Source organism: Dufourea novaeangliae, unplaced genomic scaffold (genome assembly GCF_001272555.1).
Source record: "Dufourea novaeangliae isolate 0120121106 unplaced genomic scaffold, ASM127255v1 scaffold77, whole genome shotgun sequence".
Classification (NCBI taxonomy): domain Eukaryota; kingdom Metazoa; phylum Arthropoda; class Insecta; order Hymenoptera; family Halictidae; genus Dufourea; species Dufourea novaeangliae.
The window spans coordinates 103,905-175,993 of NW_015373956.1; positions in this window are offsets into that span (position 1 = coordinate 103,905).

Sequence of the window (72,089 nt, forward strand, 5' to 3'; positions counted from 1 at the left end):
GCGATTCCGGCACGACTCTGCTTCGTCGATTTATACTACACCGGCACAGTATTAACGTGCAGAAATCTAATTCAGGGACAGTTTTATCTATTGACCAGAGAATATATGAATATTCGGCTATTTTAATGATACACAGCAATTTATACTAGGTACAATTAAAAATGTAGGTTACTCTGTCAGCGTAAAAATTTATACATATGTATATCAAAGTAAGGAAACAAGTGCATCTACAGTGACTGACAAAGTTTACGAAAGAATATTATTTCAAAAATAAGAGAAATTAGTCACAAAGGTATGATAAAAGTAAAGATCATCAGGATACATACGTAAACAGAAATTGCATAAAAAGTTTTACACTTAAAGTAGGTACACTTAATGTATGTATGAGTTTGTACATACAGTCTGGGACGAAAGTATTTGGACAAATCATACAAATACAAAAAAAATTCATTTTTAAAACAGACCGTATGTTATTAAACAAAAATTAATTAACTCTATCTTTAATTAAATTAGAGATAAACATAAAGTCACTAAAATTTGTTATCTATTAAGCTAAACTTTTCGGTACAAATATAATGACAAGTTTGCATAACTCAATAACAAGACTCTCATTTGATAAATGCAAGTTTCAATGTGCATTCTTCCTCTCATGGATTCTCTAATAACAGATGATTACACTTACATAGTCCTCGTTGCTAAGGGTTAAACATCATAAAGATACCGTAACGTGTCGTCCACATTGTCACCGCGATGTGGCTTCATCGTAACTCACCGAACAAAGTGTGACTGATGAACGGGCTTGGCGTAAAGACTTTCGCGGAAGTTTCACCGGGACAATAATTCGAGCCGTGTTCTACAGCCCTTCAAGTTCTTTGCCACGCGGTAACAACGCGGAACACTAGGAGAGGTTGGTATTATACACGCGGATGGTAATAGGTTCCATATCCACCAGCTACCAGCGCATTATGCTTTACATTTCCGGCGAAACACTGTTAATGGCACCGCCGCCACCACCACCATCGCACTCTAAATCCATCTCTCGTAATACACAGCCAAAACCCGCAGGAATTAACTGCTTGCTGGCGCTCCCGCACAAGCTGACTTTCCGCCACCATTCTATTTCGCTTACGTGCATTAATTAATAATTTCATCAAGGGAGAGTATAAACGCAGCATTTATCCGATTCGGTAGGAAAAATATCTTATCGAGCCTGAATCCCTGTTGTTCTTTTGCTTGAACTCTATAGGTTCGTGAAATGGTCTCTCGTTCTTCTTTTAGAATTCAAGACTATGCAGCTTGGAAGATATAGTTTGTAGGGTGAGTTTTTCATGCAAAATCGATACAAATTCGACATCAGACCTGTCAAGTCATTCCCTTCAAGTTGTTCGGATAGACATACCTATAAGGAGTTGCTTTTTTGCAATGGGTTATTTTATAAGCAAAACAGTTCCTACATATACATACATATATTACCTTTATCCCAATAGATTGAATGATTTGTACACTGCAAATTTTGGAAGTTAAGAGTTTAAGCGCCGTTTCAACTATGTAGTGTTCATCATGAGACATAGGTACTGTATAATATATTGCAAAATCCGTCAAATAGTATGTAAACAATGTTTTAATAATAATACTGACATTTACTTTTTATCATCATTCCATATTATTACGAAAAAATACACAGATGTCTGTGAAAACTTATGAATCAGCGGTGACTTACATTCGTAATGTTTTTGCATACCTTACAGATTGGGAAGTGTTTTACTACTCAATTTGAGTCTGCACATGTGCGTAACTCTTATACAATTCACGGGTGTTTAACGACGCATTAATAATACGAATAGTTAACTGGCTGTTAAACGATTATGGATCTTATGGAAGCCGCGTGAGCCATGTAAAACGGTTCACGCTAATGCAAGTCCCGCGTTCTTAGAGAAAAACCACTTCCGCCTTTGTTGTATAACCCTGAGTAAACATAAGTGCTAGTATTAAAATAAAATATTTCTCTTCTCCCCATTGTTAAAACTGGTAATTTTTCATTCTGAAACTTTTAAGTATTATAAATAGATTTTATGGATTTTATGGAACCCTCTAAGGTAAATTTATATATGATGATAAATTTTTATATGATGATGTTAGAAAAACTAACGATCCCACTCCTTGAAACATATTTGGTCTACCCAGGTATTAATATATTTAAAAAAAATGGTAAATTTAATCGTAAACGTTCTCGCCTACATGCAAGATAAAGTAGAAAAACAAAGTGTTTAATATTTATTGTTAAACAAACTGTTGTGATAACATTACCATGAAATCCTTGTCAATATCTTTATAAAGCTGCGTTTACACTATATAACAAAAGAGTGTTATGTAACAAAATGTTATACAACTTTGTTATATAACATGTTTTTACAACTTGTTACAAAATTATAACTTTTGAACAAGTCCATAACAAGTTTGTATAAAGGTGCGTAGTACGTATCCATTTGCTGCGTATTCTCGTATCGTATAATTCGTATCCCTGTTGCGTACATATTATCGTATCGTATCAACATACGATACGTTTTCATACACAACGATGGAACGCTTGCCCGCCCCGCCAACATTGATACACAACGGTGACATGATACGTGGATACGCACCTTAAAATTTCGCATCTCATTATTAATAATAGTGTCACGCTTAATGAATAACATGAAACCTGCTACATAGCACGAAAAATGTTATGTAACATCATGTTATATAACATTTTTCTTACTGTTTTTCGAACAAGTTTTATATCTTTGTTATATAACCTGTTATGCTACACAGTGTAGACGCAGCTTTACATCAACACCGCAGCCAGCAATATTATATACTATTTGTAATACAATCACGTATAACATCTAGTGATACCCTTAGGCAACACTATTTACTTCAATTATACTCATTTACTGTAGAATCTCTCAGTTACTTGCCGAAGAGTTTCACCTATTGTATTTATTCTACTAAGGGAGCACAGTTACATACGTATGTAGCAACGAGAACGAACAATATACAATTGCAAGAAAGATAAAGAGTATAAATTTTAGATTTCAGTTCCAATTTTCTACAACAATTGGAATTCCACTCTTGATTTCTCCAAAAGCTCTTTATGAGATTTCGGGGAAATTTTTCGTGTATTCCTATTCAATTAATACTAGAATTTCCATATTTTATTGAAATTGACAGACTGTTATGTACAATACAATACTGTTATATATGTACAACTTGCAACTCATTATAATTTTTTAGTTCTTAATAAATAATTTAACAACGAGAAATTAAGTAAGAAAACTATCTTACTTGAAAAAATTGAGTTTATGTCACAATGTATGTAATCCTCAAGAAAACTAAACACTCTGTACCGTATACCTATCGGTCTATCTTTTAAATAACCTAATGTAAGACTATCTAAGTAAGTATATCTACCCATATTGATACCAATAGACCTACTATAATAATATATAAAATAATTAATCCAACTCATCGTTCAGACACCAGCTATTACTATTGCAGCTATTTCCGACGCGAATGCCTCGCGATTAATTTCAAAGCGCTCGAAAATAAGTGATCCAGTGTCTGGACTAAGATTTTCCGTAGAAGCCTAGTCTAGACAATGCGTCTCGTTCGGCGTTCGTCGGTGGCCGACGAGCACAAAACAGTTTTTATGCAACGAAACCGAAAACTACTAGAAAACCCCGAACAACGAACCCTCGTCGAGGCGGAAAGGCACGTTCACAATGCGCACTTCGAATGTCACCGCGGGGTGTCCACACTTGTACGGCAGGGAAGCATTCATCGCGACGGTGGATACGGGGACTCATTCATTTCACAGATTTTACACGGCGAGTCATGTAGTCTATTGCCTAATTACACCATAATACTGTACACGGGAGCGGCGGAAGAGACTGGAGAGGGTGGCAGAAAGCGCGACGAGGGAGGCATCGCATCGTCGCTCGCGACCAAGAGAAACGGCGAAACAGAGACAGCGAAACTCAACGTACCGTTCAATCACATTCATCTCCGATACAGCGCGCCTATACAACCTCGCATTGTGCCTCCTAAGCTGTATTATGCGCCTACGTGTATGCAATCTGTATCCTCGCACACACTGTGCGCTCCGCGTACGCTGCTGATACCGACTATTAAGCGAGAAGACAGGCGGCTGGAGGGATTCCTTTCGGGACATGAGACCAGGGCCCGCGCTGGCTCGCGATGCGTATTTAACGTCCAGAGGTTAATTTCTGTGAAACCGATTACGCGACCCACCGAAAAGCGTCTCCTTCGCGAGAGTGCCAACGAGTCTGTTGCTACAATGTCGACGTATAGTTTGTCGCACCAGCGCCTTTAAACTTGTACATACGAGCAACATCGCGCGTCTGCTTTCAGGAATGATATACGTGTTCGTTCTTTTTTTTTTATTTCTAAAATGCCACGGTATACACATGTATATAATATATTTTGTACAAACTACAATTAAAGTGATATTTATTTCATCTATTACGGAACGCAGTAACCCTCGTGCACTCTTCAATACAACTATTGCATTACTATTGCTTGAATTAAAATCGATTTAAGGAAATATATTTGCCTATCGTTAAATTATATCTAAGCTATTGGTGTCAAATTAATTTAGAAATCTCTATAATAAAAAATATAATTACGAATCGAACATTGGCTTCGGGTCAAGTTGAGCCGAACAAGAGGATTAAGATAAAAGTAAAGTATGCACACTTCGTTTTCACTGTGTTTTACAGGTTTGCGTCCGCTAATACCACAGGCATATAACGCTCTAAACCCAGCTGCAGTGGCACTATGGAATTTTGTCTGGTGCGAACAAACATTTATGCTACGAGTCCACTTCAGAGTAGACTCTCCTATGAATCGTATTATCGATAGTAGCAGCGGTTAGTAATTATCTGTTAATAAGCTATCGAAGGAATGCCATCAGGATTGTGCCCCCCCCCCCCGCCCGCCCCAGGAAATCCGATTGACGAGGACGTAACATTAATTAATTCTGTTTTGAACGTTATGAACGTTAGGAACGTTATGAACGTTATATTGTTAATGATAATTAAGCTTGTTTAGAAACGATTTTGAACTTTTAATGGTTTACATAGTTGAAATAATACTGTTTGTTCTTCCGTGACTCAGGCCCTCACAGATGAAGACCGTAAAACAACACCGTTGGGTCTATATAACCGAAAATTACAACTTTGCAGGAGTGTCGTTAAGTAAAATAGACAAAAATATTTTGTTGTCTACTTCTAACATTTACATCTTTGATATATAATCCCCTTTCATATGCAGTAAATTACGGTAATTAGGAGAAAACAATAGACGAAAAATTTTATTCAATTTTAAGAAAAATAAAAATTTTTTAATAATACTGTTAAATAAAAAATATTGTCCAGGAAGAATTAGTTTATTAAAAAGTGAACATTAATATAATAACTAATTATGATAACGTTCCGTGTAATCATTATACATACAAGAGCTTAATTCTCTAAGTGATACAACATACGAAGTTATGAACATCACAATATCTTGAATATACATACTACATTTTACAATATAGGTATGTATATTATTCGTCTACTGCTTCGTGCGAAAAATGTAATCAAAGTGTAATGTTTAACGTAAAACGAATTCTACTAACATATCCCGAAACCTTTAGAACATTAATTACATATTAGCCGAATTTGAGCACCTGGCGTTACGCATATCGTATTACATTCTACTTATCCAGCTTGTACAATTTCAAGATACATTACAAATTCAACTTTATAAACGTTATTCCTATAAAATAAAAAATGAAAAAAAAAAAAAAAAAAAAGGTTAATGTCTTCTTGTAGCTAATACAAGTTTATCATAACTACAAACTAAAAGATGATGAAAGAACATAGAAACACTAATAAAGATACGTTTAGAAGCTGATTACTGCTATTCATTTTCGATACTTTTATGGCAATCACAGTGAGTCATACTATATATTATGTATAACAACTCCTAGTTGTATTGAAAAAGTAAACTAGAAAATATGTTAGGAAATCTCAGTAGGTACACGTGTATCAACATTTGTATCGACAACTATCTATTTCATAATTTCATTGGGAATGTTGGACTTATATCATACGAAATTGCATTAACTACGTTACGCAGACCACTGTGAAGAAGGTTTAATAAATTTTTTACTTTATTTTTAACTACGCAATATCCTTAGCAGAAAAAATAAATCTGTATATCACTCCCATATTAACCGTCAAAATTTCAAATGATCTAAATTTCTATAAAGATTCCCCGAGGATTAATAACGCTATCACCTCTTGTCTGTTGACCGCAATTAAAAAACACAAAACTAGATCATTCGAGCATCTAACTCTGTATTTCAATGTATGTGGTATAAATGGTTTAAATGGGAATCCAACTCTCGAAGCGTTCTCCGCGCGCGAAACAACGCATGGGACCGAACCACGCACGACGAACCAACGTTGAACCAATTATATTAATAGCATATTCGTGGTGATTCATTAACTTTACGTTCTCGGTGTATCGAAAATTGGTACCGCCAAGATAAAGAATCAGTGGAATTTCGCATATTCGTGGTGATTCATTAACTTTACGTTCTCGGTGTATCGAAAATTGGTACCGCCAAGATAGTTATAATAACCGGCATGACCACGTGACTACGTACCAAATGCTGCCGTCGGCCGACGCTGCTCCTGGGATCAGCTTCCGGAGCAACCAGCACGAGGAATCCGTGAACAACGTGGTATCGTCTCACACTGTGTTTTTATTCACAGTTTTCACGTATCGGCACGAGTACGAGTTACTCGGTCGTAGAACAGTCACTCGCGGTGTCTCCAGACACTAAACTGGGAAAACGAACACGAACGTGAATGTCATGAACCGGGAGGAGGATCGTGATCAATAGCCGAGCGATCATAAACGATCCTTGGTTTACAAGCGTTTTGTGGCAACACCTTAGCTTTTGTCAGCCAGAGTTACAAAGTCCCCGATACACTTTTCCTTGTACCGTTGATGGAACAGAACCGAGAACGTTACGGCAAACGAACAGTTATAACGAAATTATTAATCGCGGGTAAATTGCTCGCAAGAAATTTTACGCTGGCCGGGAATTTATTTCGAGCAAATATAAGCCGGGGGTGGCTTGTACGACCCGCACGAGCGCAACACACGTGCTGCTCTGCAGCGTGATTCTTCTGCTTTCTTTGCTCTGGAGGGTAAGCCGCAGGAGAAGAGAAAGAAAGAGAATGTGTGAGAACGAGAGTTGGAGAAGGAGAGATAAAGAGAGTAGAAAGAGGGTTGAAGCGGGAAGGAGAGGGCTAAAATCGACGAAGAGACGAGAGAAGCGGGCACTAGCGGGCACTCCTGGCCGTGGAAATATTATTAGGTAAAGCCACACGCACGGACTGGCACGCACCGACTTGCGGACTCTCGTTGGGTCGTGCTTGCGACCCCGCGATTCGTGTTGGTACCTAGGCCGACGTCGGACCAATGGGCGGAGGGCACCGTTACCACCACCACCCTTGCTCGCCGCGGACGGTGGGGATGCTGGCTCCGCTTCGTGACATCATCGATTCTGAATGGTGGAAATGCTCAACCGTGCGAAAGGCTCATCGGAGGGCGCGTGTTGCACTGTCGTCGCGCATGCGCCGGCACGACGCGCGCCCGACAGAAAAAAGGATACGTACGATAAGTTCGTGCCAGATGGAGACCGACTGTTTATGCGGTATGGTGTCCTTTATGAAATTATTTCGAGTCGGGTTCGTCTATGGTATAGTTTATTCTATTTTTTTTCACTTTCGATTGTTACCTTCTCTCGTATCGTACAGTTCTCTTTCTTCATGTTTGGATTTTACCTCTGTGTAGAATTCTATGTTTGTTGGCCTTTTGTACTCACGAACTGTTAAGAGAAATTTTTTTATAAATTTATTTATTTCATTCATTAATGCTTGAGTTAATTTATACATACTCTTTTTCTAACTGTTGATTGTGTTTTGTAATCAGTTCAAAAGACAGAGCAAGAACACAGGTCTAATAGATCCCTGCAATCAATTCTAAATGTCTGGTTTTATTATTGTTAGGTGGATTTCAATTCATTCTTTTCCCGTAAAAAATTGCTCGCTTTAAAAATATTGGGCTAGCATAATATACAGTATGTAAATAGTATACAAAAGATGAACTGGTAATATTCTGCAAGATAGTAACTGACACATGATTGTCGTTCGTATTTTCAATTTAGAACGAAAAGTCATTGCAAAATTTGCCAGATTTTTAAAAACTCGAAAATTATACGGTAATACGTGATTACTATCCTGTAACTGTCAGAATAACATCCATTGTATACGAGCTGAACCAATTTTGTTAAAACCAATTGCCGACGTAACTGGATCAATTTTTAGCTGTACCTAACTATTTATGTTAAAATTAGAGTATCTTTGAATTGCTTTACAATCGTTTACCATGTCTTTGTTGTATGTTTATTTTTTAGTACTTAAATTGTATCTATGTATTTTAAGTAAGAAATGTTATTTTCTGACATACGAATAAAATAAATATCTTCATAGTGCGAAACTAACATTGACCGCAATGTAAACCAATGTACATATGTCTAGAGTGAAATATTCCATGAAATAAATTTGAATGAGATCCATCTGGTTTGATAATTTTTAGAAAAATTCAAATTGATCAATTTTCATTGGGATAGTTCTCGTTCGTTTAAAGAGAACATTGTGTGACCTTACTTAGACCGAAGTGACAATAGAAAAGTTCAAAGATAGGTGTAGCCTTTTCCTTTTTCAAGTTTCTACGTTCTTAAAATTGTTATAAATGTTATGGAAATGTGTGAAAATATAATTTGCATCCGTCACTTTTGTACAAAACGGTATCGAGTCTCCCGTAGATCGGTTGTGGGTATTATGTACTCGAAAGTATAGAACGGGGGGTGAATCACCCTCTTTTCTCCTGTCACGGGCCCCTACAGCCTCCCCCGCGAGTCGCTTCGCGATGGGGGCATAGGAATAACTGCATCAACCCCTGTCACTAGCGTGAACGTTTAGGTCCTCTCACTCCCTCGCGAAGAAACAAGCTTGTTTCACACGAAATACCCCGGGACAAACCAAGAAGTAATTTTCCGTTCCTGAAAATTCACCTCGCTGGTCCCGGGGAGGGCGTGTTTTCGTCAGAGCACCACTTACGCCGGTACTTGGACCCGAAAGTATGCTATTACCTGTGAAAGCGTATCATGAAAACCGTGGACGCAATCGTTAACAAGGTAACAACCATTTCTTCACGGCTTATGTGTGAATTAGATCAAACAAGACCAAATGACCCATGAAGGTCAAATGTGCCGCCGCATTTTCGTACAATCGTCGAGAGTTTACTTAAAGTGTTTGCTATCGACTTTCTTTCACGAAAATACACTAATGGCAGAACGTGGGTAAGTGTCTAACCGAATGTTGTTAGGGTCGGTTTGTCTATAAATGCGGAGTATAATTGCGATGCATCAAATGGTCTACTTCGTTATGACACTTCTACTTTACTAGTCTTGGAAAACCATAATGTAACCGATATTTAACATATCACACCATGTACATCTGCTATTATAATTATTCTTATCATTCGCTCAACATGACAGCTACAGTAATGTTCACCTTGTAAAATTATACCCAAAGTTAAGACAAAATGGAATACCTTTTTACTCTATAACTGCATTGCGGTAGGTATGTAAAAGTTGTTGTATTCCACAACACGAGAAACTGCTATGACTTAAGTATCCGTTTCAGATTAAATCGACCCAAATGAACATGAAGGCGAAAACTTTTGCAATTAACAGAGTCTTTATGAAGCGCAAACGGTACAAAACTTCAGGAATACATAGAACGTAGAGCTGTGTATATGTATATAGTTATTTTAAAAAAGCGTTACTGCACAAAAATATTATAATTTGTTTCAGCTCTCAAAATATCTAACTATGTAGTCTATTTATTGTTCTTAAAAAAGTAAAATATTGAAATTAATTTGGCACGGGTGACTGAAATAAAAAAATTCCACTAATTTCAAACCTCGTTTCAATCGTGCTTGGGATTCATGAAGTTTGAGTCTGGAGAGAGTTTATAGTCCCCTTTAGGTAGCTTTTTGGCCAGTTTAGGACGTATTTGAGGATCCTGTAAGCTGCTAGTCACGATGTGAACCCTGCTTTAGGAGATCCACGCCGTGGAAGTAACGCGTTTCGATTTTGCGTTAGCTCAGCTACGCGTGAATCCAGCCAAGGTCAAGTCGTTCCCCGTTTCCGAGCATCCCTTCGACGCTGAGCTAAGATCGATTCTAACGAATTTCATATCTAGAGTGGATCTGCATGAACGTAGGATAATATTTCGGTAAGCCATGAGATTAGTAACATTTTACTCATTTTACTACACCGACTACTCGACCGTTTACTGTTCCATTTCATATTGCTGATACAACAAAAGAAGGCTACAAACAAAAACTACCGAATATGAAACAAATTTTTTATTTAATCTCTCAAACAATGAATTATCGAACAAAAGACGGAGGGTGATGTCTATTTAAAATATTATATTCCTATTCTTTGAAATTACTAAAAAGTTGTTAAATCATTTTTAACATCCATTGATTTGTTATTTTATTAACGTTACATTAACTGGCATACTATAAAGGCATACATAGAATAATTATAATAGCAGATGTACATGGTGTGATATGTTAAAGATCGGTTACATTACGGTTTTCCAAGACTAATAGTAGATGTATCACAACATGTGCATAAGCTTCAATTAAAATTATACTGTAAAAACTATTCGCCAAAGTTATTTGGCGGATAACCGACAGAAATGTATTTATTTAAGATAAAAATATAAAGGATTTTATTAATTTATATTTAAACGATTAATTTGATGAATTATAATTAAATTTTTTAAAAGCAAAGCTACCTAGAAATACTGAGTCATGTACTTGTATAAATTAATGGCATAACCGACCGATATTTACTCTACAAGCACAACTTAATATTTCCAACGCGATCCCATATATTACAATATTAAATTTAAATCAACATTTTTTTTTAATTTTTGTTACTTCCAGTATAAGAATGATCTATTTTACTTTGTGTAACAGGTGGAACTGTTGCACGGTATATAGGTATAGAAGGAACTTTGAAAATGCTACATCAAAATTTAACGTGATATTAATTTAACACGAAAGGATATGTTGCAAGAATATGATCGGATACTCAAATAGTACAGTTAAAAGCCAATATTACATTATAAAAGAGAAAATAAATAAGTTTTAAGGAAATTTTCAAGGAACATTTAGAATATTCCTTACAGTAAGTAGGTACTTTTCAAATCATCCATCTATGCGCTTATTGATCATTATATAAGATTCCTAAAGTTTGCTAAAGTGTTTATTGTATCATGCTTTATACATCTGCACATGTTATAATTATTTAAAATCCTCTGTCTACTACGTGTACATAATTAGTAAATAGAAACAGTATTGAATGTTTAACTTAATGAAGAACTTAACTAGAAGTAATCGATTCAAATTCGTCGTAGATGTTCCAGACGCAAGCTTCCGATGTAAAGATGCTGGTAACGTATTTACGGTCTAATCACGTTTAAGGTGGGGTTAAATAGGATAAGCTTTACTGAGGGGACTGTGCGGAGATCGCACATAAACCACCAATTGTATTAGAAATTATCCCAAAATAGAACTATTATAATTTTCCAATATTTTTCATATTTATATGTAACTTATTATTTCTTACACATATAATTTTCTAGAATTCTAATAGCTTTTGCACATTCTAAAACTAATTATTAATAACATTTGAACTAATAACACCTATTTGTTTCTTTTTTTACCTTTTTCTTCTGGTATAGTTATGAAAAAATGTACATTAATGAACACTTCCTGCAGCATGGTTTTTACATAGACGTATAATATCTAGACCGCACGTTCTGAATATGTATCTCGCATAGTCAAGCCGTGTCAAGCATTAGAAAGAGTTAACTGCCGTACAGTCACTAACCTGTTTTTTTCTAACGACGTGTGGTACGATCAAGAAGTTTTCGTTGCCCGTGAAACAGAGAAGTAGAGGGAATGAAAAGGAATGAATGTCAGACGAAGGCAGAATGGTGACCTAAAGCAGGCTATCTTTTTCTAATATTTGACGGCCTTTCAGCCGAATGCGCAGTTTAGTTATTATACATACATCTATGGGTTTTTTATTAGGGTTATTCATTAGTATTAAATGTAATAATTGCTTAAGAATAGAATTGTACATAGCTACATCGATACAACAGCAGTTGTTTCCGTACATAACAGCACGATGTAATAACGATGAAATTTAATATTTTGTGAGTTCACTGATTGATCAGTTCTTCCTTAATTCCATATTTTCCTCATCGATTTTTCATTTTCTATACTGTTGTGGCTCTTTATTTCATACGTCGTACTTTCCTATACAAGTATGCTTCATAACACAATAACACAATAAAATTTAAGATTTTATTTCATGTTTATAATTTAATAAAACGTTCACTTTTCTTTTATTTTATAGTAGTTTTATTTGTGATTAAAGTTATTCATAATTAATCATTTTGCCCATTTACGGTACTCTCGTAGTTATACAGGGTGGGGCAATGACTACTTGTCCACTTTGAATATTGCTGTTATTTGTAATAATATGAAAAAATGTTATATACAAAACTTACACGATATAGATGAGAGCATATTGCGACATAAACATTTTCTGCGTGGGCGAAGGCATAGAGGAGATTTCAAGGTGATCTCAATTTGTTTTAATGGAATGCTATGTTTTTTTTATCGCGACGTGATAGCCAGCGTTGAGACGACTTCAGCGAGCTATCATTGAAGGTCGTGCAAGGTCAAATGTGGTAGTAAAATAAACTTTCTTACATTACAGGAGATGCTCAAAGTGGTGACCGTTTGCGTTAATGCAAAGTTGCAATCTTCGTATCGCTGCATCACGTGCACGTCTTATCGTTTCTGAACTTATTCTAGCACATGCTGCAATTATCCGCTGTTTCATATTTTCTGGTGTAGTGGGTACTTCTTGATAAACAGCATTTTTCACTGATCCCCAGAGAAAAAAATCTAATGGGGTTAAATCTGGGAAACGAGGTGGCCAAGAAACTACATAATCCTCCGCGTCCTATCCATTTATTTGGGTAAAGTTCGTACGATCTCTTTGATGACGGTACTTGCGGTAAAGGTGCTTCTAACTTTGTACAATTATTGTCGTCATATTAATACAATTTATGTTACGTTTAATATTCCGCGTATGAAGAGAATCTCTTAAATTCGGTTATAAGAAAAAGAAGATAAAAATAAATATTATTAGAAGTACTTTTATCTGTCGCATAACGTCACTGCTTCATTATTTAGGCGATGTTGGTTCTTCTTAGTCGAACAGATCCTACCGTTGTACGGTTAAAAAAAAGTGTAATATGCCCGATAAACATTGTTATGGGTAAACAATGAATCTTTCCCAGTGTCACAGTCAATTCATATTAAACGATCCTCTCAATTATGTCCCAACTACATACTCCTCTCGATTATCGTCCGGAATTCGGGTCCGCGCCGGGACAATAATCTTATAGGGAGAAATGCTTCAGACCCTCGTAAATTCGTTTTTTGCCGAAATCCCAAGCCTCGGCAACGAAAGCGGAGGGGCACCAAAGTATGCGCTTGACAGGTTTGACGTTCCCCTCCCCCAGTGGTGGGGATAACACCTGGATAATAATCTTGTAGAAACAGCCAGACGATAATCGAGAGGAGTCGGTATTATAATAAATATATTCTACGTGAATACAGAAATACCATGTATGTTACTGGTATAGCTAAAACAATTAGGTAGGAATGGGACGATTCTAATGACTCTCCGCCCCCCGCACGAGTACTTCGGTACCCCCATGTGGCCTGGCCCTTAAAAAGTTGGATCGGTTGGAAAGTCGGGGGTAATATAACAAGTTCCCCGGGTAACCCTACATAGTCCCAATTGCGGGGCTTTGAGAAAGCTAGTGCGCATGAACCGAGCTGCGACCTCGGAGGGGGATACCGAAATCCCCCTCTCCCTGGAGAAACGATATAATCTAATTTTCCAATATTAATGTAATGTTACTATGTTGTACAACAGTTTTTCAATCAATTACAGTTATCTACCTCTCCGTAACGCTTTCCGGTTCTCCAACCAGATTGGCTGAATATTAAATTACACTTATGTAGGTAAGTGTACATTCTCATAATTTTTTTTGGAGATTAATACTTTACGATTGTTGCATAATTTTATTATGCATAGCGATGATTGGTGAAAAAATATAAATATGAGATATTTAAAGAAATATGTAATATATGATACATACATATAACATAAAATTGAAAAGATAGTTAAATTTAATCCAACAGCATATACATATAGGTAATATACTATATAACTACTACTACATATAATTAACTTATAAGAACAGAAATTGAATGAAATCTTAGTTATTTTATTAGGAATATCGTTATGATAAAAATAATATTAGTAATTTGAAACTTTGTTTAAAGTCGGTTTTCGTTATGTAATTTTACTGTAAAATTACAATGTAAATAACATATGTAAGTAAAATATGATATAATATTTCGGCGTTGATTACCTGTGTGGATGCGGTTTCATTCTCGGTTTAATAAAAACCCGAAAATAATTTGTACCGCAAAGGGATGACGTAGTAAGTATCACGTTGTTCCTTTTAACCATAACTATGTTCTAAAGCTTTACTTAATGTAGCGTAACTTGTAGCTCTTAATATCCTGTTTCTATAAATGTAGGGGTACTTGATAACATCAAACGAAGTACTGTACAGTTTTCAATTGTAGAATTTAGTTAAAAAGTTGAAGATTATACCGTGAAAGGTAATATTATGTAGCTTCGAAAATTAGTTCTTCCAAAGATATCAGTTATGTACTTACATAGATGTTCAACTTGGATAAACAGTGAAAATCATATGTTTATTATTTTTACCTACTCATAAATGTCGATCAATATTTTCCGTTATGTTATTTTGTTTCACGAGAATTTGTTAGCTTACTAACAATAAGAGGAAGATACAATAAATTCTATTTGGAGTAGTTTAACGGATCTATCGTTTCTTGCTAACAATTTTCTAATAATACAAATATGTAATTAAAACTGATTTACTTACATTCCTTAAAGTTAAAATTTTTCGTTTTATACAAGAATGGAATAAATTAGTTATTTGAACAAAATTTATTGGAAGGTGTGATTCGAGACGAGAGCTAATTTAACCGATTTAAATTGCAGTTGGTTGTATTAAGACATAACCAACTTTTTAAACGACAAAGTAATCATTCCAGCGATTAATTTTAGGTTTAAAATTACACTACACTATTGAGAAACAAATACTTTTACATTTCCTTCAAAACAAGTAATTTGCGCCATTTTAGCATAAAATATTTTTAGTTCAATTTTGGTACATAAAAGCAAGCGGCATAAATGCTTAAGTTTAGTACATATGTATAATAACTTGTATTTGCAAGAAAACATGAAAATAAAACAAAGACCTTTGAGACGTTCCGAGACTCTATTCAAACGTTTGAAAATTAAACAAAAAAATGTCGAGGTGATCGAAGTTAAAACGCGATCACCACCGCTAAACAGGATCTCATAATTAAACTTTTCTGCTTCAATCTCCTGTTCAACGCCTTCAACCCTCATAACGTATGTAGTTGCTTGAACCCTTCTGTAAAGAGAAACCGTTCGACTGGAATACTCCTAAAGTATGTATATGATCTTTCAAATTATCTAAAAATTAACATATCAGTCCTATATGTGTATTAAAATCTACATGTTTTACATATTATACATATACATATATTAAGTATTTTGATTATGGCAGAAATGAAGCTATAAAATAGTCGAAGCTATCAATAAGTTGTATTATACACTTCGTACTTTCATAAAGGAAGTCAGATTCCACGGGATACTATAAAACTTAGAAAATTTTGTTCTATCACAGACGAGATATAAGGATAGACCTAACATGCAATGTAATTTTCTGTCCCATGCTTCGGGGGCGTCAGAAGCCACCGTACCATTTCAGCAATTTTAGTATTCCATTCCGTGCTAGCGAAAGCGGGACAATAATGTATGTATGTATGTATGTATGTATGTATGTATGTATGTATGTATGTATCGCTATATGCAGTCACGGGTGTGTGTGCGCTGTGCGTTATCATGGTGTCGATCGTAGTTCCTGAAATCGAAAATTTTTATTTAGAGGTACGCTCGGACCAGCGTGATTTTCGAGGGAGACCACGTCCCATAAGATGTTAGGTCTATTCTTATATCTCGTCCGTGGTTCATCAATGGTACCATACAAAGATACTAGATACTTTGATAAAGACAAGAACATTGGTAATTTTGTAATAACAGGTATCTCGAATAGGGAGCACGGGATAAAGTTCAAAAAATAAGTTAATAGATTTTTATAAAGGAAATGTCGATAAATTAACCATGGAGATGGTGAAATCGAAAGAATGGTGACACACCTGTAAAAGATAACTAATTTTCGCATTAAACAAGTGTTCCTCAAATAAAATTTATCAGCAAATAAAAACGCAAAGATTTATAAAATTACTTAAACACTTCGTCTTGTTAAAATTTTAACCATGAACTTTCGCGCTTCGAACCGCATTCCGTCGTCTGCGCAGGTAACCATACGGGGAGGACAGGTGAAAACCAGTCTTCTGGAGAGGAAAAGGGAGAGTCCAAAGTTGTCGGAAGGAGCGAAAGAGGAACGTGGAAGGGTAAAACAAACAAATTAACGGAGTCGCTTGTTTATTGTTGGGTGGGGACACGGTAACCACGCCTTTGTCAAGCACGCCCTCCGAGCGTTATATTCCCCTTTTTGCCCCACTACTATCAACGCCCCTGACTCACTCTGCCTCGGCTCCCCACTCCGCCAGGAACGCTACTGGTGGTGGAAATGACGTCAGTCCGTGCCAAGATGCAACAGGCTGTTCTGTCGCTCGAAATTGTAGTGTGAGCGAACGCCATGAGTGAACACCGAGATACGGTTTATTCAATGAGTAATGTTGTTTCCGTACAATTCTTCATTCTTACATTCGTTCATAATTTTTGGAAAATTAATTTACTGTGAAACCAGTTTTTTGTTTTTCTTTGAAATATAAAATGTGTGCGTACATGAAACTTCCGCACAAAATTGTGAAGCAAGCATTATTCTTTAACTCAATATATGTTGTTTCTTTTCATTTGTTTGATTCAAAATATTAATCATTTAATTAAATGCTAGAATAAAGGTTACAACCATATCATAAACATTTTTTCGATTAGAAATACATATTTTAAGGTGAGCCCACCATGAGACACTATTAGCGTTCGAAATGTATCGAACTACACTGTTACGAGACCATATTATGTAGCACCTTTAGTAGCTACTTATAGTTTAGGTATACGGTCACCCACGAATTTGAACCTCCTTGTGACTCCCTACAGTCTATTTAGCTGTAGGTTCATCCACGCCATCTACTACTTTGCTGTGGCTACCAGTGATAATCGAGCACTGAGTTGACCGCCACTGTATAACAAATTCTAAACAAATTCCATTCCTCTTCTTCACAGCCCCTCAGGCCTGGCTCGTAAGAAAGTGGTGGTAGTGGTGGAATATTCCATTCCCATGCTGATTATTTAAGTTTCATTAATCAAGGCGCAGGTAGAAATTCTATTTACGCCTGACGATTTTGATAATGTTACTTTTTCTATTTCAACTTCAGTGGTTATACCGATTTGAGCAGTGTAATTGGATACAGTTTGCTACAGCCCCAATTCTTATTCTTGATGATGAACGTTCATGTTTATCGGTTTTCGCTCATTATCTTGAAAACGGGTTAGTACGTGTAATAATAGAAAAACACGGAAACGTAGTGGTCGGAGGGAGAAATACGGACGCAGGGCAATCTCGGACATAGTGATTTCCCCTTCTCCGTACAGTGTTTTCTCGATTGTTTTCACTATATTTAGTGCTGAGAAAGCAGTCACGACGGAAAGTAACGCATAGATAATGCGTGGAACGAGTGAATATGACTATGTCCAAGATTACCATACGTCCGTAGTTCTCCCGCAGTCCCCCTTAATATACATATAATCATCGTTTCTGTGATACTTACTGATGGGTCTCGTACAAGCGTGTTCAGTAGAAGAATTTCGCTAACGTGTCCAAGTTGCAAAAATATTTAAACAAAGGTTACACTTCACGACGGAATTTACCGTATTTTCAGGGAGAATTTTCTCGTTTTAGAATTTTAGATGATTAGTCCTTGAGAAGATAACATCGATCAAATTATCTATTTTTTTATTTAGGTGGGGGTAGTCCGTGGCGAATCGGATAATTTTCTGTTTGATAGTTAACAAATAATAGTCAAAGATTAGAAAGCTAATTACCTATTTATTACATATTCGTAATTAGTACACATTTAACTTGAACATTAATAATAAAAAATAAAATAAACTTAAAAATCTTTCTTTTGCAAACAAAAACGAAAATGTGAGAAATATCTGATTCGCCCTAAAAGTTGGGTCGAATCGGATAATCCAGAAATCTTTGAAAGAACTGAAATGTTTATAGAAAATCGTTAAGTTAATTTGAAAAAATATAATTTAATGATAATGAGGTCAATTGACTCTACTTGGCACATAGGTCGCAAGTATAGTGTCCTTTAACACCTCTATCAGCACAATTTTGTTCTCGTGATCCGATTAGCCCCATACATAAGGACATCAAATTGAATAGGATACATAGACGAATTATGATATAATAATCTAAAATATATGAAATACTAAATTTGTATACCATACAATCTAATTATAATAAACACATTTAAATTATCAAACTTACCTTTTTACTTTAAATACGAAATTGCAGATTACGTATCTTAGATTCGCACCATAATTATAACGTTCGTACGCGCTCGTCTCAATGGCAACATGTGCCAGTACTAAACAACCACGTAAAACAATTGATGGCTTATTGGATTGGGTGTGGGGGACAAGGATAACGCAATATGAGCACTCAAAATTCTCGTTTCTATTAGGATACAACAAATATGGATTGAATTCTTATTTTGATCCGATTCGCCCTGCGATCCGATTAGCCTCGGGCTACCCTACTGTACTCGCACAACGAATTGCGACTGATAAGGTGCCAACGAGAAAGAAATCCATGAAACGGAAAGTAATGTACCTATTAGAAAATCTTAACAAGGAATCATTGGGACGTGTTGTGTGGAGAACTGCGACCTTAGATGAAAAGATTAAGCCATTGATGGAAGCATTTGAAAGCAAATCATAAAATCATGACATTAAACAGCATAAAAGATCTCGCGAACGGAATTGTAGATCATCTGCACGTCAGGGTAAGTGTGGGTATTACTGCGGATGTCCCGATTACTGCGGATATTTATAAAACGAATAATATTCAATGTTAGAAAGTAAGCTTCTGAAGATTAATGATCAAATTATTTTAAACTTTATTACAAATAATTATTAATAAATATGTAAAGCAAAGTTGTTATTAATTCTTTTAGCATAGTTTGAAATTCGTCAAGACGAAGCTATGATCGATTTCCCAATATGACGGTTTTGTTATCAACAGTAATACCTACACGTAATGTAGCGTTATTACTCCATAAAGAGTTATTTTTTCACAAAAACGGCACATCATTCATTTACAGTTTATTTTTAATTTTTATGTTTTACCGCATTATTAGGTGCAGTACTTTACACCACGTGTGTTTATTACAGCGGACCAGTGACAGCGTAATCTAATCAATTTTCGACCGCATTTGCTCACATAAAAAATAAAGCTACAGAATTAATGTTATTGAAAAAAAAATCAGAATAAAAAAATTTTGAGTTCCCTTTCAAAAGCTTATTATTATTATTTCTTTTATTATTAATGTTCATATTGTAATAAAAAGTAATAATACTATAAATATGTAATAAATTAATACTTTCTGGCTTGTATATTATATCGCATCCTTCTTACAAGTAAAATTAAATAATTCTTCTATTTACAGGATATAGGCATTTATACTAATATTTTGCTTAACATAAGTCCACAGTAATATACGCGCAATAATAGGTATTTCGTTAGTAACTGGTACACAGTAATACTTGCATGTCAACAGTAATTCCTGCAATGAGATGTGGTTTTAATTTTTTTGATTTTTATTAGATCCGTCTATTAGGTACCCCGTTCTTATTTTTTTATGGAAATAATGTCATTCAACTTTCTTTAACAACAAGAAGCAGGGACTTGCATTCATTTGAACGTTTTATTCAGCACTCTTTAATTAACTTATCCCAAAGGTCCGCAGTACATAATATCCATACTTACCCTACCGATCACTTTTGTATAGTCGGAAATACCTACATACAGTAGGCGAAATTTCTATAAGAACACTGAAGATGTGCTAAGAAAAGTTAATTTATTCTATAAATTTTTTGTAGTTGTAAATCTGGAACCTTACAAACATTACAATGTCTTTATTATGGCACGTTTTGTGTAAATAAACTTCGAGTATTCTGTTCTTTCTAAAAAGATTCACTCGCTTGCCGAAGGCAGTGCGTAATTTCTATAAGAACAGTCACAATTATTTAATTCTGTCTCAACATTTGTACAAGGAACATTTGAGAGATTAAAAAAATTAGTAGATCCATTTCTTGTATTTATAATTAGTTAAAAACGCGTGAAATGTACGGTAAAAATCACTATACAATTGGCGATGCTAAATTAACAAAGCGTTCTCAAATATTTATAGAAATTAGGTAAGTACTACTGGAAATAAGACTGCCAGTGAAGTGACAAGAGTTTTGGATTTGCCGGTGACAACACGACGTTTCCAACTAATATTGCAGCAAGATGAAAGATTGAAATCAACGAAAGAATCATTGCAACCACACCTTTTACACAGGAGCATGAAAGAGCAAGATTGGAATTTCGCACGAAACCACATAACCTAGCGTGAATAGTCGAAGGATACAATATTTTCGGATGAGAAAAATTTTTATTTCGATGGTTTAGACAAATTTAAATATTACTGACACGATTTACGCACAGACAAACTCTGTTACCACGAATAGAAGTTTCGGCGGAAGATGTTCGATGGGTGGACTGCATTCAATTACTTCTAAAAGACACCAATTTATACAATTTCTACAAAAATGGATTCAGAAAAATACATAGACTTATTAGAAGATTATTCGATTGTATTTGTTGAAGACACTCACGAAGGAAATACTATTTTTCAACAAGATAACGCCGCAGTTCACACTTTTAAAAAGATACTCCAGTGGTTTCGGCAAAAGGATTTGCCACTTATGAAGTGGCTTTCTCGCTCTCTGGACTTGAATCCAATGGATAACTTATGAGGAATCCTATCTAGAGTCATATACAGAGCTTTCGCGATTATTGACTCATCGTTGATATGCGATGATTGTTCAGGTGTCATCACCATCACTGGTTGTGGCGGAGGCGGGGGGGGGGGCGTGGAACTCGGTAAGCGCATACTTTGTTGCCATGGCGTGCCGAGACGGCTTCCCGTTCATGAGCCGATGAGTGAACGTTGGGAGCCCACAAAAAGATTACATTCCCGGGAATTTTTATTTTTGGTTCTTTTTTAATGAAACTTTTATGAACATATTGGTGAGATTTTTCTGATTTAAATGATACCAAACACGACACAATTTGGGTCATATTTACTTATGATTTTTCAGAATCGATAATGAACTAAAATGAACTATTAACACTTTCTACATGAGTAAATATGATCCAAATTATGTCATATTTGGTGTCATTTTAATGAGAAAAATCTCACCAATATATTAGCAAAAGTTTCATTAACAACGAATCAAAAATAAAAAAGTTTTATCGTTCCATTAGCATTGTCTCGCGCGCCGGGCAACAATGTATGCGCTCGATAAACTCGACGGACGAAGCGGGGGAATGTACGACGATTAGTCGAAACGTTCAATCATCAGCGACTGCCTAGAGAGCTGTCGACGAATAAAATGTAGCTATGATCATCTAAGTCACACGTATTTTTATTATTGGCCGTAACGGTACACATACAATCGGACTGTGTAGTCGGCTATAATGTAATTGGTCGGCAAGAGCGTAAAAAAAGCGGGCCACGCAGCCGAGTCGAGTGGGAAAACAAATTTTCTTTGTTTCTTACTGGCTTGTCCTTTTCTACGTTCGCAATACTACAAAGGCGCGTGCCGAGGTTCGAGCTTCTGGCAAAAAATGTATTCACGAGGGTCAGAAGCGTTTAGGCGTTAGGGGTAGAAAGCTCTGTATGTAGAAAAAAAACTAGAATGAAGTAAAATCCATTCTAAAACAGTAAAAAAATTAATCAGTAGTACACCCGCGAGTAAATTCGGCTTCCGCTAGGGGAAAAAGTGACGTAGAAGAAGGGCCTTCTAGCACTTGATAAATTTATTTTAAGTACTGAAATAAATGTTAACGCGAACGTTAATGTGGTATACATTTCAGTAGCTCCCGAGATTAAGTGCTAGGAGGCCCTTCTCGTACGCGTCTTACGCCACTTTTTCCCCTAGTGGAAGCCGACTTTGCTCGTGGGTGTACATATAGAGAATCGAATATTCGAAATGATTAACCCTTTCGGTGCTACGAGCGTGTATTCACGTTCCATGAATTTACCGCTACAAGCGCTGTGGACGTGTTTACACATTTCATAAGTAGGTGTAGTGCATAAACAGTAGAATGTTCCGCGCATACGCGATCCATTCGTCAAAGGTATTACCGGACCGAAAGGCGTTCAACGTAATGGCAGAAGTACATGTTATTAATATTATAATTTTTATATTTCTCCTACTAATTTAATGCACTGTCCCTATACAAATTTTTCGTAATGTTCCTGTACGTTAAATTATTGTATGTAGTTTATAACAAAAATATAAACGTTTTTTTCAGCTCTTAGTATTTTTTTTTTATTTTCTATCCTTCTGTTATTATTACTAATCTATCCACTTAATTGCATTAACGAATTACTTAATATTCTTTATTAAAAACTGTAGTGTTCTTATAGAAATTTAGTCAACTGTAGATTATTCTTGGACAACGAGCGCAATGACTATATAGCACCCCGCCATCGAATAATGACCGATTGCATTTCCCGAGAATTTTTGAAATTTAATTAGCACCAAGCGACATCTTTGTCTTTCTTTGGAGGGGGGGGAGACCTAATTATGCATCTGTTGAGTATTACCTGCACTCCTAACTCATAAAGTGGTAAATCCCAATTTCCAGGTATTCATAAAAAGTAGCAATTATAAAAGGGTTTAAAAGATTATTACTTATCAGTTTAGTTTGATGCATGTTCGGGACAAATATCGAAAAAGTGTGGAAAAATGATGATGGACTGAAAGAAATGATTAAAAAATGTGTCCAAAGCATTCCTAATAAAATAGAAGCCATAATACGGGCAAAAGGAGGAAGCACTAAATACTGAAATTCAGTATTTTCTTTTGTAACGCGTTAGCAACAATGTACGAATAAATATGCTTATATTATAAAAATGTCCAAAAAATCAAATTAAATTTGTTTTATTTAGGGGAAAAACAATCTGTTATCTGTTAAAAGTAACAAATGATTTGCAATAATAAACAACTGGGAACGGCATAACCGCAAAAATCAGTATCTTTTTTTATTTATCGGCGTATATCTTGGAACTGAGCGGACATGGAGGAAAATATTTAATACAAAAGTTGTAGGCTTATTTTTGCGCGAATGTGCAAAAAGAAATTCTACCCTACGTTCATATAGAACCAAGATATGATTTTTTGTTTTTAAATATACAGGGTGGCCCACATAACTCTTAACAGCTCAATATCTCGAAAACTATGCCATCGAGTTTAAAGTTCTTGGTCTTAAATTGCATGAATCTGAAGGGCATTTCTAACTACATAAACGTGATGTGGCCCCCTTCCCCTTTAACGGGGGGCGGGGGTACCTTTATAATTTTAAATGGAACCCCCTATAAAACGTTACATATTTAGATTCTACAGGAAAAAACAAGTAAATTTTGTCTGAAACATTTTTTGTCAGATATTTCCACGATGAGATATAACAGTTTGAAGTTTCGACTTGTATAATAAGTACTTACTTGAAGCGCTCGGAAATTGCGTTATTGAATTATACGCGCTTGAGTCCTTTGCTTATTCGTGAAAAAATAAAATGTTCTTTAAATTAAATGTTCAAAATGTCCACCACGGACGTGTAAACATTTATTTACTCGAAACATCAAAGATGTTCTAAGATTTGTTAACATTTCGTGAGTCACTGAAACGCAAGCGTCACGTATTCTTTGTTTCATATTCTCTTTTGTCCCCCCCCCCCCCATTGGGAAGAGGGGGCCACTTCACGTTTATGTAGTTAGAAAGGCCCTTCAGATTCATGCAATTTAAGACCAAGAACTTTAAAATCGATAGCATAATTTTCGAGATATTGAGCTATTAAGAGTTATGTGGGCTACTCTGTATATCGCAGAGGCATCTCAATATTAATAGTTGGAATTTACAAGAATTACAGACAAAGGTTTAAAGTTTATGATACATTTGATTTTACATGAATTAATTTAATTGTCTCGTCGAAACAAAATCTCGATATATATTGGGTCATGTTCAACGTGCAATATGATGTACTTGACGTGAAATTCGGAAAATACAAACTACATACGAGCCATTAAAGTATACAATTTTTGTTCCTTTACGTAAAATTATTTTATTTGACTAAGACACGAAAATAATAAAAAAATTGTGTTTTATAAAACTTTTTTATTTTATAAATAACACTACTGAGACGGGTACAAGGCATGGTGATACTGTTCTTATGTAGACTTTATTAAAGTAGGTGGAAGTTCACCGTCTTTATTTGCTCACAACGGAGTTAGTTTTAATGGTCCCATTTTACAAGTCAGTTTATCTTCAGATAAAATTTCAAGGAATACAATCATGTTTTTTTGTTATTTTTTACCTTCAACCCTCTGGGTGAAATGTGCAAATGAAAAATTTATTTATAATTTTCCACGTTATCAAAATGATTTTACAGCTACAAGAATATTATTCCCATAAGGCGGTACCTTTTAGATTAAAATAATCTAAAAATGAAAAATAAACTTGATACGATAAATAATATCCAAGATAAAAATTTTTAAGTACTCGGCGACGCAAGAGTCTTCGATCGAATCCGTTTGTATTCCATTTCAACGTAAGACAGAAAGACAGGCCATATTTGTTGGGGGACTCTAGGAAATCACTCTACAGAGCTCTGTCGAGGCCCCGCCTACAGACCGCTGACCCGTGTCCGCCTACAATTGTCGTAGATGGGGACGTGTCTTCCAAGATGAGAACGCGAGAAATTGTCGGCGGCAGTCGAAATTCCGTCCGCAGGTCGTCCTCGGACATCGAAAGACTGCCCGCGGACCGTGTCCGCCGACAAAAGTTGTAAGTGTAGATGGCCCTTTATGAACGAAATAAAACAATCCTTAAATTGAAAGTACGCCTGTCAAGCGCAAACGTGTTTGACGAGAAAAATTTACAATATCAGTCACTTTTATAATACATTCGACGTGTAGACAACTATGTGGAGAATATACAAAAAAATCGGGATGAACTTGCGGACTATGTTTAGGAGGACATACTGAAAATATAGCTTCAAATTAAGTTCTTTATTTGTTTAAAAGCTATAAAAAAAATGCAACATGCATACAGAGTCCTCTCGATTACCGTCCCTAACTCAGGTCCGGGAGGGGACGATAATCGTGAACTACGCGAAACGCTTATGACCCCCAGGAATACGTTTTTTCTTCGAAGCTTGAGCCTCGGCAACTCGCCTTTGTAGGATTCCGAACGTAGAAAAGGACAAGCCAGTGAAAAACAGAGAGAAAGCTTCTTTTCCAACTCGACTCTGCTGCGTGGCCCTCTGCGACGCTCTCGCCGACCCATGATTACATTATAGCCGACCACACAGTCCGATTGTATGTGTACCGTTTCGGCCAATAATAAAAATACGTATGACTGAAGATGATCCCTCGCTCTGTCCGTCGAGTCTATCGAGCGCATACATTGTTGCCCGGCGCGCGAGAAAACGCTAATGCAACGATGAAACTTTTTTATTTTTGATTCGGTGTTAATGAAACTTTTATTAGTATATTGGTGAGATTTTTCTGATTAAAATGATACCAAATATGACATAATTTGGATCATATTTACTCATGTAGAAACTGTTAATAATTCATATTAGTTCATTATTGATTCCCGATAAATCGTAAGTAAATGTGATCCAAATTGTGTCGTGTTTCATATCATTGTAATCAGAAAAATCTCACCAAATGTGTTTATAAAAGTCTCATTAATAGAGAACCAAAAATAAAAAAGTTTGATCGTTGCATTACTATTGTCTCACCGCACCCGGGAATGTAACCTTTCAGTCGTCGGCTCGTGAACGGGAAGCCGTCTCGGCGCGCTGCGACAACAAAGTATACGGTTGCTGAGTTCCACGGCCTCCCCCCCCCCCCCCCCCCCCACCTGGACAATAATCGCATATCAACAAAGAGTCAATAATCGCGAGGACTCTGTATATGTAAAAATGTCAATTTTAAACGTTGTTTGCACTGACACTGTGAATAATAATAACACTACTGTAATTTGTCATATGTAAGCAATTTGAGCCGTATGATAGACAATACGTATTATTTATTTACTAAGTTAGTTACAGCAATCACCTCTATCATACACATATTGTCTATCATACGGCACAAATTGCTTACACACAACAAATTACAGTAGTGGTCCAACCTTAGGCGATGGTCCAAATTCGGCAACCTTCCCCTATACCTTGCCGGACCCTTTGTATACGATTTCATTTGAATAAGGGGGTCACAGTTATAGTTACGTCAACAAGTTTTAGTCGTTTTGGAATGTTTTATAAATTCATTATATTTTAGTGCATTTAAATAAATATAAATGTCATAATTACTTAATGAACGAACAAAGGTGGTAAATGAAAAACAGAAATAAAATAAGATTTAATTGAATGTATTTAGGAGCAAAAAGGATTCTAACTGTAGTCTTTGTATGTAGGTATTCATGATATGAAAATATATTTAGGAACCATATGACTATGCCTCTATCTACATGAAATAACATGGTCAACTCAAGAATCAAGTAATCAAATTTCACTTAATCCTGCACATTGGTATCCGAATAATTGGTGTGTTGAACACCATCGAATAAGTTCACACATTGCAATCTCATAGCACCGAACTTTCGAATCCACGGATAGGTACTGTGAGCAATTTGATAATTTGTCAATGAACATAATCCCGTCTCTTAAGTGGGGGTGCGAGAACGAAAAATTAAACGGCGCTGACACTAGACAGTGGTTGGGGGTAGCTCGAGGGATGCAGGAGAATGAGGAGCCGGACGTTCAGCATGGAAGCCGACATGGATTGTAAATTATACCGGGCAGATAGAGAGAAATTCATGCTCTGATGACGCAGCGTTAACCACTCTCCGGTCATGCGATGATCAAAGGTAACAGTAATGGCCCGTGAGAGGATATCCGCATGTATTTCGCCTAATATACTGCTGGCTAAATGCTGACGCCATTTCAAGAGCTGGGACAGAAGAGGTGGGAGAACGTGGAAAAAGGTAGAATAATGCTACGTGTCGACTTGAGAATGTTATAAAGAACGTGTAAATTCGCAAACGAAACTAAGTAAGTCCGTGATAGTGTTAGAATTTTTCTATTAAAACTTTGACTGCCACCACGTCACCAATATATGGATGACACGTACCTACATTGCAAAGAAGCTGGATTATTTAAATACCGTAACAAAATCATTGCGTAAATGTAATATTCCCGTATAATTTCAAACAAGAACAACACCCTCTATTAACTAAACGCGCATATTTTTACCAATTTATGATGTAATAAAAAGGAAATAAAGTGTATCTGGCTGCGGACGACCTTTTTCACTGTGGCAGTCAACATGTTAACTGGTTCTTCTTATAAGTTCTGAAAGTAAGTCAAGGACGTAATGCCAGGGTAGACATTTGGACAAACAAATAATATGTTAACAGAATATTACTAAGTATTGTATTAATTTAATTGATGAAATACATGTAAAGTTGAATATTTATGAAACACTGGTGACTCCATGAGAGTTCTGGTTACTCTTGTTAGGTCATGATATGTTCACCAGTCACTTATTTACTATTGTTTATGTTATTAATAAGTTATGATTTATATACTTTTTATACTATTGTTATTAAGTTACTATACATATATGTATTTTCGCATTGTCAAAATAAGAAGAGGATACCGTACGGGAACAGCCAAGAACAAGAAGTTTTAAGAAGAAAGGACGCAATGAGGAAATAGATTAAAAGTTGGATGTTACTGTACCTACGGAAAAATGATCGAGGACCAAAAATGAAACAGGTGATTGGAGAAGTTGTAGTAAGCAGAGAGAGGGTAGCGAGCGGTAGGTACATACGTTGCAGAAATCTACCCGAAGAGGAAGCGCGAAGGGTTTGCGAAACGTTGCTGACTTTTCGAGACGTCGAAAAAACAATATCTTTGGTCAGTGGGGACGATCACATGAGTGTTCGTCGCTGAATAGAAGACTTTTAAAATTAGGCGAGCATGTGTGGCTGGCTAGTCGTAGGGTCAGAAGATAATTTATGCGATGAGGTTGTTAAGAGGTTCTGCCAGAATGTTCGTCAATTATGAAAAGTGTGACAGATTTTGGAATATATCGAGGAGATCTTTAATTGACGAATTCTCGCAAGTGATTAGTAGTTGAACAATTCATCAGAGATTGACCCAAAGAAAGAAGGAGAACGAGACGTATCAAAACATACGCCTACATTACACTTGAAATTGCGAAACGTTGCCACTTAAATTATCCTTTACCGAGGTCCGAAAATGACTCCGAGCGATGATTTTTGCGGCAGCTTGTAACTTCGTAGGTACCCTGTTTTTTTTAACAATTGGCGGTTATTTCGGCAGTTATGTGTATACTTAACAGTAAACGCTTTCCCATCCGGGAGAAGTACTTTTTGCGGGTGACCACCTGTCGAAGCATTCGGTCCGCTTTTGTCAACTGTGCTGCTTTCATTGCGTTATTGAGGAAATGCCCACAACAGATTTTGTAACTCTGTATTTTCAAATTTTCAAATTCTCATCGATGACAACACGAACGTGCTTTTCATCGATACCGATTTATTTCGACATTTTTCGCATTGACCTCTCTAGATTGCGCTTGATTTGACACCGCACTTGCTCATGTTCTTCGGCATAATTGAGGTGGTCGGATGGCCACTTCGAGGATGGTCCAACCCCGTGCCGAATCTTTGAAAACGATTCACTGCTCTTTGCACCTTTATTTTTCTATAACCGTCGACCTTAAGAATGTCGGAATTCTTCATTTCGGTCTTGTATAGCTCAATTATCGTGACGCGCTCTTTCTCGACCTTCATTTCAAAATTACATAAAAGGAGACATAAATATGAATAAATTGTATTAACAAATCTAAAAAGACGCAACGAATTAAAAAAGCCAAGTATTCTAAGCGAACAATGTTTACAAAAGAAATATGTATAACACTTTCAGGGAATGTAACAGAACGTTCGCCGCACCCTATTTAATATACAGAGACCTCGCGATTATTGACTCTTTGTTGATATGCGATTATTGTCCAGGCGTCGTCTCCACCACTGGGGAGTGGACCTCGCGGACCCGAGTTAGGGACTATAATCGAGAGCACTCTGTATGTAGAAAAAAGCAATCGTCCACAATTCACACGAAAATGTACACAAATATGTAACGCTGTTCTCGGACAAAAACGTTCTCCCACTCCATCACACCAACCTCAATTGACCGATTCCTTTATCGTAACATAAACTAGAACATTAACACTGTTCGTGAGTTTTCTTTCGAATTAAATTGGATTTGGCAATTTCGTATTAAGAGGCGAATAAAGAAGTACTTATCACGGAGTAACCAGGATCATCGACTCAGTAAGCAGAGTATATCCCACTTGGTAACATATTCTATACATCGTATAACATTCTAAACATTCATTACTAGTTCTATAGTATCATATACAGTATTTGATGACTGACAACGCAGTTATGACGAACAGTGGCTATGATTCCATGACCGTTTCAATGAGTGATATCTATCTTCTACCTTGATTTCTTCCGCTTTCGTTAAAGAGTTCTTTATAAACTTTGTACAATATGTGATTAGCCGTAAAAATATTTAAATTCTTTTTTGTTCTTTAATTCTTCAATTTTTCTAACGTTCTCTGAATTTGATTTTACTCCTTGTCCTGAAATAATAATCCCGAGATACGTTAATACTGGTGTCAAGAATTTGCATTTGTCAGGTTAAAATCCAAGTCGGGCATGTCCTAATTTTTTGGTGACGCAATTAACATTTTCATTGTATTTTCTCAAGCATGGACTGTAGATAATAATATCGTCCATGCAAACGAAACAACAACCACTCATTAGACCCTTAAATCGTTTTTCATCACCTTCTGAAACGTCGGAGGAGACTTTTTCAAATCAAGAGGCACTTTTTTAAATTGCAAATATCTGTCGGGGGTTGAACGAATTCGCTTCTTATTATCTTTTTCTTTAACTTCAATCTGATGAAATGCGTATACCAAATCAAACGCGGAAAAGCGTCTAGCCTTCCATAAACCATCGAGGATCTCTTCTACATGTACATATATTAGGTAGTGGATAGGCGTCCAACGTAGTTTTCTCGTTTAATTTCCAGTAATCTATTACAATTCCGTATGTTCATGTTCTGGATGCATCTATCATCCAGGGTACAACACTTCACGAAGAATTGTAGGGTGAAGAGTTTTCTCTAGTATTCCTGTTTCTCAAATATCTGTTAATCTCCTCTTGGTGAGATTTTGGATATTTCTATTGTTTAGTATGAATGTACATATAGGGATTCTATCACCTAGCTAAAAAAACGATCATTCAGTAAAACCAAAATGTCGTAGTGTTGTCTGGTAATACCCCAAAGTTCTTCTTTTCCTCCTTTTAAATGTTGCAATCCAACATTTAGGGATAAAAGTTCTTTTTTTTTGTGCGGTTAATTTTTCCACGTGTGAAATTCGGAGAGCTTCTTTTGTTATTTTAAATGTACTTACGTAACTTACGTTATGTATTAATGACTATTGGAGGAGAAGGACATTGGACAATTCACGCCGGACAACATCGTCCGGCTGATGTTACAAAGTCCTGACGTCTGGGCGAAGGTCGCCGTCTTTGCCGAGACAGTTTTTCGCCAGAAGAAGAGAGACGAAGAGGCGCTAGCTTCGACGTAGTTATTTGACACCCTACCCTGATTGGGCATGGCCTATTCTGTGCTTACCTCCAGAAGACGGGGAAAGCTGCGGAACCGGGCCGTGCCGTCTGTTACAAACCCATACGACTACGCCCTTCACATTTTCCTTCATTGTGAAAGGTGGAGGGCAGATAGACGACTACTGGAGGAGGAGTTTCGACAAATTACGCCAGACAACATCGCCCGGCTAATGTTACAATGTCCTGACGTCTGAGCGAAGGTTGCCGTCTTTGCCGAGATGGCTCTTCGGCAGAAGAAGAATAATGAGGAGGCGCTGATCTTCAGCGTAGTTTTTTACGACACCCTAACGGTGAAACCAAACGGCCCCAGCCCGAAGCAATGCGAAAGAGGTGCCGGGCTGGGTTTGGGGGCTGACATGGAGGAGGGTTTTTAGCGTGTATACTGCTCAAGACTAGAAAGTCCCGCACACCGGAAGGCATGAGCCTTCTGGTGGTGCGGAATGCATTTTCCTCCTCTATAAGAAGACTTTATGTATTAATGATAAACGCTTTGAAATTAAAATTGTAGGAAGAACTGTTTTCTCACTCTTTACTTTTATTACACAATCGTATTTTCCTAGTGACATTTTAGCAAATCCGTTTTGCATTCTGGCTATAGGCATAAAGACATTCGTAGATGTATTTGATTACGACGCCATGTTTTTTTTTTTATCGTTTCAGTCGTTTTCATGATGCAATCGGCTTGTGCATTTCCCTTCACGATATACTACTATGTAGTATCCCTTGATGATTCAGAATTTGTCTGGATGTTTTCAAAAGTTAGAGTTTTGTCACCAATGCTATACATCACGTCGAATTGTTCTAGAATAGGTCAATGTCTAAAATTGCTGCATCTTTTAGATATTCTTACTACATACGTAAAAGGCAACAGGTTTTTCTTGAAAGTTAGATTCCCAGGAATCTATCATTGTAAATGATCTCTTTGCTTAGTGTCATAATCTTTTTTCTTTGTCTCATGTTTATTTGCAATGGATCTTAAATCACAGAATACTTAATTAGTGAAATTAAAGAACCTGTATCTACTAGGTATTTTCCGACACTAGCTTTTTCAAATTCTAAATAAAAGTGCAACTAATTTATGCTAATTTATGCTCTTCGTGTTTTATCGTATTTTTCTTTAATTGCTTATTGGGAAAAGAGTTCGGGTGGTCCGTTGTCTTCCTGACCGTCTCGTCGAAAATGTTTAATCTTAAAGCTCTGATTTTGAAAGCTATGTTTACCGTTATTATTCAAACATCAGCATTTCGATCTGTAATGTACTTTTGTGGCTAAAAGAGACGAGCGGATAGATTTACGACGACAGAAGACAGAAAACGGTAGTGAAAGGGGAGAAGAGAGAAATAAGGCCTGGTAGATCATAAATTGTTGGAGCAACGTGTGTACCTACCTAACGTGCACGCACGATCGAGCACGAGATCGCGCTTACCGTGGTTTTGACAAAAATTTCACACGTTACCGATTTTCCGACTCCGGGCGCTACTCTCCTGCTCGATCCACCATTTCGGTAGTTTACCCAGGACTCCGCGAAAATTTTCCGATAATGTGCTGTCCCGCCAGGCCGTCTGGTTTGTCTTTGGGAGCGTCTCCTCAATCCGATGATGGAGGTCGATTCAATCGACAAGGTGTACAGTTTATCGGGGAAAATGAAGAGCTTTGTCTGGTGTATAAATCACAACGACAATTTCTGCGGATGCGATAAATTTATGGCCACTAACGGACTTTACTAAGGAGGAGATGAAAAATGATCTGAAGATTAGTGGTAATCGGTTGAAACATCTCTGGGAATCGAACAAAAATATGATTGTTTTTGGTGAAATATAATTTAATATCCCATACGTATTAATTTTAACACAAATGTTTATTTCTTAATTAGTGTTTGTTGGATGTTTCTTTATTTGTTCTTACTATGTATAAATATGTATCAGTAAATAACTTCTTTTCGCAATTATATTTTATTTTAATATTCATTATTTCTATTCGTAAATTTGCTACTTTTATTCAAGGTACGATTTAGAAGACCGTTTGATTAAGCTTAAATCGTACCTTTTTCACTATGTCATAAAATGATTTATGACAAATTAATTTGTTCTTGACATATGGTTAAACATTTAACAGCGGGTTCGGTCTGTATCTTAAATATGAGGGTAGAATGTCCAATATTAAGTTGTATGTATAGAAATTATGTAGTGCCAAATAGGAAACATAACGTAAAGTATCTTGAGTGGTATTTACGATATGCGTATGTAGTCGACTCTTCCGTACGTAAGAGCATAAAATTTTGCAATCCTGTCATATACAAATTTCTTTCTTATGCATTCCGCCAGAACTCTGTATCTATTAATAAATTCGTTCTATCCAGAATACCATGACACGAAAGTTCTACGATAAAATATCGGACAGGCATCCAGCGTACGCATACAGATGCGAGTCATAGTGACCGAAGGACTTTAATAAAGCGTCAACAGACGATGGTACCTACATCGTGTACCCCAGGGTGTCGAACATAATGGGGTGTTCGTGTTCGGTATCGTTATAATGGTGTTTCTCTCTCCTTCATGACAATGGGTCGGCCAGGTCAAGTGTGCGTATACTAATCATGTTCCTGTTCGGGGCAGAGGTCCGAGAATATACCGAGGAAATGCGAACTATGCGCGACGCACAATGCCCCCCCCCCCGCCGCCCCTCACACTTTCGGCCAGATGCCACGGATACTCTGGCCGCTGGCCCTAGCTGGACGCTAAACACTATGTATGTAGTATACGTTACGCGACAGAGTAATGTTTTGCGTGTTGTCGAGAAAACTTGAAAGGAAAACGAGGAGAAACGGTAGAGAGTGTCGACACGCAGGCTATAGATATCCTGTATCCCTATGTGGGCTATCGCCCACTAAGGGAGTATCGCCATTTGGAGGGGTCAAAGGTTAATATTTCTTTTTATTAAATTTTCTTAGAATATAACATGTCGAAAATGTGTACCTAAAACACACCATTTAAATGCGATGAAATGACAAAGTTACAACGATTTTCAAAAAACGGTGCACGCTAAAATCGACTGCACATAAATATTCTGTAGAAGAAGAGAGTTCCATTTATTCAGCGGGAATAACAGATTAAACATAAGTACCAGAAATATTCTATTGTTATAAAGGTTGAAATTCCACGCCACACTTTTAACCAGTTTTTCTCGAAATCGTGTTTTCCAAACTGACCGCAATGATTTCTCAAGTATGATTGAACCAAGCTGCTTCAGTTTATGCATGCATATAAAATGCCCCACTAACCTCTAAACTAAGATTACATCAATATCTGCAATAGTTTTTTTCTTATCGCGTGAGGAAGTTGAAATCTTTATGATAAAATCGAAATTTCCTTTGTATATATGACTGCCCTTTCGTCTAGATACATTTTTTGCTTTGTTCTAAGTTTGGAACATAACCACACTTGTGTCGAGTAAGACTTTCTTTGACATTTCTGTTGTAAATTAATGCAATAACGTGAATCGTGGCAGCAATTTGGACCGATACGCTGCAAAAACATATAAAAACTTCATTAATATATAATTCTATAAAATAGATAATTGTATAGAAATTTTACTGCGCTTTCTTGAAATGTGAATAAATATGTACAAAACACTACAAGTTTTCTTGGTCCATTAATTTTTCATTCTAGATATCGCTTGAAAATGACCCCACCAAATGAAAATACCTCCTTAATGAGACCATAGGCAGTCGTTTTTCGTGAAAAAATGTCCTTCTTCAATTTATTTATAAAAACATGAAAGGGCAAATCCAGACGTATCCCTTTACCCAATGTTTATTACTATCATAAGAATCGAAGACAATTGATATGAAATATATATATGTGCTTTAAAAATGACAAGGCAGACTGGTAAACATTTTATCGTTTTTCTGTGGTGTTGCAGTAATATCGGTCTTAAAAAGTGGCGTAATCCAATTTCACAGGGTGCTTGTTGTTTGTTGTTAAATCCGCCACTCTCTCGCGGAACCTAACAAATGAAAATTAACAAAATTATTATATTGGTGATCGAAAGACGACGACATTTTTAGGAACAGTTCGTCTTTCTTTGCATGCTATGAAAAACCGAGAATTTTTAATTTTTTTTCTTTTTAAGTTCCGCGGTAAATGGCACATGTTTTACAGATTCTGTAATTTTTTCAAGTAGATTCAAAATTTCGTTCATTCGCAATCGTGTAAAAACGAAGAGAAAGAAAAGTTTCGAGAAAAACGCGTTTTGTAGTTTTTTTACGTTTCAAAGTACTTTTACTTATACATAGTACATCTCGTTTAATGAGCTCCAGCAGAATAGTGTGATGTTTCTAATGTTTCCTCGACATCAGTCTGTCGCTGTTGATTGATTCTTCTTTGGATCCGGCTTGTTGTGGACCTATGTAGAAGCATCTTGAAAAGTAGGTACTCAAGTAGGTACTGAAGGTTATACTCTAATCCTTACTGTTATCGATTCGTTATGTTCACATTACCGTACATTACTGTGTGCCCACCTCCGAACGAAGGATCCGCAGTACTTAAATAGTTTTTATGCGAAATAATTAATTTCCAAACGACGTCTAATCAGGAAACGAAGTATGACATTTAAAGTACAATAGGTCGTAAAGGAAGGTTATTTGAATAGAAAATATTTTTGTAGGCAAGAAGCCAAGCTGTCGTCTATCGACCTGCGTTGTAGAATCTGACACCTGGCGGAGGCTGAGAACTCGCATTATTCGAGCGAAATCCGAGCGACGTTGGCCAAGCGTTCTCACATAAACCAATGGAGATTCTACGAGAGGATGGATTCACCGTACCGACAAATTATACAATAAAGACTTTCGGCCACTGTTGTGGTGGGGTCAGCGTCGACAGCAAGAAGTGTTTGTCAATAGGAGAAACGAGGACAGAATGCCCCACGCACATGGATTCACGAGGAGCGAGAAAGACGGGAAATGTCGCGTGGGATTTCGTAGGATTAAAATCGAGTAGCCCGCTTTGTGTAAGGGGTATAAATCCGCTGCTTGCCTCGAACACACGTATGTCCGTTTCTTCTCGGCCACCGCTGTATACGATGAGACTTATGCCTATGAATAATGTAACAACGAATGCTCGTGTTCATTCACTTTATGTTCAGGTGGGATGTTAGGTGGATCTTCTTTCATAGACGTATTTTTATTTCTTTCGTAATGAGTTAGAATACGGATGTATTATATGTACGTCTACTAGGGTAGCCTTTGTTTATACACGACGAAAATTTTGTTTTCGTATTTCTTTGCTCTCAACCCCTAGAATGGTTCCATTTCAGAAGAAAATAATCCCTGAATATGATTCATTGCAATCCGAAAACAAGAAAAGGTGCCGACCAGGCATTAAAAATTATAAATTGTCCATGTTATTGGAGTTCTTTATGCCTACCTATAAATTTTGAAAAAATCGATTTTTCAACTAGAAATGTTGTGTGAAAGTTTGAAATTAATCCGACCCGTTTAAAGTATACCTTTTTTGGAACTTTCGGAGCAGATATGAAGTGGGTAGAATCCCCGTTTTAGGGGTGCGTGAGTCATGCATACTGTGCCCCAATGCAATTTATGGTTGTGTTAGTAAATACACAAAGCTATTTGAAGCCGTAATACTAAGAATAATTATATATGAAATATTTGCATTGATTCGGTTGTAAACCTGACTCGAAACTTTAAACGTGTTTTTCTCAAATCCACATTTTTAAAATCGGTGACCAAAATATCTCGAGAACCGCTGCACCGAACTGATTCAGCTTTGGTGGACTCATTCTATTCATACAAATCTAGTGCCCGATCGTGGCTTTTTTTTGTATTTCATTGCGTAGTTTTTATTTTATAGATCAAAAATGAACGATTTTTCGGCGAAAATCGATACTTCGACTTTGAACAGCCGCCATTTTGTCGTAAATTAATTTTTCAGGATAATGAACGATCGGGCACTAGAGAATTTAATATATTAACTAAATTTGCTCGGATTTTTTGTTTTAAATAAACGAACTCGAAGTCATAGTGGTCACCGCAAAACGCCTAAAATAACAACTCCGCTGGGTGATGGCTGATATTTCCCCTATTTATTCACATTTTGCATTGAAGAAATTGTTATAAGCACTTTAAAATGTACACTTTCGAATACAATGACGTATGTTTAAAAAAGTCTTCAAGTTTTTTAAAAATAAATTCCGAAATTACATGTCTTTTTGCGAGCTCGCAGGTAGGCATAACCCCTTAAAGAATTTCTTAAAAATGGTAAGTTCTATCGAAATTTTGCACAAACAATATTAACAGGGCATTCAATATTATACAATTTCTGTTTACATAATTTGTTGTGTATTACCAAGCATTTTTTAGGTAATAGCGTTTGAATATTGAGAGGTCCGCACTACGCGCGTACGTATAGGCAATACGCCACGCCGATAATTTATACGCAGATAAAAGTTCTCTTAGACCGGAGCTAACGCGGCAAAATTGATAGTTTTTACAAAATGCTTGATGTACCACAGGTATATTTCTGTCTGAAAATATACATCGATACTCTAAAGTGCGACGGATAAAGAACAGGCCATTGCGGTTTACGATGCGCTACTTGATTGGAGTCTGTCTGAAAATGTGAAAGCACTGTTGTGACAAATCATCGTCGAATTTAGGAAATATTAATGATGTTAGAGTTCTGTTGGAACAAATGTTAGAAAGAGGCATATTGTAATTACAATTTTGGTAACACATCTTTGCTATAATTCTGTCTAACTGTCTAGCGTCTTTGAAGTAAAAATGTCGTCATCGGGAAGTCTAGCATACCACTTTTTAAACGGTTTTAAGCAGCTTGGTCAAAACTTAATGTGAAAAATATTAAATCTGGTCTCATAAAGAAAGGCATTACAAGGTATTATTGATTGATGGTATAGATGAAATGACTTTGTTTGCAAGAAATAATTCAGAAAATCATTGACCATGCGATGACTACAAAGAGTTTCTAAAGTTAATAATTTTATTCTTTGGAGGTACTTTACCACACGGAGTATCTTGTCATAAACTAAGGACAATGCATAACGCAAAATGGATGGCAAAGACCATATAGTGTTTAAAAACATTTCTGTTTCGATCTGAATTTCAATTAACTGCAAAGGAGGTCAAATCGATTTCAGATATCTGTATATACATAAAGAAAGTTTACGCAAAAGCCTGGTTTAGAGCTCCTTTCACTGTTCAAGGGCCTAATTCAGATAAAAAAATTGTAAAGTATTTAGCTCATTCTAACGTTACTAATTTCCACGGTGGCAATTAATACATTTAAAAATCACTAGTATCACACTGTATTTAAGTCCAGAAGCTGTAGCACTTGGTTTTCTTCGATGAAAAAGTATCATATGATTCTAAAAGAAAGATGGTAGTTACCTTAAATACCGATGATAGTACAAATAATTATAATGAGAAGTGTGTTAAAAGATTTATATTAAGTAATCATTACGTGAAATAATTGAAAAAGAACTATAATATTTCATTTGTGCGTAAACTAAACTATTTTTAAAGAGATTTAACATAAATACGGAATTTTTAAATACTGACCCTGTAATGTGGTTGAAACAAAATGCCTAACAAACAGAGATTTGAAATATTGAACAAATTACGGGTGGTAAATGATGCAGCAGAGGGAGAGAGAGAGAGAGAGAGAGAGAGAGAGAGAGAGAGAGAGAGAGAGCAGTTAAGTTAATGATCGATTACAACGAATATTCAGGAAAGACCAGGAACAAAAACAGTTTGTCTTGCAAATGGAACACGATTATCCTCGCTGCTATTCAGATGCTAGAAAAGATACATTAATGCAACCATTTTCATGGTCATTATAATCCAAGTAGTGATTAAGGTTAATGTAAATACAACTGTGTAAAGTATTGTTTATTGTTCCTCTTGTATTCTTTCCTTTAACACAGACATTGTGTTAAATTAAAGGACACACTATTTTCACAAGAAAGTTCTTAGTCGTCATCGGCGGGGCATGAAAATCAGCGATGTATTATGTGTACGAGATGTGTGTCACACGAATTTTCTAGTATTCAAACACTATTATCTGAAAAATGGATGGCAGTACAAAAAAAGGTATATAGAGACAAATTATAGAAAATTTAATGATCTTTTAATATTATTTGAACAAAATTTCGATAAGACTTACCTTTTTTGAGAGATTCTTTATAAACCCCAAAAATATCGTTAAATTCAAAACTTTAAGGCTTGATCGGCATCCTTTTTTGTTGTCCGATTGTAATAAATTTTTTCAGGGATTATTTATTTATAAAATGGAACCATACTACGGAAGGGGGGGAGGGGTGAGCAAAAGAAATCGGGTGTTCAAGTGTAAGGGCCACCCTAATCCTTATCCTTATCCTTTCCTTATATGTATATACAGGGTGTTCCAAAATAACTTCGACTCCCAAAAATGAGGGGTTCCTGGGATGAGTTGAAACAACTTTTTCCTTAGCAAAAATGTTAACCGAAGTTTCGTTAATGAGATATTAACGAAAAACCCCGACCAATTAGAGCGTGAGTCTGCCGGTCGAGCTTCCGCGGTAATTATAACTTTCGCACGCGTTCGTCTCGGTCTAACCTACATACACTATCATTTATAAGTATGTGAGATGACTGAATCTAATATCGCCTGGCACGTAATATCTCACGAGGAACGTACTAAAATCTCATGGTAATGAATTAACCTAGTGGCCAAGCATGTCTAGGAAAACAATATGGTTGTCTAGGAAGACATACCTAGCAAACTAATAATTTTTCGACTACGTTTCCCTAATACTTTTTTACATAGAATGACGAGGGTATTCGATGTATGTAAAAAAGGAAAGGTGTTCAGTTAAAAAAAAGTGCAAATGCAAAATGCATATGCATTATTGTACTTGCGAAAAAAATGTGATCGTAAATATGCAGCCTACTTTAAACCGCTCATTCTTTTACACTATCAGTTTTCTGAAACTCCAACCAAAAAAAAAGATATGACTTGTTACATTTGCGGAAATCATTCCGTATAATGTCTTAAACAAAAACCTGTTGATAATATTCTAACGAAACCGAACCGAATACATAGTTCATTTATTACAAATGTTTAAAGCAGACATGATGAATGAAAATAGTCGGTATGCTATGCTATGTGTATAAATTTAACAAACGACATAACACAATTGCGGCAGCAAAAAACGTATTCCGGGTGTATGGTATGATTATTATTATACATATAATACATTAGTGTTAGTGAATGTTCAAGAAATTTTAAGCAGGCGTTAAAGACGAACCTCGTGTCAAAAAGTAAGTAAACTAAACAAGATTCGTTGATAACTGTTTTAGAATTGGAACAGAAATTGAAAATGGACTGATCATTAATCTTGATATGAGCGTACCTTTTTTTTTTAAAGTATACTTGTTTCTTCATAACATTGTTATCTTTAATAACCTTTACAAATGTTTTATGAGGAAGCGTCTCAAATTTAGTGTACTATTCAGTAATTTCTATGTAATTTGTAGTAAGAAGCACCACCTGTGTATCATTTAGCTGTTCAATTTGACAAACATAAAGAATGGACATCTTGTTACGCGTCCTTATAGCAGGACGGTGGACATATTTGGTTTAATTATCCACAAGAAGTTGTTTATTCTTATAAAAAATCACGTGTCGACGCCGATGGTTGAATTTATCACACCACGGTGGAAGATGTCCCCCAATAGGCGCGGAGCCGCATAAAGTACAAAGAAACATCGAGGGGCGGGGGGGGGGGGGAATAGGCTGTTCAGCGTGCGAAGGGATTAAATGCCTACGTGAAGTTCTCTACCTATTTCCACGATATTCACCGCAGGGTGTTCTTGGGTAACCGCAGATGCGACGCTTCAAAGTGATGTCGCGACTCGGGGCTGTTACGCGTGTAAACACGACAAGGTGTACGGCGGTAAAGGATAAACAGAAGCAGTAGCGTGTACACGTCGCTATAAGTGGGCATGGAATGTAATTTGAAATAAAGGGCTTTGGATAAGACCACGTGTCCCTGGGCCCTTCCGAGAGATAAAATATTTTTTTCGGCGGTATTTCGTTTCAAACATTATAGCCGTGGCTAAAGGATACGTTTGAAAGGTTCTATGCAGTATGCAATGTCTGCATTGACGATATAATACCTTCGTTTTCAAAATTGCGATATTGTTTGGGAATAATTATAAATACACAAAGATAGTCACAAGATAAAAAGTTATATAATTATTAACGAAAATAAATAAATGGCGGGACCATGTACAATATTGTACATATGTACCATGTATTACGTTAAACTGCGAAGCTGATGACGCATCAAATGCCGTTTAAATATTTATCTGTGATGTTATGTGATTTTTTATGGATTAAACATACAGTACTGGTCAAAAGAAAGTTTGAAATTCATGATTTTTTTATGGGCGTGTTAATTATGTTTTGTTAACATCATTTTCGTACAACCAATCTTGCCGGAAAAATTTATTCATTATGGTAGGTATTTGTATATTGATAGAAAATCTGGCGAGAGAATAACTTGTTTGCAAGCTTTCTTTGTAATAATAACAACGGAGAATAATAAACGTATCGAAAAAGTTCTTAACACATTCGTAACTGGCAACGTAGTTCTATGTCATTTCAAAATCTGTAGAATTCATCACCTGTTTCTCTTTAGCAAGATGATCATTGTTGGAAATCCGGCAAGTCAATAATGCACCGATGACAATATAATAAATGTATTTCAGAAACTGCGAGGCATACAACAAACGACTTGCATTTAGACACGACTAACACCAAGTACACTATATGTACTATGGAATTGAGTTGTTACCGACGATGTTGCGAGTCTCGTGTCTGAATTAGATCTAACCTGTGCATCTTTCCGGGGAGCTTATATACAGTAGTATTAGCAGGGGGCGAATGACCTTAGGCCCTTAGCAACTAAATAGGAGAAAAACCGAACTTTGTACAAAACCAGACTTCGAAATGGAAAGCGAAGCGATGACGGATAACGTATTTGAGAAACGGCGGATGCATAGAAGTTATCAGGCTAGCGCTCTGTTGATTCAAGACTAACAAATGGGTAGTCATCCAACATCATTATGTTGATTTAAAATTTTTGTTAAGTTATGTATTCTCTTAAAATTTTTTTTGTGAATTTTAACCCCTTATACTTTTTAAATAACAGAACCCCGCGATATTCAGCTATAGACCTTTGAAAATTGTACGCGGACTGTTGATAAGGGTCACGCCTACAAACTGCCACGTCGGTTACGAATGTGTTAATAGATTTATGTTAATGGCATAAATAAGGCAGACTACATGCTTGACTAGCAAATACAATAAGTTGGAACAGCCAAGTATTAAACCTAGTCCGTTAAAATCATTTTTTATATTTATGTTTATTATTGTAAATGAAGTACATATATTTCGTTGTCTTTACATACACTGTTATTGTTGTCTAGAATTCATATAATCCATATCTGCGACAAATTGAATATCGTTGAAAAATCTTCAACTTAAATATTCTGCACGTACCTATGTATGTACTTGGTTTTGTTAGCGTACACTAAAAAATCTACTTTTTCTCCTTTAAATTATAGATACTTGGTTTTGTTAGCGTTTACTACTTTTGATCTTTCTTATGATCGCCACTGTACCTAAATCATTCAAAATTATTGTATTTCGAATTGCTTTATGAGATATATATGTATACCTATGAAACTGCGCTCCTTCAGGACCAATTATCCGACAAAAGCGCTTGTCAGAATAGGTTTGTCTCCCTACTATGTAGTTTGGATACTTAATCGACGTTTTACTGTAATTGGAATATATTTGCAACCTTGCAGATGTTTCTATAGGTTTACAATTTTAATGTTCCAAAACTGGTGTTAAACAGAGTAGATACTGGTACCGCACCCTCTATTTAGGGTTTTGTTACTTTCGAAACGAAACACCTATCTAAAGTACATTACAAGAGAACGCCAATTATTTGAAATACATAATACTGCACGGAAGATCGCATAATAACACAAATACATATTTGAACAGCATTTAAAGCATTTTCGGTATTTTCAACATCGAAGAAAATAATCGTTAGAAGAAAGTTTTCTGTTCAATTGTGTTTGCCCATTGCGAAGTTTGATGTTTCATTAACATATGTTTTTATGACATTGGTACAATGAAAGATATTAAAGTGGCCTGTTCGAAGTGGGCCACTCTGTATAAGTATTTGGTATGAAGTGCACGGTTTGTCGTAAGTCTCTGAACTTAAAAGAAACAATTTCCATTAAAAGGGCCGTCTACACCTACGACTTTTGTCGGCGGACATGGGTCAGCGGTCTGTAGGCGGGGCCTCTACAGAGCTCTGTAGAGTGATTGCGGAGAGTCCCCTGACAAATATGGCCTGTCTCTCTGTCTCCCGTTGAGATGGAATACAAACGGACTCACAAGGAGTGTATTTTAGGTGTCCGCCTCCGATTGCTTTGGTTTTCGGATTTGTTTAAGTTTACAAAAAAATTTGTTATAACTTTATTTTGCAACTTATTGAAATTTGCGTAATGACATAACATGACGAGCACTTAATTCCAAATCCATTGCTATATTTATTTTTGAAATTGCCTCCTTAGTCTCGCAGTCTTTTTTTATTTATATCCTGTGCGCACGCGCGCTCTATAAGCTTCCGATTGCCTCGGTTTTCGGAGAATATATTAATAAAAATTAAATAATGGTCAATTTATAAAAGTCAATTTCGATTTCTCAAAAAATTTAATATAATTTGTATGAATCTTTTTGTTTGCAAAAGCAACTTTTATTTGCAAACTTGATGTCTTGTGTCATTCATATTTGCTGTTTTTCAACGAACGTATGCAGCGGCACAAGAATAACTCTGGCGACGTTATTTTTCTGAAAAACATGTTTCGCAGACTTTCAAAAATAAATATACCAATGGAATTGGAATTAAGTGCTCGTCATTTTATGTCATTACGCAAATTTCAATAAGTTGTAAAATAAAGTTATAACAAATTTTTTTGTTATAAACAAATTGTATTTTTGACAATTTGTTAACACCAGTTTATTGTACATAAAAAAACCATGAAAACCACCAATTGAAAATTTTCATGTATCTCCTCTGGTTTTCGAGATATTACTTCCGGGTCGAAACTTTGAGGGGTGGTTTCACCCCCTAAATATGAAAACGGGCCGCTATAAAAAAATACGTATCTCTTATTTTTCGGTTCTCTAAAACATATCCGAAAACCAAAGCAATTGGAGGCGGACACCTCAAAAAACACTCCTTGTCAGTCGAGGACTCTTGCGTCGCAGAATACAAGCAATGATGTACTTAAAAATGTTTATTTTGGAAATTATTTATCGTATTGAGTCTATTTTTCATTCTTCGATTATTTTATTCTAGAAGGTATCGCCTATTGGAATAATATTTTTGTAGGTGTAAAATCATTTTGATAACGTAGAAAATTGTAAACAAATTATTCATTTGCAAATTTCGCCCGGAGGTGAAGGATCGTATTCCTTTTTACTTAAAGAGAAACTAACTTTTAAAATGGAACCATTAAAACTAACTCCGTTGTGAGCAAATAAAGACGGTGAACTTCCACGTACTTCAATGAAGCCTACATAAAAAAAAGTATCAACAGTTTCATTTATAAAATAAAAGAATTTTGTAAAAGACAATGTTTTTATCAATTTTACGTAAAGAGACAAAAATTATATACTTTAATGGCTAGTATGTATTTTGTATTTTCCGAATTTCATGTGAAGTACATCATATTTCATTTTGAACATGACTCAATATATATCGAGACTCTGTTTCTACGAGACGATTAAATTATTTCATGTAAAACCAAATGTATCATAAACTTCAAACCTTTATCTATAATGCTTGAACATGTTAACTATTAATATTGAGATGCCTCTGAGATATAAATTTAAAAACAAAAAATCGTATCTGGGTTCCATATGAACGTAGGGTAGAATTTCTTTTTTCATATTCCAAGATATACGTCGATAAGTAAAAAAAAATTGTTATTTATTGCAAATCATATGTTACTTTTAACAGATACCCATTCCTAATAATCATATAATTACGCTCGCATTAAACGATAAAACACCTAGTAAGTTTTTTTTCACGACTCATGTCTAATTCGGCTGAACTATGTTGTGAGCACGCCGGGGGGTGGGGGGGGGGGTAAAAATAATCCACTTGGTGTGGAATAACCCAGAATCAACTGCAGAAGAGAACGGTGAAACTGACAAAAATGCTTAATTGTCCAGCACATGGTTTTTACTTGCCCAAGGACTAGGATCGGGACGTCATCGATTGCTAAAGACGAATTTGGAACCAAAGGCCGCCAACAAAGTACAATCGGCACGCTACGCGGGTAAAATTTCCCTATCATAAAATTCGGACCCTTAAAGAAATCATGCCCTGTATCGGGTGGGCCAAACAAAGTGTTACAAACTGTATTTTCTAAAATCACTGCAGATATCGACTTGTTTTTCATTGAAATGGGACAAGGGATGTGATCATTTGATGTGTGATACATTTTTCTGGGGCAGCTGCTACAGAGATAAAGGCGCTCATTCATTTTTTTTAAATGGAATGGCGTTTTATATTCTTTTACATATTTTATTCTGCATGTGTAATTGAAGAGTTATGATGAATAATTAAATTAAATTCTAATTACCGTTTAAAATCATTCTCTTCTAGCTATTCTTTTGGTAATATATGTACTATCTTGTTGGACATGAGAAGGAAGATATGCTGTCAGCATGATAGTACCTTAGCAGACAAATGATCAGGCCTTGCCCCATTTGATTAAAAAAAAAGCGAAGGCTATGTCTAAAAAATACACTGGTCCTGATAATTATTATATGTATAGGAATGAAATGTCTTTGATACTCGTGAGTGTACATATATCCTTGAAAAGTTCGAGGTGACAATCGAATGTTTCAGTTTTCAGTTCTTTAAGCACATGGTATGCGCATCTTTTTGACCTATAAATTTTCAGACAGCTTGATGATGATTATTTTCTATACCTCACATTACAAATGAAAAATGAAAGAAATTATATCTCATATAATCTTTGACATTCAGTAAGCTCTGACGACTGCTAGTTGTACGAATTATCTGGTAGTAATGTTTCTAGAATTTATACAACTACCGTGAACATTATACTTCTGTGAAAAAGTCTATTTTACACAATCGATAGTAAAGAATATTAATATATTAAGAAACATTGTTGTTTTAGTTTGAATTTGGAAACTTTTGAGCGAAATCATGTAAAACCAGTCATCTACTTTCTTCTTCCCAAAATTAGGTGTTAGTGAATTTCATTTAATACAGACAAAGTTTCCTCACACAATTCTTAGTTTTGCATAAATAGAATGAACAACTATAGATTGTACGCTGAAAGCCTTGAAAGTAGACGTATAATAATAGTAACAAGACATATAACATGTAATAACAATAACGTATGAAGTGTGGAGGAACAATAACAATAGAGTTAAACAAATAAGAGATGGGGTAAAAAATGATCAAGAGTAAGTAGAAGAAAATAAGATACATACATATGTATACATATATTGGGTTGACCAAAAAGACGTTGCGGTTTTTGACGATAGTTGTCTTCAGGCAATCTGAAACGCAACTAACATTAGTTTAAATCTTGAAAGCACATAGTTATTTGACAGCTAACAATTAACCATACATTTTAATGTAAAAGTTTGAAGATTGGGTTTGTTTTGTAATTTTAGCATAATTTTAAAGATGGACATCCCAAAGAAGCATTACCCGAAGATTTTGTTTCATTATTTCAAAAAAGGAAAACACGCGGCACGAACCTGTGAAAAGTTATGCAAAGTGTATGGATAGAATAATATCAAAGAATGCGTGTGCCAGAAGTGGTTTGCATAATTCTGTTCTGAGGATTTTTCGCTCCAAGGTGCATGACGCTCTTGCTGGTCATAGTAGATTCACAACAATCAAGTGAAATATATTATCGACAATAATCCTCGTTATACGATGCGAAAAATTGCACAAATTCTCCACAAATCGAAATTAAATGTAGAAAACCGTTTGCATCAACTTGGTTATGTCAGCCGATTTAAAAACCGCACGAACATTTTAACCAACCTAATATAATCAAAAAAACTGCATATTATTAATCATTTTTAGAGACGAATAAACAAGTGATGCACGGTTTATGTAGAGTGCACCTATAAATTTAATTGCGTCAGTTCCAGGTAAACCTGTATATTGTATATGTCGGACACTGCATAATTCTGCTAATATGCATATTCAAGATTCCCACGGCGTTGCGTTGCCGTTGCGTATCGACGATCAACGCAATATGAGTATAGTTTTCATCCAGAACATCTTCGAGGTGGCCCATTTCCCATCGACAGTCATCTGCCACGTTCTTTGATGACATTGCCGCTGGTATAGAGTGTCTTTGCTTTTGCAGCAGGTGACCGGTCGCTGGGTCACTTTATACGTGTATCACGCATTTTTTCGTCCTACGTGTCTAGGATTTGCGTCGACCGGGATACTTTCCTGGCGTGCTCTGCCGTAAGGTGCTGGACGTTCTCCGTGTTCATGGAGTAACGTTACACTTCTGGGTGGTTCGTGGTGTCACCGGCAAACCTTTCCTTTTTCGAAACTGCAAGGATCTATTACGCGAACCAAGTCTTTTCTTCGAAGTTTCACAAAAAATCACGTATTTCTTAATTCACGTATTTAAGGTGATGAATGAACATATTATCTTTAATAGTATGAAGTATCTAGTTTTCATATTCACATTATACGGATGCTAAAACTTCTACGCTTCAGATCTTTATACATATAAAAACTGTGTACAACGAATGAATTCTGTGTTTTAAGTTAATACAGGTAACCCCCGTGTAACACAGCCTTCTCATACCACGGCTTCGTTGCAACACGTTTAGAGAATTTGACACAACCGATCGCATTATAACAAATAATTTATGTGGATTTAGGACCTCCATACCGAACAACAGGAGTAATAACATCAATGGAAAAAGAAGGGCTCCGTGGAACAGCGCGTAGAGTCTCGACTTTCGGCCCCGGGGGTCGTGGGTTTGTATCCCGCTTCAGCCCTCATTCATTCTTCCATTGCTCCTACATTTATGTATCATTCTGTTCTCTGATCATCTGTAGTCAGTTTAAAAAAAATCATTGAGATAATTAAACTTGTGTGTCATTGATTTGAAAATGGAAAACCAGAATGTGTGTATCCGTCACATAACGCTTACTATTACCTTTGAAAGAGTCTAGAAATGCAACTTATAGAACAAAAACAAAGATTTGTGCCGTATATGAAAAGAATGCTGTAGTGATTGTATATATCAAAAATGGTTTACAAAATTTAGAACAACCCAGATAGCACCGTACACCCAACGGACGTCCGTTTCACGTTCAGTTTACGTATATCCGAATGTCCTACGCCACATTTTGAACATCCCTAGGATATTCGTAAGACTTAAATTTCGCATGTTCCAGGATTGCTTGTTTCTTAAGTTTTATGAATGTCGTAGGATTTAAACTTCGGATGGTTTCGTTTACATAGTAACGAAATAGTAGTCATTCTTTAGAGAATCGATAGAGAAGTGTAACGACACTAGTTGTTTTGTGCGGATACCTCAGGAAATTTGAAAAAATATGTTTTCTAAAACTGTCTATACCCAACACATAATCAGTATTATGCTTTGAAAATAAAAATAAACACAATGTACACACAAATCATAATCCCCAGACATATATTTTCATTATACATAATTCCTTATAGGAAATTTAACCTTTTATTTATTAACAGGAACTAATTAAATCTAATTACTATTAAGTGCGGAAATTGCAGGAAAGTTAATCTCTTATTTATTAAAGACAAACCAACCTAACCTAACTTCTATCACCTTGCACATAATGAAATCTACATAACCACAATTTTAAACATTTGGGAAACATTTCTTATACGCCTTTTAAGACATTACCATAGCGTTTTTAAAAACTCTTTAACCGTTCCCAAAAAGTACAGAGAATGTTACTTTTACATATTCGGAACACCTTCTGAGAATGTTGACACAGGATGTCCTCAGGACGTTCCACTTTGTAAATATGACCATTCTAGGACATTTCTAGATCTTAACGAGGACGTAGGGTGACATCTGGACCATTTTGGGACATCCTCCGAATGTACCGAACGTCCGGAACGTACATTCTCCGGACGTACAATGACGTTTTTATGTTATTTGGGAGGAGGTTTCAATGTGGAAGATACGCCGTAATTGATGGACCTTCCACTGTTAAAAGTGAATCAAATTGTCGCATTAGTTGTAAGCAATCGATACAATACTACTAAAAAGAAAGCTGAGAAATTAAAAATATTAGTAGAGACATTATTTACTAATCGAAAACATAATTGTTTAATATTTAGACCTGCAATTATTTTTAAATTCGAATGTACTTTTACTTCAACACAATATATATATATATATATATATATATATATAAATCTTTAGTTTTTTCTTTATAATAATACGATAGTTTCTTTGCAAAGAGTGGGGTTTTATAGATAACTGTAACGTCGATTGGATGTCTGATGTGTCCCAGACAGGTATTTGTTAAGAGTTCAAGTAAAATTCTTCGTGCAGTCGTTCATGTCAATCGAATGGCAATTGTTCGAGGGTAGTTAAAAGTGTCGATCTATCTCCATCAGAAGTTTTCATGGAAATGACAGAATTGTGTCGGTGAAAAGGGTGTCGAAGCAAATAAGTGCAGTCGCGATACGACGCCTGTTTGGTCGCTAACAATAAGTGATTGATGATCGTGTTCCTGACTCAGCGACATTCGCGAAACTGTATACCACGGATATTTTTCCGCGTAAATATTCACGCGACAGACGCGGCATGGATATATCCAAATGTATCACGGCGGCTGCATATTACATACTCAATTTGTAGATTGTATTACCGAACATATGCGATCAGCAAGCTTGTTTGAACATTGTCGTTTCTCTTGCTACAACATTTTCACCTTGACAAATCAATGTTTTTCCTCAGTTCGACAAGAAAGTGAGTCTTGTTCTTTTGGCTTGTACTCGATACTATTTAATCATTTTACACTACAAGGTGTGATCAATGAAAGAATCAATTTGGTAACAGTGCACATTATCATAGTGAGTTTTCATTGTTTCGTAAATTAGACAACATTAATATTCCAATACAAGCCGGTAGTCGGTAGCATAACCATCGTCCAATCTATGACAACAAGGATTAATGGAAAATTTTGTAGACTATCCGTAGCATTGTGTAAAATGTTAAAATACTTCTTGATGTTAATTTGTTAAAAATTGTAGCAGCTAAATAATCAAGAACGTCTGAAAAGCCAGGGCGGAAGGCATAATACGTACAATGATCTCGGTAGACGACAGGAGTCGAGCGTGGCTAATAAGAAGCCACCCTGGTTCGTATAATAAATCTTTATCCAACAACATCACCGACCGACAAAAGGTTCCCGATGGGCGTGACCGGCCCTGATAGTCGTTCCGATCGTGAGAGATGGAGACGTCAACTTTTGTGGAATTCGTCGCGGACCGCTGCCGGTCCACGTCGGCCAAAAGTGGCGCAGGTCGGGGCATTTGATTCACGCACAAGCTGTTGAACACGCTTCAACGAGGTGATGCACACTTGTCAACGTAGATCTGCGGCTCGTGCTGCGCGACCATGGTAATAATTCCGCTCATTGTGTCCGATGCTGTCTATCCGACCCGAGACGAATCAGTGGCGCAGCTGAAAGCCCGTTTTCCATGAAAGTCGTGTGAATAGGTTAAGGAAATTTGAAAATTGTCGTGCTGTTATGACCGATGACTCTGTTGAAGGGAACTGAAAGATACACTCGCCGTTAACGTTATAAAATGGGTCACTGCGAGTCTTTTTTTCAAGAGACACTTATGACGGTTATCGCTTAGGCATTACACGCCAATTCTAACCCGCGTCCAATGAGTACTGATTTACATTTCAAACATCATAAACAATAACGGAATCTCTATAGACATGTACAGAACCTCGACAATACAATACATAGTATCATGTAACATCTTTTTTTATGTCCTTTTTCTTGAAGGTAGAAACACTTTACATAACCGGAATACGTACTTTCTTATAATCCATACAGGGTGTTTATCATAATTCCACAAAAAAATGTTATGAAGAAAACTTAATCAGTAACCACCCAGAAAATGAGCTGCAATATTAAATTACCACAAATTTTCTTAGAAAATCATTCATAAATGCAATAAGATACTTGATTAATATGTGAGTCAAACATGAACGTAATTTAGTGATATGTACTTGATATACTATGAATGTATACAGTAAACAGACTTGTCATAAATGCGACCTCTTGTTCATAGTATGCAATTATATGTTTATTCAATATAAGTATATTTTTATTCAACCTAATCAAGAATCTTATTCCTAACCTGCGGATTTTTATGCAAAATAACATGTTCTAAAGTAATTTATAAAGACAGGAGCAAATGTACAAATTTATTTTACATTTTAAGTATCTTATTGGGTTCAGACTAAAACAGAAAAATCCTTGGATCCGATGAAAGTTTTGTTTTTTATTGTATTTTACAGAGCCCTATGAGCTATAAATGCATAAAATCTGCAGTTTACTTACTATGTTTAAGAATGATTTTCTAAGCAAATTTTTCAAGAAAAACAATTTTATATGACGTCACTGAATTTGTCTCGATGCCACCTACAATATCAGATAGAAAAAATTACATGATGTCATTTAAAAATGTTACCTCGATATTTTATCGAAGAAAAACCTTTTTATCAATTTTTAATATTACAATCCGTTGCTTATTGATCACTGACTAATTTTCGTTCATAAAACTTTTTGGTCAGACTATCGTTTGTGTCCGAAAAATTTTGGCGACGTTACGATGAGCACCCAAAATAGAATGTATCGTTTATTTTGCATACCTGAATATCTTTGTTACTTTTGCCAACACAAGAAATATGCCAGAAGAAAGTCGTCCGGTTCGAAATCATGAATTTTGTGATTCCTGATTTTTTTCGTGCAAACTGATTTTGTAATATTTTTTCTTACAGCAAGTGCAATTTACGAGTAATTTAAATTGGTCCAGTTAAGTGCATCACCCTACATGTATATGTATTTTATACTTCACACATAAAATAAAACGAAAACTAAACTGCGTCTTTGGTCCATATGATTGTATTCGTTAGAAAAAATAGAATTATACATTTCGATATTTCGCCCCACGTGCATGCGTCAACTACAGTTTTGAATGAACAGCGACACACCATACGCACAGACACTCAGGACAAGGTCCTCGCGACTAATGACTCTTTGTTGATATGCGATGATTGTCCAGGTGTCATCACCATTACTTGGGTGGGGAGGTCGTGGAACTCGGCAACGGTATACTTTGTTGCCGTAGCAAGCCGAAACTGCTTCCCGTTCACGAGCCGACGACTGAACGTTGGGAGCTCACAAAAAGGTTACACTCCCGGGTGTCGACGAGACCATACTAATGCAACGATAAAACTTTTTTATTTGTTGGTTCTCTATTAATGAAACATTTATGAACAGATTGGTGAGATTTTTCAGATTAAAATGATACCAAACACGACACAATTTCGGTCATATTTACTTATGATTCATCAGAATCGATAATGAACTATTAACTATTAACACTTTCTACATCAGTAAATATGATCCAAATTATGTCATATTTGGTACCATTTTAATCAGGAAAAACTCACCAATATACTAGTAAAAGTTTTATTAACAACGAATCAAAAATAAAAAAGTTTCATCGTTGCATTAGCGTTGTCTCTCGCGCGGGCCACTCTCTATTTTCACTGGCTTGTCCTTTTCTACGTTCGAAATACTACAAAGGCGAGTTTCCGAGGCTCGAGCTTCGAGCAAAAAACGTATTCACGGGGATCAGATGCGTTTCGCGTAATCCACGATTATCATCCCCTCGCGGACACGAGTTAGGGACGATAATCGAGAGGACTCTGTACCTACAACAGGACCGTTCCTGGCGGGAGTGCAGAACCCCAGGGGCGACCATAGACCGTTTATTTTTATATAGAAAATTTTTCGACTAAGAAGAATAATAGTCAAAACTTTTTTTGATGATTCTGTCATACTTATTGGATTGTAGGAAAGTCGAGCGGAAAAACGAAGATTTTTGTTAAAATATTTGTCTAAAGCAGAGTTGCCCCGTTTCTATCTTCTTGTTTATGCATGTATGTATTACCACATAGCATTCTTCAGACATACAGAGGATGTCTCAGCTAACTCGATTACTTCGAATAATGACTTAACGGTATGCTTTACGAATATTTTGAAATGTACAACTTAAATAGCATCAAGGGACACATCTTATAAGTACGTGCTTTTCTGTGGGTGGAGACATTTCAGAAGTTGTTATAAAATAATTTTTAACACGTACTTACTATCTGGAAGCTATATGTATGTAGGTACTCGAACTGATGCCCCTAAACTTGAATACAGCGATTTCAATACAGTGATTATTTTGTAAATATCTCGTTAACTATTAGGTTTAGGATGTATGAAGGTCAATACATTTTTGCTCAGTATTTGATACTTTATCGATGTATAGTTCAAAAAATAGGTTATTCCGTTAAAAAATATCAAGGTGACCTTGAAATCTCTGAAATGCCACCACCCACAGAAAAAGCATGTACCTTATAAGATGTGCCCCTTAATGTCAATTAAGTTCCATGCCTAAAAATTTTCATAAAGTGTACCGTTAAGTCATTATTCGAGGTGATCAAGTTAGCTGAGACACTCTGTACAGAATCACACTCACCCAGGAACACTCCGGGTTTGGCGGATGGTCACCGGTACACAGTGGGAAAATGTGCGATTCTAGCTAGACAAAAGTATTTTAGACTAATTTTATGGCTTTCTGTTACTTGGTAATTGCAATTTCAGTTTTAAAATATCAATTTTTTTATTATAAGAGGATTTGGGATGGAAATTATAAGATAAAAACCGGTTTTTTTTCTTAAATTTACATATTTATTATTCTTAAGAATCAAAGAGTCCACAAACCGAAACTGCAGATTCGCCTCGCGAAAACATACCGAAAATTCCTCTACGATTTTACAATTTGCAGCTTCGTTTTCTAGATATAAGCAATTGAAAATGGAAAATCGACTTTCGGAGCACTTATTTCGAACAGGTAGCAGGCGAATAAGTTCGCGTTTTTTAATTTTCTCACTTCCCTTTTGAAATACCTTTCTAAGACAACCAGGTTCTTTAGATGTTGACGGCTGCAGTTCAGTTTCCACTTATTTCTCACTATTTCTAATACTGAAATAATCCAATACGTGTCAAAACAGTTGGGCAATTTTCATCTCCTTGTTCGATTCTTACTGTCATACATCGAACAACTGTGTCCGCGAAACTGTGCACCTATCTGTAATTTCAAAATATTTCAGAGAGTTGCAGATTGTAGTAGTTAATATTACTGTGGCATTGCATCAAGTCAAAGTATAAGCTTAATTTACGTACGTCCTGATACAAAAAGGAGTGTTTGTAATTACATAGGGTTCATTCAATTTATATTCTGCTTGTTATTGTAATGCAAGATACGAAAGTACATATTAATTTAAAATCTACATACCTTGTAGTTTGTTATACACTTCACGAAAAATCACTTCATTCAATATCTTAGCCACAACGGTGTTTTGAATGTAACGTTCAATACGACACTGAGGTTTGCCGTTATGTTTTCTTCCGTATGTCAACTCAGAAAATTTTTCCAATATGATTGGGACTATGATACCTGAGGAAAATGACTTTGTCCATTTAGAATCGCACATTTTCCTATGTACTGTGTTGCGGTAGCTGTCGATTACACAGAAGCAGTATACACCTTTCATGTCGCGGGCGCGTCGTGTCGTGGCGACGTCTCGTCAGCAGACGTACGATATCTGCGAAAACTGTTGATTGTCGACACGGCAAAGCCACGTGCCGATTTTTGCACAACGGTCACCGCCGGCATGGCAAAACTACGTGCTGTTTCTTACAGAATTAAATTCGTGTAGGTACTAATGGTCGATATTTGTCAATTATAACATTATTGTTACAAATACTATACGGCCAATCAACTCTGATTTCAAACGCAGTACTATGTAACATATACATATTACACATTCTGAACAGTGAACAGGCATCTGATGATTTCTGTTCTTCATACATGACGTTTTACGTTAAATAAATACAGGGTGATTCTCCCGTTGTGCACACCACAGGCCTTACCGCTCTAAAGCAAACTAAATCTCTTTTGTGTAAAACAATAGAAAGTGAGCGTAAACGCGAGAAAGAATTTTCTTCTGGACTTATGCGTCTGCCACTAGAGAGAGAAAGCCTGGCCAAACACCAAATTCTAAAGTCACCAATTGTGAGTTATAGAGCCCATCAACATTTTCCTAAACTATCTAGCTACTAATTACCAATAGTTAAAGGAAGATAAGTTTATCACCACTTGTTATAGCTTCTTCCAAAATTGAAGGTTATCGGAGTGTTACTGCGTCAGTGCTAATGAAGTAGCTCATGCTCCTTGTGACTCTTAATGTATACGCAAAATAGTTGGAACAATCATAGCTTCAGTAATTATGTAGTGATAAATACAAACTTATAATGTATCTTGGTACAGATCTGACAAGGAAGGTTTCCCAACCTGCAGGTCCCGATTTTCATGAAACTGTGGGATTGTAGAGGGCATCGAGTTATGCGAGAAACAATTTTTTTGATTGGCCGAGTCTCGCGTTAAAGGGGTGAAATCACCTCTCAAATTTTGCCGAACTTTTCGTTCTCTCAGTATATCTTGTAAACCGTAAGAGATAAGAAGAACCTTTTAATGGGCGAGTGTCGTGGTTTTTTTTTAACAATAATATGGTGCTAACAAATTGTCAAAAACACAATTTGTTTATAACAAACAAATTCTGTATAACTTTATTTTACAACGTGTTCACATTTACATAATGACAAAAAGTGTATATATGTATGTATGAAATTGCCTTCTACAGTTTCGCAGATTTTTATTATGCAGTGTGTAACAAAAATGTTGGACGATCCGGAAATGGGAGACTCGTGAGGTGATTTGAAACAAGTTTTTCCTTAGCAAAAATGTTATCCGAGGCTTTGTTAATGAGATATTAACCAAAAACCCTGGCTACCAATCGCAGCGCGTAGCCAACGTTACCGCGGGAACTCGGCCGGCAGACTCACGCTCTGATTGGTCGGGATTTTTCGTTAATATCTCTTTAACAAAGCCTCGGATAATATTTTTCTTAAGGAAAAACTTGTTTTAAATAACCTCATGAGTCTCCCATTTCTGGGTCCTCCAACATTTGTGTTACACACTGTATATTTATGGTGTCATATGTAATGTTTGAAGTTTGAAGTCCTGTATATGTTCAAGGTATGAATTACTTTTTATATTTTATAAAATTATTAACATTTCTCATATTAATTTGTATATTTGTTGTATACTAATGAATTGTATTATGTGCACTTTGTTTCATTCATGACAATCGTGGACACGTGGTCCATGCTACACACGGTTCAACCCAAATGCCGTGAGATTCTCAGAGGAATAATCAGAGCAAAGAAGGAAGAAGCAGAATATCTGTAGTCATAAGTAGATCGCTCAGTTTATCCAAATTCACAATTTCACAAACTAATACTTAAAAATTAAAACGAAGTTGAATTTTGAATTCTGTACTATTGGCTTTACTATTAAACTATATTGAAACATTTATTTTATTATATTTTCCTAGTCACGAAGTGCTATGAATGTATAAACATCCGCAGTCTAGTCATAAGTTTGAAATCTAATATTCTTATTGATTTGAAATTATAAATGAACATGTAACTAAATTTTTTTCTTAATTTTGGTATTTCTTGTAATATTTAATGATTTCACACTTTTGACTCATAATGTATACAATATAAGTTTGTTTTATAAGAATTGTAAAAAATAAAAAATTGTAAGAATTGTAAAATTGTAAATGAAATTGAAATATAGTAGAAAAACAAATATATTAATAATAAAAGTATCGTAAAAGTTATTTATTCCCGTGAAAAAATCAATAATAACCAATTATATCACGAGTACTTAATTTTATTCTTAATTGCACTATAAAATCTACAATAAAATCTATTTTCTTATAGTAAGTATAACAAATGTTTATACTCTCCACAGCCGTCATAACAGTGCTATTGTGCTACCGCCTATAGTCGCTTGAGTTCCCGAATACAGTAATGTCCTGATAAGTGTGAATCGATTTGCTCACGATAAGTGTGAAGTCGTCATCCCCACCACTGGGAAAAGGGGCCGTGGAACCAGTCAAGTGTATAATTTTTTGTCCGGCGCGCCGCGACGGCTTCCCTTTCACAATCCGACGGCTGAACGAGGGGAACTAATGCAACGATGAAATTTTTTGTTTTTGGTTCTTTGTTAACGAAACTCTTACGAACACATTCGTGAGATTTTTCTGATTAAAATGATACCAAACACGATATAATTTGGATCATATTTACTTATGATTTTTTCACAAGCGCTAATGAATGAATATGAATTGTTAACACTTTCTACATGAGTAAGTATGATTCAAATTATGTCGTATCTGGTATCATTTTAATCAGAAGAATCTCACCAATATACTAGTAAAAGTTTCGTTAATAACGAATCAAAAATAAAAAAGTTTCATCGTTGCCTTAGCGTTGTTTCACCGATACCCGGGAATGTAATCTTTTCTTGATCTCCCCTCGTTCAGCCGACTCGTCGAAAAAAGTCTCTTTCTTCTCACCGACTGGCACGACGGACTCGACGGACAGAGCGGGAAAATGTACATGATATGTACGACGCTTCGTCGAGCGTTCAATCGTCAGCGACTGCCCAGAGAACTGCCGACGAATGAACTTAGCTGGATCATCTCCAGTCACACGTATTTTTATTATTGGCCGAAACGGTACATACACAATCGGACTGTGTGACGAAGAGAACGAACGAGACACATCGAGACCGAATAAGGTAACGCGAACCGCAGCGATTACAATCTAACCATTGGCCGGTGGGAGCGTCGCAGGCGGGCTCACGCAGTCGAATCGAGTGGAAAGAGTTGCTTTCTCTTTCTGTTTTTCACTCGCTTGTCCTTTTCTATGCCCGGGAACACTACAAAGGCAAGCTGCCGAGGCTCGAGCTTCGAGCAAAAAACAGATTGACGAGGTGCTGACAACTGTCCGTGCTCACCGTGAGTGTGACTCTGCGAAACCGAGGCATTCACACTTATCAGGACATTACTGTACAAGGACCTTGCGATTATCGACTGATTGTTGATCCACGATTATTGTGGGGGAAAGTACGACGATTAGTCAAAGCGTTCAATCGTCAGCGACTGCCCAGAGAGCTGCCGGCGAATTAAATGTAGCTGGATCACCTCCAGTCACACATATTTTTATTATTGGCCGAAACGGTACACACACACACACACACAATCGGACTATGTGGTCGGCTATAATGTAACCATTGGTCGGCAATGGCGTCGCTGGCGGGCCACGCAGTCGAGTCCAGTGGAAACAGAAGCTTTCTCTGTTTTTCAATCGCTTATCCTTTTCTATATTCGGAATACTACAAAATCGAGTTGCTCAGGCTCGAGCTTGGGAAGAAAAACGTATTCACGAGGGTCAGAAGCGTTTCGCGTACTCCACGATTATTATCCCGGCGCGGACCTGCTGGCTGAAACTACGCAAACCTTGTGCCGGTTTTGTCCTCCATTTGACATAGATCATATTGCAAGACTTTCTGCCAATTTGCTTTCCACACACTTGTAAATATTCTGTTGCACCAGTTTGTCAGTTTCTTGGGAGTAATCAGTCCGTTGTCTGTATTTGTTGTATGTACAACAAACATATGCCTATTATGTGCCTATATATATATTATATGCCTATTTATGGAAATCCAAAATTTTATAAAAAGTGTTGATAAGATTAATTTACATTTGTAACAAATTTTGAGTACGCAAGATCAGATGTTAGTTTGTGCTGGATTTATGGTTATTCATCTGCTTACTCAAAAGAAAAAGCATAAGCAACGTTGGTGGCAGAGAAATTTTTTTAAAAATCGCCAAAAATATAGGCAGATTTGAGGATGGAGGATTAAAGTCGCTTCAGAAACTTCTGTCGAATGTCAGCTAGTGAATTTTAAATGATATTGTCATTAGTAGTACCAGCAATACCAAAGCGGGGCACTAATTATTATAAATATGTCAACTACTCGAGTACATGAACGTCTGGCTATAACTATACGGTTTTTAGCTACAGGCGATTCATTTACTAGCCTAATGGATCTTTTAAAGTATCAAAGCAGAAATATCTCGAATAGTGTTTGACACGTGTTTAGCTATGAAATTCTTTATTCTTCATTAGAGGGTCATTCCACGCGAAGTCGGACATGTTTTGGAGTAACATTTAGGATTTTATTGAAACTTGGATGTGTTGTCGTCTTAAATGTTATATAAACGTATCTCGAAGGAGTTTTCAAGATTTCTTAAATCGTCGATTTTATAGCTGTTTGAAATATAGTGTCAACCTTTTTTCGGTAATTATTTAGAAGATGATCCTCAGGACCGATTTCAATGAGCTTGAAATATGTTGTCAAGGCCATCATTCTGAAGAATTCTTTCCTATACATATAATAAGCGGTGTCTTGTAGTTTCCGAGATATTCGTGAAAAACTACTCCTACTAATCCATTGAATATCGTTTATAAGTGCACGTTTATGGCAATGTGTGCGTTAGCATCTGGCGACCGTTTACCTCCTGTTTCTATAAATATAGCATAACAGCCGGCAAACAACGGATGAACTTAAAAATCTTACTTAACCGACTTCAGTGACTTTGAATACTGAAATCAGTGTAATGCTTTAAACAGTATATTTTTTTGTTCTTTAACTAGCTCTAATCTATTCAAATCAGTAGGTACAATACTTGTTAACTTCAGTTACTTTTCATAAGGGCATTTTGAAAAGAACGTGTGTTTTTAATTTAGCCGTTCTGTAAAACAATTGCAAAATAAATGGTTAAAAAATTGTTTTTTCAACCGAAACAATTTTTCATGTAAAATCATAACAAGACCATGTAAAATCAACAATTTAAAAAATTTTGAGAAATCCTTTGATGTACCTTTACAATATATAACTATATATGTATACTCTAAAAAGTATCAGACGAAAAGGAACGAAAGATTTGCGAGACTGTTACCTTTTTTATGTCCTGTGTCTCTACGTGAAAGTATACGTACTTTGGTACACATTCGAAGACGACTGAAACATCGTGACGCTTCTTGTTTCTGTAAATAATTTAGATATGCGATCGACAGATTGTTTAGACGGACACTGACGATTAGGACGTCCTGCGTACAGCCGCAGTGCAACCACAGAATTCCTCCCGGCTTCTCCGTGAAGTAACACTATTTCAATCTTCTCTTCTTGACTGCACGTGTCTGACATTAGTGTGGAAAATAAGGCAATGGCAGTAGCCTGACTAAAGATTATCGTCAAGTTTATGATTTTCACACGATGCTTTTAGAAGAAGAAAATGATCAACGGACGCGTATACACGTTAGAAGTAATCAACGCCAGAAGTTTTTCGAAGCGAAGTTGAAATACAAAAACGCTCCTTATCCGAAAATATTTTGAAGCTAATGGAAATCATATCGAACGTTTCTTGTACAATAAACATTTTGGACAGAAATGAAAAAATGTTCAATTTTCCAAAGTACACAAGAAATCTATTCTTTGTCAGCTACAACAATAATACGATAAGAAAAATATGCTATTAGCATTAAGAAACCATCGATGTATGAAAATTCAAAAGAAATGATCCTGTGGGAAAAAATCATGAATCACAGCATTCGTCTCCCTGATTTAAACAATTTTGTCCTCACAGATTTTTTTATCGGAAAAGTAGCCAAGATATTAAAATGTCCCAGATAAACGAAACACCCTATATATCTATACTAAACACTATAGTAGGTATAAGAAACAGGTATAAATGAAAAGTGGACGCCTTTCTGTGTTCTATAATGCTATGTGATGAAATTATCTGAAATTCAATTTGATTAAAAAATTTAGTTTCATAAAGTTTTATATTCTTATAAGGTAAAAAATATGGAATTTCATGGAAAAATGGTCATATTTTCTTTATTCTTGATTAGATTGGATTAACGTGGATATTTTTAGGTTTCGATTCTTGCGTAACATAAATAATAAATCGTTCCAACAGTAATTACTACGAAGATTTGTTACATCTAATGCTATAAAGAAAAACTTAACAATACAATATGAAAAGTCATTATACTTGGAAAATTTCACTCGATAATTTATAGAATAATTAAAAATTATTACATTGGACATTTAAAACCTTGTCACGTACGCAGACACTCTCGTGACTTCTTAACCCTATCGGGAGATGGAATGCATTCGGCTAGATTATGTAGTTACCCACGGGGTGTTATGGCGTGGCCAGATCTTCTTGGAAAACTGATTCCCTTAAAGAACAGATGTGTCCCTCAATAGTTTTAGACTCGAATTTCGGGGTATAAAAAGGGACGCGTACAGCTCATCCGCGGGTCATACTCACACCAGAAGTCTAGTTAGTGAGATCTAGTATTAAAGTCCCTTTCAAGCATTTTAAAAGAAATCTATACTCTCGACAACAGGCCCCCGCATTTCTCAGTGCTTAAAAACTGAGAATGCTGGAATTAGCTTCCGCGACTATCACTTACATTAAAATGTGTAAAACCTTTACTTACTTGAATATACTTTATATACATTTATATAGTTATTAACTCAGTGTTGTTCATTTCAACTCTAGAATAATATCTAAATTCCCAGCTAGAATGACACCCACAAAGGCACACTTTTACCAATCGAAGTGTACTGAATTCTTGAGTTACGAGGCCCATACTAACAATCTTAGTGGCTCCCTGTGATGAAATAGGTACAGGTCCGTCTACATAACAAACTCAAAAATCACGCAATTCGCAGCCGCTTAGCTCTGGCTGGTAACAACCTATACATAGAATCAATTTCCTTTTTATGTGAATATTTCAACAACTTATCTCCGACTTTGTTTATGTGGAACCTACCATACCGTCTTAAATATTGTTACATCCAAATTCTTCACGAAAACTTTGTATAATGTTTTCGAAGTTGGAATCACACTTGTTTAGTCTATCTAGCGGCGGCCGCGGCGACGTGGGGGAGTCAGGATTTTCTAGAAAAAAACTCTTCTGCAGGGTCGAGTTGATTTCTTGGAAGGACCTCTCTCCTGCAGAGAATTTTCATGCCCATATACGGAATTGGAGCATCAGTCCCACCACTTTCTCATCCTAATTTTTAGATTTAAAAAAGGCTGCTGTACCAAGTTCCGTGGGTTAGTCTTGAGAAAAGTCTACGTGAAATTAGACCGAGGCAACGTCGTCAAGTACAGTTTAACCGAGAAAATTCGAGCAAGATTGGGTACGAGTCCCCTTCAAGCAATTATTAAACCACACAGTATCTTAGTCTACTGTTAGGCATATCCGTATCGCTCCATAGAACTGGCCCCTCGCATTTCTCAGTGCGTCAAAACCAAGTGTAGAACAGTACAATTACAAATTTGGGTCAAGCTAGGACTTAGCATCGCGATAGTAGAATACACACACACACATACACACGCAGACCAATTGTAATGTCCTTTAACATCATCTTTGAATATATATTTATTGTAATGTTCATTTGTCAATCTTGTGAAGATTCATTTCCAACAAAATGTACATCTTTACCACTCGAGGTGTACCGAATTTAACTTAAAGTTACGAGGCCAAGTTACATTCCTAGTGGTAACCCGGTGATAAAATAAGCATCGGCCTATCCACGACTAACAATAATCCAAACAACCGATCCTCGGCTATAACGAAGCCGGAAGCCTCTTTAGCCATCGGTTCGTAACAAACTGGTGACAGCAGCGGGATATTGCTCAGTTTTCTGACTTACCTGTTAATGTACTTTGATCGAAGTAAAGATTTTTCGGTTAGGTCCCTGAGGGGAGCACGTAATTAAATAAGACCGGATTATTACGAGAATATTTATAGTAGGGATTTATACCAATACTCATTGGTCAACCCTCATGAAGTTAATGAACTTTAATTGTTTTATGCGAATCGCTTAACGAGTCACTGTACACGACTCAGCCGATAACGATCGCAATAAAATTAGAGTGCACTAATTTCACGAAAGGTAGAAATTATTCGTTTACCGTTTAAAACGTTCTTTTTCCAAAACGCCTGAACGCCAGAAGATATATCTGGTGGAACAGTCTCCATGGCTAATTCCATGGCAGAGCTCACTAAGCGGAATTGTATACAGTACGTCGCGTCTTCAATTAAATCTCGTCTAATACCGAGAGGTACGGAGCCGGAGTATCTGTCGATAGTCCAGACAAAATTAACCGGTCCAGCTAGAATAGATATTCAGGGCAAAGCATTCACTAGTGTGGGAAAATTATTAAAGGGTCTAAAGAAATGATACGCGTTTGGTAGTAATCTGGCATATATCCAAGTTGACATAACACGTCTTAGGATTCCCAGTAACGAGTCCTTAAGGGAATATATAGATAGGACAAGTCATCTTATACATTGCACTCGCATTGTCGTTCAAGATCGGTATAAAAGTAATAGTGATCGGGTTGTCAAGGAGATTGAGAAAGACGTTTTGGAAAACATTCTTGATGAACTTTCGGAACGTATTGTTTGGCGAATCGCAACGCAAAACCCGAAGACGGTGGAAGAAGCTTTCGAGACTGTTTTGCAGATTAAATGTCGCCTCTGAAATCAACGACAATTATCCAATGATAGATCTGCAATGCACGACTCCGAGGAAGATTATCACCCAAGGCGAAGGATTCGTGAATGAGACATCAGACCATGTGTTTTTTACCCTCAGTCACCATCCCCTTCACGACTCCTCTTAGATGGTGGAGCATCTTTACACCTAGTAGTACGCCATGCTTTGGAAGATACTGCTGTTATATCCTGTAGTTTCATAACCTCTTTCCGTTGCACATGTTTTCTTATTTATTAATTTATTCCACCTTTCGTTTCTCTAAAACCATAACGAGAAATGTCGACAGTAGGCGCAATCACTGACCCACTCGCGATGAACCAGAACCATCAGATTAGAAATGCTTAATCGACATTCCTCGTTGCATCATGCACTAGTGACCTATTGAAACCTTACGTTTTCATACAGTTACCGGGACAATATAAACTCTCAGAAAAAAGTCAGTAAGTCAGTTGAGCCCAGGCAACTCGCATTTCAAGGTCGCATTTTCACACGCGACAGCGAGCCGAGTGACAGCGGTCACTCAGCTGTACGGTATCAGGTTCCGCGACCTTTCCTATCTTCGGCGACGCGACCCAGTGCCTAACCCTGTCCAACGGCTCCAAGCGCCAGCAAGTCTTCCGCCTTTTCAAGGATCGGATATCCCGACCGAGCCGGCCGCAAGCGTGCAATCATTCATCTCTATCATCATTGGTATGTTAAGATTTATTTGTATCTTTTGTTTATTTCATTGTTAGAATATATATTTGGTGTTATCAAGAACGAGAGTGATTTCCTATCTCTCCCGTTCCCTATTCAAAATTGCGTACTTTACCGGTAAGTTTAGACAGGGCGTGCTTTAGCACCTTAAAAGAGCCAGGACCCGTAATTATAAATAAAGTAACGACCGCAACGCGGGACGTAACACTGCTAAAGTAATTTCTAAAGAAGAAATACCAATTGCGGGCATTACTTTTCTTTCCGTATACACATTAGAAGGTACTATTTTAAATCTTGATGATATGTATTCCTCATTTTTCTATGTGGTTGCAAATCTACCAATCGACGCCGACGGATTTATTAGAAGTTCGTTTCTTTTGTAAGAAGAAGCCGTACTTTTATACTACCATACGACATTAGTACTCCGTGACCGACCAACAAAACCTATACGTTTTAGTAATTTTTCGGAAATGGAAACAACTTCAAAACCCGCCACGTCTAAAGTCTGTATTCTAGGTAGAACAAGACGACAAATAGCAATACAGGTAACCAATCCAGAAGTTCAAGAAAGGTACTTACCTCGAATGAAGATTCCAAAAAATATATACATTGGGGAAGCCGCAGTGACGAATCATCGGGGCATCTGTTATGCACTGGCAACGAACATGGGTGAAGAGGACATGGAGGTAGATATTGAAACTCAATTTGGAAGCTTCTGCCAACGCAGATACATCCGATGAAAATCCAATTACGGCTTATCAAGGACACCGAAGAAGTAATGAATATAGGATTACACAACTTTGGGAAACGTTAAAAACAGAGCGTCTTAATAAGGAACAACAGCAGCATGCATGTAATCTCATTTGCGAATTTTCTGATAGATTTTATTTACCAGAAGACAATCGTGACAGAGTTCCGAATTTCCATCATTCGATCCATGTCACTGATAGAGTTCCTATTAACACGAGGCAGTTCCCATATTCACCTGTACATCAAGAAGAAATCAAACGACAAGTAGAAAAACTCTTATCACAGGGCATTATTCAACATTCTACTTCTCCTTACAATTCTACATTATGGTTTGTACCTAAGAAACCGAATGCAGATGGTAATAAGCGCTGGTGAATGGTGATAAATGTTCGAGCTTTAAACGAGAAAACAATTAGCGACAAATATCCACTACCATATATTACAGAGATTTTCGATAAATTAGGATGAGCAAAATACTTCACTGTTTTTGATCCGACCAATGGATTTCATCAAATTGGAATGATTCCGCGAGACAGAGCAAAGACGGCATTTACTACACCGTACGGACATTATGAATTTGCATGTATGGCTTTTGGATTGAAAAATGCACCACCAACGTTTCAGAGATTCATGGAGCAACTTTTGTCCGGCCTGCAAGGAATCGAACTTCTTGTATACCTTGACGATATCATTATATTTTCATCCTCATTTCGTGAACACGAGATTAAAGTTAGGAAATTATTGAATCGTATTCGGGACATGGACTCACACTTCAAACCAGCAAATGCGAATTTCTTCGTAGAGAAGTAATCTATTTGGGACATATTGTATCCGCCGATGGAATTAAACCGGATCCAAGGAAATTGCAGTCTATTAAGAACTTTCCTGTATCGAAAAATCAGAAGAATACTCACCAATTTTTGGGACTAACGGGATACTATCGCCGTATCATAACTGTTCAGGATTGGCTGGGCCGCGGCACGACGTCATGCGCGCCGAGAAGCCAGCGTCGTCGCGGCGAGCTCGTACCGCGCGGCTCGCCGCGAATTTCGACAATTGTCGTGCCAAATACGGCAATCGTCGCCGGAGACAAGGAGTTACGTCGCGGGTGTTGGGTTTTACCAGTACGGGTGACCGGCGTAACTGGAGAGCAGCCAACTTGCTCAGAACGGTGTAGAGGACCACGAGGATATCACTGAGTTATAGCACGTGTTCGTAAAAGAAAACTTTATTCATCCCGAGATCGGGAGCGGCGGATAGAGACGTGCGTCTCTACCGAGAGTCGGAAGTCGAGCGCGGAAGAAGAAGAAGAGAAGAGGAAGAGAGGGAAGGCGTCTCGACTCTTGGTTATATGGCCCGAGGTTGGCGCTGCCAACCTTCTTGGGGCAGACTCCCTAGGCGAGTGTCTGGGGGAATTTCGCAGTGGCGCTGTGATCCCCACACGGGTAGTCATCGTACCGACATCTGTGGGTCGCCTCGCATAGTTACAATTTCGTCCTTGTCTAACCACTGCCAGGTCTTTGGCAGTATGCGCGCGCTCTCTCTAAAAGGACCGTTGCTGTGCGAGGTGCCTACGTGATCGCTAACACAGTTTTTATACAATTAACGATCTAATTACCCGCGACGAGTTTTTGTCTCCGTCTATTCGCAACGAACCGTCGATCGAACCGTACGAGTTAACAAAAGGGTGCTCCCTGATTATAATACCGTTATTACCGGCGCTCCGGTTCTTATAATTGTATTCTTCTACTGTTTTCGGTGCCCCGAATTATAGTTTATCTACTCGTGGTCGTTCTGATCTATTTATTTATTTGTATACATTTTTATGAGCGCAATAATTTGTTTTGCGTGTTACAAATTCAAGAAGGTGCTCCTTCGAATTCCTACCCTCGAGTCTAATCTCGAACAATAACAGATTATTTATTAAAAGCCAAACCATTGATACAGTTATTAGGAAAAGGAATTTGTTTCAAGTGGAGTCATCAGATTAACAACGGAGTTTCGAACAACTACGTGACGAACTCTGTAAGGAACCAATATTGTAATATCCTGATTTCAATAGACCGTTCATAATCACAACTGACGCGTCAGATTACGCAATTGGTGCGCTATGGAGTCAGGGTAAATTAGGACGCGGTTTACCTATCGCTTACGCTTCACGCAGTCTCAATCGTGCTGAAAAGAATTATTCGGCTACGGAGAAGGAGTGTTTAGCGATGGTATACGCTGTGCAGTACTTCAGACCATATATCTACGATTGGAAATTCACTTTAGTGACCGACCACTGACCTCTTGATTGGTTACATTGTGTCAGGGATCCCACTTCATGATTGATTAAGTGGAAGCTACGGCTACTGGAATATGAACACGACGTAGTACATAAATCTAGAAAAGCTTAGAAAAATGTCAACGCACCAATGATCTGTTTACCTATTTTTCCTAAGGCAGGCATTCCATCACCTAATGAAGCAACTACATCTGTACCAAGACGGATATTAAGAAACAAGAAGATTCAACGGCAACCCACATTAAATGAAACCGAACAATCGAATCTGACAACTTCTCCTGGGACTAGTCGTCCATTATCAACCTCTGATACATCTTCAGAAGACACATTAATCGAAGATCTAATATCTTTTGAAGACACCAACGATATCGAAAACACCATAGTACAGCCGGAAGAAACACAAGTGGAATCTGGAATCGTGGTGGAACCTAGACTTTCTACACCCTTTACTCCAACTAGAGTAGGAACGCCAAATATACAATTGGAGCTCATGATATCATCAACACCCATAGTTGATTTGCCTCAAACCGAAGAACAATCCGTTCACCAGGCAACGTTTTTATGCCGTTACGTTTAATCATGCCAAAGAGAAGTAACAGAACAAACATTACCCGCTGTTAAGGACAACTATGCACATTTAACATCCGTCGATTGTCAACTCAACTTAAAGAAAGACGATCTTATACGACAGACATCCAAGGAAGGGCAAATACTAATTACCAAAACCGGACCATTTCATATCTTCAGTATATTTGCAACCAACCATTTTTTCGAACGTTTGAGGGAAGAAAATACCATCGAGAGACTGCAGACATTAAGGACAGCTGTATCCGAAGACGAGGAAACCTACATCACCTTTTATTTCAATTTCATTCGAAAGTGTTTTCCGCACCACGGACAATTTATTGGTCGAGCGTCTTTACCGGTGCGCAGGGCCGACAGTGCGCCTTCGTGCGAGATGGACGTTTCGCTTCACCCGAATAATATTACTTGACGAATATGTGACGTTCGTCTGTTATCTGTGGCCACCGAGCTATGGAAGCCATTGGAGTCCGAACATTCGTGGGTATACTTTTCTAAATCGGAAAAAACGGTGCAGTTTTTCTGCCAGGGTTGTCCAGTGGAGAAGAACTACGTTAAGGGAACCGAAGTGTTGTACGTGAAACCCGGTTGCACTGCATTGACTGAGGACGTTCGGCTGCAATCACTTAAAACATTTATAACGGAAAACAGCACATTTATAAAGCCAATACGGCAATGAATTTATCTCGGATTTCACCGGACTTCAACAAACATCGTATGAATATTCTACAAGAACTTGACCACCTAAACTATACAAGGAACAATAGTCACAGAGCCCGGATTGAAGGAAGTAATGCCATCTCGTTTAAAAGATTGGAGCAGCTAGCTAGAGGAATTGGAGATCATCAGCGAGTGGTGAAACATTTTCACTACGGCATTTATTCCGGAGGCGGCATCACAACAATCTTTGCTGTAGCAGTACTCTTGTACTGCCTAAGAGTTTACACACCTTGCTGCCACTCGAGAGGAGACTATACCTCCCCACTCTACAGAAGGGAATCCAACACAGTGGTTACACTCAAAAGCCCAAGTACCGTCACGCTAACGGTCGCGCTAGAATACCACTTGGTGGGAATCATATAATCAAGCTTACAGTAACCCTTAGAAATAACTAATTTTGACTGAGAAGAGGGGTGCGTTGTTACCTAAAAATAGCCCAAATTGTCTCGGAAGATCTCACCAGTTTCACGGCAACCTTAGGACGCGAATATCAACCATGGAAGTTGCAAAATGCAAGCACACAAACTGACCAGGGAGAAGTCACTACAACAATTTCGGTGCAAACTGGTGAAAAAGGAACATCGGTAAAAAAAAACCGGGTCGGAACGCTGTTGTTCACCGTCGGGCGATTTGTTGCTGGGAACGTGAAAGCTGCATTTGGATATAGTAGCCAAACATGGAATTGGAAGGGGGTCTCCACTGGCTGCCAGCAACTCCGTAGACAATTCAAGGTGCTAATGGAATTACAAAGAGACCACGATGTCCTGTGCAATACACCTGGATGGATGGGTTCTACCTTTTTTTTTTACGGGGGGAAAACCTTGAAAAGGTGCACCGCCTCCGTTGGGGGCGAAGACGGCCAATGTGGGGTTTTACCCACTAAAAACCCCCCGGTGACCCTCGGGCGTAGGGCTGGCCACGGGAACGCTCTTGCCCTCCCATATAGGTGTTTAAGGGAAGGGCTTCCCTCTGAAGGGGGTCGATTGCTCACCCCCCCCCCTGGGACGGTTGTAATGACGTCCCTCCACCTCCTACCTACAACGCTGAGGGGTCACCTCTCGACGCTGTCTTCTCGTGGGCCGACCGCGAAAGCATGTGGTACCCCCAGTACCACCCTCTCGGCCCGGGTGCCCCGCGGGTGACGCGAGGGTCATCGCAGCTGTGACCTTATCAATTGCGGCACCCGCGGGGCAACCCCTTGTCTTACAGCGGTGCAACCCGCATGTTGAGGAGGAGTGAGGCGGTTCGGTGTGTACGAGGGCCCCCTTTCCGATCTCACCTCTGGGGAGGGGGATGGCCGCGGGAGCAGCAACTTGCCGCCTCTGCGCCCGCCTCACTCCTCTTCTTTCGCCTCGAGCGGGATCGGACCTTTCCCGATCCCGTTCGGCGGCCTCCCTCTGTGTGAGGATTGCCTCACAGAAGCAGGCCACGGCGTCCCACGACCTCTCGTCGCGGACCATGGCTCCTACAACGGCCTGCGCCGAGAGGTGCCATCCTATGACGCGCTGGAGGACCCGCCTTTCACCGGCGAAAGACGGGCATTCTTCCAGCGCATGCTGCGCGGAGTCACACTCCGCGCCGCATTGGTGGCACGTAGCCGTCACCTCCGCCTCGATCTTGCATAGGTACTCACCGAAACAACCGGGCCCGGTGAGCACCTGTATGAGGCGGTAGGTCAGCCTACCATGGCCGTGACATGCCACCGCCACGACTGCTCTTTTGCAGGCGGCGCAGCTCAACTCGAGCTGCATCTACCACGCCTCGCGGCCCATCCGTAGGGACTGACGCATCAACTCGTCGGTTACTTCGAGGATTGGGTGGTGCCCTGAGAGGCGGAGGGTTTGCCGTTGCCGATAAACGTCGGCATCGGCCTCCGCCTGGATCTCAAATGGGATTACCCCCGCCAACACTATGGCCGCCTCATGGGAGATGGTCCGATATCTCCGGATCATCTTGATGGCCATCCTCCGCTGTATCAAGCGGAGGACTTGCCGACCACGTCGACAGGCCATCAGGCCTCCGGCCCACACCGGTGACCCGTAAAGGGTCATCGATCGGATCATCCCCATATAGAGGCGGCGTACCCTCTCTTCTGGTCACCCGATATGAAGGAGTAGGCGGCCCAACAGGGTCGCCACTCCCTCTCCGCGGGGGGGGGGGGCAGTTTGTCGAAGTGACCTTCGAAGTGCCAGCGGCTGTCGAGATCGAGACCTAGGTATTTAAACCTGTTCCCGACCTCGACTAGCCTATCACCTATACTTACTACGTCTTACCTTACTACGTCTTCTGCGGCGAGATTTCCAACCCCAGAGCTCGCATCCTAGCGACGACATGTGCCACCGCCATTTCCGCGCGACGGGCTGTTCCCGTCCAGTCCCTCCCCAGCACGATAATCAGAGTGTGATCCGCATAGCAGAGGGGTC